At 50.7% G+C, this 72,089-nt stretch overlaps 1 protein-coding gene across 1 annotated transcript; it reads right to left on the bottom strand.

Moving 5' to 3' along the window:
* Positions 1-28,882: 28,882 nt before the first annotated feature.
* Positions 28,883-65,245, bottom strand: LOC144822058 (gap junction gamma-1 protein-like). The gene is made up of 3 exons (XM_078679133.1): positions 65,112-65,245; positions 41,052-42,203; positions 28,883-30,671 (listed from the first exon to the last, which is right to left on the bottom strand). The coding sequence occupies exons 2-3, from the start codon at positions 42,178-42,180 to the stop codon at positions 30,664-30,666; spliced, it is 1,137 nt and encodes a 378-aa protein (XP_078535259.1). The 5' UTR covers positions 42,181-42,203; positions 65,112-65,245; the 3' UTR covers positions 28,883-30,663.
* Positions 65,246-72,089: the final 6,844 nt, after the last annotated feature.

Below are 72,089 nucleotides of genomic sequence, written 5' to 3'. Positions count from 1 at the left end.
ACCTCTATTGAAATCTGTATACTGTTCTAGAGCAGTTTCAGTATAATCGACAATGGGGGACTCCCTTCTATGTCTAATGTGTACTAGATGTGTGTTTCTGTGATAATCAGATGGGGCTAGGAAAACAGGTGGCAGTAGGAAGGCAATATAACAGGTTCCCTCCCAATCGAGGGGCAGACGGACATATGCGGTTTGACCACAAATAAAATATGAATGACGTGAAGCTTTGAAAATAGATTTCCTACTGTCACTATACTTGATAATAGTGGTACAATCACTATGTCCTACATGTACGGAACCATTATTTCGGACACATAATTCGCCTTTGACTGGTAGTACTGAAATAGCAGGTAAGTCTGGAGTAGTATCAGACTGAACATTCAGGACCATGAAATTCGAAGAATAGTTACCTAAATTATACACTTCATTTTCTAGATCTAACCCGGTTCTGTGGGGAAGACCTTGCTTGTCTGGAAAACATGTACTGTTAAGAAAAGACATATCTGTTGAGGATGACGTTAACGTGGACCATGCTCCACACGAACCATTATGTGAAAACGGATAAGGAAAGAGTGGCAGAACTCCTTTCGGTGTCTTGAAAGGGGGGAGTCGGCCACATACCCAACAATTAGTGGCATTGCTGGTCTGGTGTGAATAATGTAACATGCGGATAAAAGAATTATTTCGCATAGCGAGGCGGTAAGAGAGTTCATGGGGAGGCAGATCACTAAACGTGTGCTCTGCTGTAACATTAGAAGACTTATTTACATGAGGAACTGGAAGATACAGGTAAAATGCATAACTGGTGCAGGAAATCATAATGCTGAGAAATAAAATGAAACTTAGAAAAACGATACATCGGATTGAGTTTTGACTAACTCTCTCACTATGGGGGTCTATTTTATACATGTCAGAAACAGTCTAACCGTTTCACCTAGGGGAGGACTTAGACAATCAAACTGGCTGACTTATTTTACTAGACCGGAGTTTCAACTTATACTCCTGTTGCGGAGTTTTCTCTAACAGGGGGGGTTCAGTATCATTGTTCTTTGCGGGACAGTCCTTAAGAATAGTACTTTGGCAATCCTTCAAATCCTGGGAAATGTTCTTTGAGACCGGTTTCAGTCCATAAAACTTCTTTATATGCGAAAGATGCACCCAGCCTTTGCGTCCCTCCAACTTCACGGCTGTACGGGTGGCGAGGAGTACCTGTCGGGGCTCCTTCCAGCGAGGCTCCAGCGGACTTGATCGGTCGAAATTACGCACTAGGACCATGGATCCGGGAACGATTTCATGCGGTGCCACCTCGGTATTGTCTGGAAATGCGGCGGCAACCTGTGAACGACAAGAGTTGAGGGCAGACATCAAGGAAGCTAGGTAATCTGTCAGCATATTACTTGAAACATCGGTAATACTTCGGGGTCTAGGAGTACCCCACATGTTAGTGGGGCGGCCGAAAACGACCTCATACGGGGACAGACCTGATCTGGAATGTGCGACCATGCGCATATAGAACAAAGCAACTGGCAGAGCTACTAGCCAGTCTACACCTTTCTCTTTACATACTTTGGCGATGCGGATTTTCAGGGTCTGATTATGTCTCTCTACGAGACCTGCTGCTTCAGGGTGGCGTACACAATGGAACTTCCACTGGTACCCTAACAAAAGGGAAACATGTTTCATGAGTTCAGATGAGAATGGCTGGCCGTTGTCAGAATATACGACTCTAGGGAGTCCATAACGGGGGAAGAACTCACGAACCAACTGCTTGGCAGTGGTCGCAGCTGTGTAATCTGGGACTGGATATGCTTCTGTCCACCTGGACAAAGCGCATACAACTACAAGGACATACTTGAAACCTCGACATCGCTCCATCTGAATGTAATCCATCTGGAGGACTTCAAAAGGGTGGTCAGGGGGCTGGAATCCACCTTGTTCCACCGGGACACTTTTACCTGGATTAAACTGGCAACATATCATACAGGTACGGACTTTCTGCTTGGCTGCAGCTCGTAAATGCTTGTTGAACCAAATGTTCTGAATACTGTCTAACATAGCTTTTTCCCCTAAATGTGCTGGACTATGTGCGGTATTAATAATGACTTGAACCATAGAGTCGGGGAGAAACCATGTGGCTCTACCCTTCGTTAACCATCCCTGATCTGTCTGGACCCCTCCTTGTTCGGACCATTTCTTGATTTCCTCGGGAGTAGCATGTAACTGGATATCTATGACATCTTGAGTAGGGTCCTTAACTGTCATACATGTAGTCAGATCTGGAGTATGTGTCGGTGTCGGGTTAACTGGAATGTCTGGAGTCTGTGCTGTAAGCTTGGCTGTGCGATCTGCTAGATCGTTACCTTGAGAAATAGTGTCAGTAACTTTCGTATGTGCTTTGCATTTCATGATGGCAATGGATGTCGGTAAATGTATTGCATCTAACAGAGCTTGAATAAGGAAACCATGCTGAATCTTGGTTCCATGAGAAGTCATGAAACCTCTCTCCTGCCACAGCACTCCGAAGTCGTGTACAACTCCAAATGCGTAGCGTGAATCTGTGTAAACATTAACTTTCAGGTTCTTGGCATGTATGCAGGCTTGTGTCAGAGCAACTAGCTCTGCTGCTTGAGCAGACAGGGTGTCAATACGGTGTGTCTCTATAACTTCGGTGTCAGTAGTCACTGCATACACGGCGACTAGATCTCCTGTACTAGTTCTCATGCATGAACCATCCACATAAAGTGTCAGGTCAGGGTCTGGTAACGGAATATCGGTCAGGTCTTGTCTTGGCTTTGTCGTAATGTTGACTACTTCCACACAGTCGTGTGTGGCAGGATTTGAATTAGCTGATGGTAACAGTGTAGCAGGATGTAGGACGTTGCAGCGTCTGATTTTATGTGTGGCTGGAACAGTGTCAATTCATAACCTGTTAAACATGCAATTGTCAAGTGCTGAGTTTGTGTTCGGTTTAAAAGAACTTCCACGGAGTGTGGAACTTGTACTGTCAGGGAGTGTCCTAAGACTATGGAATCACTTTGTCTGATAGCTAGTGCTGTGGCTGCAACTGACTTGAGGCACGCAGGCAGAGCCTGGGCTACAGGATCTAATGTGCTCGAAAAATAAGCACATGGCTTGTATTGTCCTGCTTGATCTTGTGTGAGGACGGATAATGCTGTACCTTCACGTTCAGTGACGAAAAGTGTAAAAGGCTTACTGTAGTTCGGTGTAGCTAGAACTGGAGCTTGACATAAGGCTTTCTTTAACTCATTGAAACTAAGTGTATGTTCAGATGTCCAAGGGAGGACAGTCGATACGGCTGCCTCCTGTGTCGTTAACTGTATCAGTGGTTTAGCTAGAAATGCATACTGAGGAATCCATTGTCTGCAATAAGAAGTAAGGCCGATAAAAGCACGTACCTCCTTCTGGGTCTTGGGCTGAGGAAGACTCGCTATTAACTGGATACGGTCTGGTGTCAACTGCCTACCCCTCTTGGACAGTAAGTGTCCTAAGTAGACCACTTGCTGGACACAGAATTGAAGCTTAGAAGGGGACACCTTGTGCCCCATCTCGGCTAGGAAATACAAGACTGTAAGGGATGCTTGCTCGCAAGCACGTTCAGAACGGGCTGTGATCAGTAGATCATCAACATATTGGAGCAGGGCAGTGTCAGTTGGCATGTGAATGTTGTCTAGTTGTCTCTTGAGTGCTTGACTGTAAATACTAGGACTTTCTGTGAAACCTTGAGGAGCGCGTGTGAACATATAGCTCCTTCCATTTAAACAAAATCCGAAAAGAAACTTGCTGTCTGGATGAATGGGGACACTGAAAAATGCGTTCTTGAGGTCGATTACAGTAAAGAACGTGGCTTCGGAATCAATGGCTGTTAATAGGGAAGAGATGTCTGGGACAACTGGATACTGAGGAATAATACATTTATTAAGTTCTCGTAGGTCAATCACTAATCGATATACTGGGGGTGCATTTGGATCTGTACGTTTCATGACTGGAATGATCGGAGAATTGCATACATTGGAGTCAGTTTCTACAACTACTCCTTGAGCGATGAGCTCGTCAATAATTTTGGATAAGGCTGCTACAGCCTCAGGTGGCAATCTGTACTGTCTGATTCGTGGTAACACTACACCTGGCTTGAGAGTCACACGATGGGGTGTGATTTGCATGTAACCTACATCAGTTGGACCTTGCGCCCATAAATGCTGCGGAACATTAGACAATCTGGGATCAAAATCTCGTAATACATAGTGACCCTTAAAGTCACGTAGGAACAATCGTATTCCCTCTGGGGAACAGCAAATGACTGCACCTAACTCTTTCAGTGTTTTAATGCCTAATAGATTTTCTGGACATGACTTAGTAAGTAACAGATCAGTAGTGCGGGACAATGGACCTACTTCTAGAGTAACTGGCTTTGAAATTTCATTTACGATAGGCTTTCCTGAAAATCCAAGGGAAACATTTCTAGAGCCTGAGAGCGGAGCCCCTGGAACTTCGGCGTGACTAATTGTGGTCCTACTTGCCCCTGTATCAATCAGAAATTTTCTATCTTTCCCTAATACTTGACTGTGAACATAGGGACCTTCTTGATCTACAGGTATCTCGATGAGAGGCAAGCCTACCTCCCTCTCTAGGCTGTTTCATGAATACTGTTGGTACTCTGGATACTCGGACTGTGCATACTGATACATCTGCTGTGTAACATGCTGTGTTGCAGCAATAGGCTGTGGTACTGTAACTGTCTGTGGTGCATTCTGTGGCTGAGGAGTCTGTGAAACTTGTTCTGGTCTCGGCGGACGTGGTCTTTCTTTAGTCTTACCGGTAGCTATGTTGTGTTTCAGGACTGCACACTCGTTTATAAAATGACCTGGCTGTTTACAATAATTGCAGTTCCCTTTAACGGGAGCTGCAGGATGACTGGCTTGATTCGGACCCCTCTTCTGACTGTCTTGAGGAACAGATTGTGCAACTAGTACTTTCATTTTCGTGTCTTTCATACGCTTTCTCTCGTGTTCTTGTTCTTCTCTGATTCTATTCTGGTGGTATTGAAGCATCTGTAACATCTGGGACGGGGTACTAGCTTGCCAGGTACTTTCGACTTTCAAAACTCGGTTTTTAATTGGTGGACTTGAATTCTCTACTAGTTTAGTAACAAAAAGGTGAGGGTATGACTCACTACTTGTCTTGAGGCCACTGTTGATGCTAAAACATTTCTCAAATCTAGAATAAAAATCACTGATATCCTCATCTTGCTTCTGTTTACAGGCTGAGATTGCATCCCAGTCTTCCTTTTTAGTTGTCAATAATCTAGGCAAAACTTGAATCAATAATTCTGGTAATTCTTTACATTTATCTCCAAGACCGGTACCTGGTACTCGTATCTTATCTTCAGCTTCTAGAACTGCCCAATCGATCTTTTTCTCTCCTACCTCCCATTCTTTTTCCTTGAGCTTTTCATACACCCCTGCGGGCAACAAAACTTTTAACATTTTAATTATATCTGGATACGTGTATTCTCCCATACGGAGCATGTCTTTTAATTCTCTATGGAACCCTGCTGGATCTTTATCATGACAGGGAATTAATTTTTTCATCTCTAAGAGTTCCATCTTTGTGATCGGAGTGTAAACAAACACTCGTTGCATTTCGCCACCCGTTCCTCTAACTGGGTGGACTTCTCGTAACGGGTTCTGTCTGTCTATGTAAAAGGGTTTACTTTCTGGAGGTGAGACATGAACAAAATGTGGGTTCAGAAACGTTCTATATTTGTGGCGCTGTTCTAGAATGACATTAATTAAATCGGTACCTAGACCTTTCCATCTATACTGGAGTAACTCGTTCAGGATATCATGTAACGGACCTGGATCAGAGTGCTGACCCTCATACAGAGTAATGAGGTGCTGGATCATATACATACCCACCAGTCGCTGCTCGGCTGGGGGCAGTTTCAGAAACATTTGTGCCACTATTTCGTCTGGAAAAGTGGTAGAATCAGTAATCCATCGGACTGCTGATCGGGCTAGTTCTTGTTCATGCATGGTATTTAACTCACTGTAACCGATTCGTGATTTCAGAATATGATCGGTAGCTTGAAATACTTGTTCTAGAGAACCTTGTTCTAGTGCTGGATGATGGAAAGTTGACTTGTGTTCTAAGCGTAAATGGCGATCTGGAAATCTAGATTTCCCTACATACGCTATTCTGGCGGGATTCTCGTCGTCTAACTCTTCAGGATCAGAGTTACTTTCTTTCTCGCTTACTTGTGCTGCTTTACGTTGTTCGTGTAACCTTATTATTTCTTTACGGATTTTCTTGTACATACTCTCCATACCACTGGTCTTGTGCTTACCCTCGGCTATATTATCACTCCACTTTGTCAGGATTTTCATTTCAGCCGGATCTTTGGACGGGTAATCTTGTTCTCTTATTAGGCAATTGATCAGAAACTTTAATATCATAAGCTGGATCTCAGCTTTCCTTTGAGACATGGCTTCGCCAATGCTTTCTGGATCATCCCCTGTACGGATGAAACGATATATTCTGTCTAGATCTTCTTTCATATTCGGTAGGGTGACTAGATACTCGGCCACCTTTCTTACGCGTAATGAATATAAAACCATATTATCCTCGCCTGGGACTGGATCATAGCCGCATTCATTAAGAGCTTTTCTTATTTCTGCAACAGACTGATATCTGGGCGTGCGCTGTGACGCTTGTGCATGTAATTCGACTGACGTTAAACGCTTGTGTGGCGGCGGGGTCTGAGGAGGACCTCCTCCTGCGGCCCCTAAACTAGAATTGTCAACTGATGCTCTTCGTCCTGGCAGGGCGGGAAATTGAAATGCGGGCTGAACTTGTGTGGCGGGCTGGACCTGGGGGACCGTAGCAGGTACTGCAAGGGGTGCCCCGGTGTCTGGAGGAGCAGGAAGTGCCTGATTTACAGGGACTGGCGGAGCGCGAACAGGATTTGCATATTCTGGGACTGTGTCGTCCAAATAGGACGAGATAAAAATATCAGCTGCGGTTGGTTTGTGACGTAGCTTGGTCGGAACTAATGGTGGCGGATAATTACTGGATGCCTCCGGGGTCGCTTTTGGCAAGCCCTCGGCAAGGAGAGGATACATACCCTTAATGAGGGCATTCCTCTGTCTGTCTGATTGTTCGGCTTTAACTCGTTCACCTATCTCGATTAATTCTTTTTCTTGGGCTCGTTCTAGGGATTCTCTACTTAATTCTGACTTTGATTTCTTTTTCGGTTCTTTTATGAGCTTCTTTGCGCCATAACTCGATGGCATCTTTCTGTGATTGTCTGGCTTTCTTTTTCCATAATGCCTCTTCTACTCGCATGATGCACTCGGCATCCCACGTACCTGATACGGGCCATCTATACTTTTCTTCCAACTCTTTGGTATACTCTACCCATAAATCTAGATATAATATGGCACTTATGCCATGCTTCTGATACATAAAATGACCTGGACTGTCCCTAGGCGGGACAGGAACTGCTTCTTCTAACAAACCCTTTCTAGTTTTTAACTGACGTAATCTCGAAAAGAGAGACATTGTAAACTTGAATCGGAACACAATACAATAGACGAGGAACAATAACAATTGGGAGAACAATTCAGGCATACCACGACATTGGAAATACATTGAACAACATCATAACATAACAGTTCGGACAGAATATTACCTGGAATACTGAGAACAGAAACACAAGAATTTCTCGAGAACGGAACAGACTAGAGTTACTGGATGCACTGCTGAAACAGTACGGAACATACCGGTCCCATAAAGGGACGCATCAAGACCCGTGTCCACCTAGGTGAACACTTCGTTTGTGAGTCTGGGTACCACCAACCCACGGACCAGAGTCAATTTAGATTGACCCTGTCTAGATACTACCCCAGCGACGGTACTCACCGGGCAGCAAGGACGGAAGGCCTCGGACTGGACTGGACTGCTACGACGACGGACGACGAACTTCGGACTTCAGTTACGGGTGGACCTCCGGATACCTCGGACCTTGGACTCTCGGCTTGGGCTCTGGTCGGGACTCGCCGCGTTCCTCCACCGCCTCGTCTGGATGCTGGACCGCCTCCTCCGTCTCCTCCGTGGGCCTGAGGGATACTTGAAGCAGAAATATCTGCACGTGCACGGTATGGTTCCGTCACGGCTGCAGAGGGTCAGGGGGCCGGCGTGGCTTCACCGGCGCGTGGGGAAAGGGCAAGTCCCTGTTCGGGCGCCATTATGTGGTAAATAAATAAATAATACCTCTATTTTTGAATGCATAAATGAATAACAGATAGCTCAATAAATAAGAGTCAAGATTCGAGGTAGTAGGAGTTTTGCAGATTTAATACAGCATAAGGACAAGAACAGGACAACCTGCACAGGAATAGGATGGCAGCGCTGCCGGGGGCAGAATCGGGATTGGCGGAAGGAGTAACTTTTTAATAACAGTACATGAGCATATATACATAACGCAAACACATAGCATTACATTGCAATAGGCGTAGCAGTGGGTGGAGCAATAGGCGTGACGCGTAGCAGTCGCGAAAGATAAGGGTGAAAGTGGGTGTAACAGGGCGTATACATAGACATGTGATGCAAACGTAACAGAATATGTCATGAATGGGGCGGAACCCATGGAGGGGGCTACCTAAGGAGCCGGGACCTCTAACCTAATGGTGCGCGCAAACTAGCAATGACGTGTTACTAGGAGAAGCTGGGGGCTATGAACTCTGTGCTAGGAGCAGAGACTGAAGTCTGGAGAGTCAGGGCGACATGTACCTAAACAGTATCTAGTATCTGATGTTTAGAGAACATGTTGATATAAACTAGAAGTTAGGAAGGGAAAGGCTAACAGACTCTAAGACTGGAGCATGCATTATTCTACATGTAGTGCGTGATGAGGAATATGAAATGACCATTAATACAGTATTTCTCTTACACGGAGCCGTAAAGGCTAGACAATGACGGAAACTATTGATGCGATTCAGTAGCTTTAGGAATGCAGAGAAGGAGGACTGAACTGATAACTGGAACTATAACATACTCTTGGCAGACTCAGAGGCAGAGCCAGGCTGAACCGGGCACTGCGAGGCAGGAAGTAAGTGAAGGGTCGAGGATACAGGTGGGGGCTGTGTCGCTCCTCAGCGAGAGCTCAGGAGACAGGAGCTGAATCTGATGTTCGGGCTCTTTTGAGGCCTAGAAACGGGGACTTTTCAATGAAATAACGTGCACACTGAGAAACGTGGCAACGTAGCTTTACATAGGCCTGATATTCGTAGTATTCACGAGAACTGAAAACTTACATACTAGAGGTGGACACAACTATAATTGCGTCTTTGATCGAACATGGGGAATACATATGCATATTAATCATGCACACATAACATATGATGGAGGAGGCGTAGGGACACAGAACATGGCATAATTTACTTTTCCACACTCTCCCCATGTCCTTTAAAAAATTACGAAGGTAATGTACCCATGGTATCTTTATGGCTCCCTCTAAGTTTAAAATGTCTGACAGAACATCTCTATTTAAGTGCATTGCTTCTTGTGTCCAGAGTCGGTGCCATAATAGCACAGGCTCTAGTTTAATTAGATCAGTTATGTAAGGAAGACCCAGTTCTGCGTGGCAATTATAGTTAGAGGAGCTTTTGGGAAGTGCCAAGATATATTTTAAAAATGAATTTTCAGCCATCTGGATGGGTGCAGGATTTGCAAAACCCCAAACCGCACTGCCATAGATAGCGCCAGCCACACACTTAGCTTTGTAGATTTTAATTAATTCTACAGGTGGTCTGGTCCCTAGTTTATTTGAAAAGATTTTGAGGGCAGCAGTCGATCGTAGCAGCTCAAGTTTTTTATAGACACAGCTTGGGTCCACGTTTCATTTTGGGCAAAGAGTATCCCAAGATAAGAAAAGTGCTTAGCAAATTCAAGCTTCTGTCCTGCAATACAAATGGGCCTCTTAGGTTTGCTATGTCTGCCACAATACATAGTGAAAGTCTTTGATGTGTTGACTTTCAGGCCCAGCTCTTTCATAAAGCGGGAAAAGCTATCAACCACTCGCTGTAGGCCCACTTGACACGTGACATAAGTACAGCGTCGTCAGCGTACAAAAGTGCTGTTATTGGGCGGCCACCTACGTATGGGGGATCCAAGCTATCTTTGCACAGAACTTCTTCCAATCCATTTATGTACAAGGAAAAAGGAAAGGGGCCAGGACACAGCCCTGCCTGACCACACTCCTGATTGGAATTTTATCAGTGCGTTCTCCCTTTAGGCCAATGCGAACGCGGGCTGAAGCGTTGCTATAAAAACGTTTAAGATAATAAATAATATTAAGTTCAACCCCGAGTTGTTCCAGTATTGACCACAGCTTAGAATGGATCACACAATCGAAAGCGGCCGAGAGATCGACGAAGGCCAAAAACAAGTTACCCTGTTTTGCCCTCGTGTATTTCCCGGCCAACATTAGGAGGTTCAATCCCTGCTCCACTGTCCCCAAGCTGGAATGAAAGCCATACTGAAGATCAGACAGAGCAGAGTTTTCCTCTGCCCACTCCAAGAGCCGGTCCAAAATTATTCTACCAGCTATTTTTGTAAAGGAGTCCAGAAGGGAAATAGGCCTGTAACCGGCAGGATCATGCTTGTTCCCCTTCTTGTAGATCGGTACTATTACAGACTCCACCCAGGTGGGCAGGAAATCAGTGACACAGCTGGCATTAAGCACCTAGACCAGGAGGGGCGCCCAGAGAGAAGAAGTGGTCTTAAATATATCTATGGGGACCCCGTCTGGGCCAGGTGCCTTGCCGCTCTTGCTTTTACTCAGAGCTCTTTCAACCTCCTCGAGAGTAAAGTGCAAATTACTATTAACCCCTTCCACGCTGATGACGAGCTGGGCTCGTCATGAGGTAGCCTCCTCGCACGCTCATGACGAGCCCAGCTCGTCATGTAAAGTGCGGTTTGAAAAATCTCACCGTGCGAGCGGAATTCCGCCCGCACGCTTGCGGTTAAGGGGGGTAATCAAGAGCAGGAATCAAGCACACCACTTGTTCCTCGCCCTCATAGACTCTCGTGAAGTGTCTGACCCAGTCCGAGTCGGGGATTGCTATTTCTATTGTTGGTGCAACCTCTTCCTTAAGAAAGGGAGTTCTCACGAGTTTCCAAAAACTCGTGCTATCATTCCTTATAGAAGCGGAATGAAGAGCCTTCCAAGCTTCAACCCTCAGGGTTTTCTTCCTATCTTTAATCGCCAATTTATATTCTTTCCTACATCCACCGACTTCCTCAGTGGATCTAGGTTTTTTGTGCAGCGCCTTCTTTAGGAGCGCATAGGCCCTAGTGCACCTAGAATCAAACCACCCTCCTCCTTTTTTTTTTTGAGTCTTAAATTGCCTCATGAGGGAGTCTTTAATTTTGTTCGATATAACAAGAAAAGATGCAAGACAAATTTCAGGTGGTGAATCTGTCCCTAAACCCGTCATTATATCTGAAGAGCATTTATCAACCACGGTTTTGATTATCTCTGCCTCGTTTACCATCGTCCATTTTAGCGCATATCCATTAACACTACCAATTGATAAATTCATGTCCAGACTGTCACTTTCTTTCTTATTAATCAGCGTGGATGCAGTGGGTAGTTGGACGGTCATACAAAGCGGAAAGTGGTCGCTCAATGCTATATCGGAAACAATAAAAGAATGAATTCTGTTCCCACATTTGTTAGAAACAATAACGTAGTCTATGGTTGTAGAGCAGCCCCTACCATTGAATGTTGGAACTAGTACAGAAGGCGAGGTACACATTTCATTTACAAACCCTAAATCAAAATCAGCTAGCAAACTGTTCCCCCAAAACAGTATGTTTGAAATGCAAAAGACCCTCATCGTCATTCTGTGCTAGGCCACACCTGTTATCCTTTGTTAATTCGCACAAATTACAATTAAAATCCCCTAACATAATTATCATCAGTTTGTGCTTAAAGATATTTTCCTGTATAGACAATGTTTTACTCAATTTCCTTAAAACAGCAATTACGTCACCTGCGGGGATATTATTATATAGATTGACAATGGCAATTGGAGTGTCATAGAACGGGACAAGTACCAGGGTTTGAAAATAAGTGTCTTTAACAGGTTCAATAATTTTTGCAAACTCTAATTTGTTAGACATGTATATACTAAAACCATCCTTTGGTCTTCCATGGAGAGTAGCAACAGCCGAAGTGTGAAAGGTCCTATAACCATTCAGGTGTACTGGTTCAAGACTCCACGTTTCCTGGAAACAGAGCAAGTCTTGCACTTGAATAAAGTCCCACCAAATTGGGTTTTCTATTTTTGATCTGATTCCAGCTATGTTCCTTGATGAGATTTTAAACACCAATGGATCCATCATAGACACAGGCAACACAACAGAGGTCGTAATGGTGGGGCCATGTTCTACAGGGGGGGGGGGGCATTTGATCATTCCCTCCTTCTGTGCCCTCATCTAGTATCAAAACACCCTCCATGGGTTTCTCGTCCTCACATAAAGCTGGGAATACACAAGATAGTTTTTCCCCAATTGCACCGGTATGTTCTCTTGGACGCGGATCAGGAAGGTCTGCCTCTCTATCTGGTGAAATGGAGGTAATAGTATCTGGGTGTAGTCAGTCATTATTTTCCAGGCCACTCAGTTTCAGAATAGTTAAATGTTGGGATACCATATCTTCTGCCCCATGGTTCATCCAAATTCAGGGGGGGGACATGGAAGGGCAGGACATCTCGTTGGTCGAGGCGGAGAAAAAAAGTAACCAAGGGGAAGAATGTTAACAAAATGTGAATCTTATGTCCCCATGGCTGCTCTCTCCAACACTGTATTAACCAATTGTGGGGACCGGAATGAAAGAACTACAGTCTCCCCTCAGTGCTTTATTCGAGGTGCCTACCCATCTTGCTCTCCTAGCCATTTAGAACTCTGAAAAGAGATGATTTTTAAGTCCCACCCTGGAAGAGAGGAAATAGAGAGATTTGTTTCTCAGGGTCGGCCAATTTTCAAAAGTATTAGGTGGGAGTGGAGGAACATTCGTCAGAACCACCGTATATGGTGTTGCTTCTGGCGACAAATTTAGGTTAACAAGATTAGGTGTTACCCCTGTCTCAAAGACATCCTCTACTCTTCCATTTTGATTTTGATGGGGTGGAACATAGGAAGATGAATTCGAGGCTGCCGTAACGAAGACGGGTGGCCTATTGTCATTACTTACAGTATCTCCTCTTAGATCTCTATGCCCTGGATGATCAATATGCTTTGGATTAGAATGTTTAAGTTTAGCTGGTGCTTTAGTTTGGACTGATGGTTTAGCTAGAGCTGGTGCTTTAGATGGAACTAACACTTTAGATGGATCTGACGCTTTAGCTGGAACTAACTTTAGGTGGAGCTAATACTTTATCTGAAGCTGATATAATAGTATTCGAGCAGGTAGCACCAAGTTGAGGTGATGGATTTTCCCCTTATGCTCAATTTCTTATCAAGCTTTCCTTCGATATTATTAAACCTTGATTCGATGTTCTTAACTTTTAAAGTAAGAGGTTCCAAAAGTCATTAAAAGGGTTTCCATTCTTTCCCAAAATAGGTCATCTTTTGTTGGGTCTCTAACAGCAATTGATCGAGGGACAGTTTCAATTTGATCATTCTCCTCACTCCCTCTACTCCTGTTTAGCTTCTCAGGGTCATTATTTTGTTTATGTTTGGTGCTCCTTTTGCTATTTTTATTAGTTTTGGGAAATTGCCTTTCCCTAATAATATGTTTTTGCTTATACCTAGCCTTTTGCCCTCTAGTCCTCACACAGGGGCTATCGCTAATGTTCAGGACAGGAATTGAGCTCCCCGATATATCTTGCCCCTCTGTATCTGAGGCATCCTTATTTAGAAGAATAGGATCAGCCGTTTCATTACTGTTGAAAATTGAAGGGGTCGTAGATAGCCTTGTAGTCGAAAGTGGTAGTTCAGTAACATCAGTGGGTGCCCCAGGCGAAGCCACAAAAGAGGGGGCTAGTATGGAATCCTGGGAATTAGTTGTTAGGACTGAAATATTTGCATTAGGTAAAGGCGGAAGAGTACCAGGCGGGAGTGAGATGCGTCTCTCTGTACTTTCAATAGCAGAAGCAACCACCCCAAGCGTCTTCTGCAACATCCGATCTATAGCAGTCAAGCTGGGTAGGGGGGTGTTATTAGCTGCCCTTTGTTTCCCATTAGAAGTCGATTGAGTGGGAGTATTCTTCCCCATATTTCAACAATGGGCGAGAGTATATTTGAATGGTGATTCAAGTTCAAAAGTGCTTTATTCGAGTTTTGCTCATAAAAGCAAGACATACAAACATAATAAAAAGCGATTAAATTTACAAAGTCAATTTAGACAAAGCACATATACAATATAAGCGTTTAAAAAACATAACACCTACAAAAATTAAACAATTAATAAAATTCTGACGCATCATATATACAGGTGCAAAAATCATTACCATCAAAAAGCCAGAGGAGTAACAATCGTAATGACAATGTGAGAATCCTCCAACATCCATAACATTAAAAAGTTCTAACCGATGATACATTAAATAATCATTAGCATAAAATAGACAAAGATCTAGCAGTCTCTGATCAACAAAAAAAAAAAAAATTTCAGAGAGTAAACAATAGTTTAGCAATCTCTGGACTATTATTAAACAGTTACAGAGAATAGACATTTGTCTAGCAGTCCTTAGGCAATTTGGTAGAGGGTGATTAATTTACCAACAGTCTCTGCCTTAAGACCCATGCCCACCCCAAATATTTTGCAATGGCAATATTGATCCAATCTTCAGTAGTGGATTTTGCAATACGCAGTGCCACCATACTACTTTTTGTGCCTAGGTTCCTACACATAGGAGCCAACCAGACACGCCTTGGAACAGAATATACTGGGCAACAAAACAAAAAGTGACCTAGAGTTTCATTTCCTACCCCACAGACTGGGCAAGTGGCCGTGCCCCCAGATTTCCATTTAGATGTTAATTTACGAAGAGGGAGCGAGCCTGCCCTCAGTTGGAATAACAATTTTCTGTCCATGGGGATTGTGATGTAATCCCAATACTTTTCATAATTGGGATACATCTTCATTTCTAAGAAACTGGTAGTCAAGGTCCCATTATTGGTACTAAGCATGCTCCTATTGGCAACATGTTCCCAAAAAATGTTTTTTAAAGCGATCTTAGTGGGGAATAAAGCCCCAGCAGGATCGGTCCATAGAGCATTTAGTCCTAGGTTGAACAATGCAATTTTTAATGTTTTAAACCATCTGATTTTATGGTAATGGTCGGATTTAATAACATCAATAAACCCGTCCGCCTAGTGAGAGCTCTGGCGTAGTCCAAAGTCTACGCCAGAATAAAATCGGACGTAATTTAGCCTTTTCCGAAATTTCTCTCCTTCCTAACTCATAGCGCAGGGGCAAAAGTGGACTGCTCTGTGGGATACCTGTTAGCAGCCTAAGAAATTTATTTTCTGATATTTGGAGCTCTTGGAGATTTTCATTCCCCCAAAGCTCCGCCCCATACAAGGCAGACCCAATTGCTTTTGCCTCGTATATTATCAAGGGAGGTTTAATGGGTTTTGTCAGTGATTTCCTATACTCCTTGATAATAGTACCAGCTAGCTGCTTGTGCCTCAGTATAGCAGTATTTAGATGTTGTTGCCACTTATCATTGGAGATAAGAATCCCCCAGATAAGTAAAAGATTTTACAAGTTCCAGAGTGCGACCACTCATGGAAATATTTGATTTAAAATTTCTATGTGGATTAAAAGCCATGAGTTTTGTTTTGGACGCATTCACTTCCAGACCGTGATCGACACAAAACTCGTCAAATATTGCCAATGCCTTTTGCAGACCACTTGGTGTTTTTGATAAAATTAAAGTATCATCGGCGAACATTAAAATAGGGACTTTCTCGCCTGCCAAAGAAGGGGCATCCACAGCCCGAGTTTGCATGCGGGCAACTACACCATTGATAAAAAGGGTAAACAATGTAGGGGCCATTGAACAACCCTGACGAACCCCGCGCTCTACGGGAAATTCGGCAGTGTCATTCCCATACCCTCCCCAACGTATCTTGGCATAGGTGCCCTCATGCAAACGCATAATTAAAGTCAACAGGTCCCCAGGGACACCTAGTGTCTCTAGCACTACCCACAGTTTAGCCCTAGGTACCAGGTCGAAGGCAGCCCGCAGGTCAACAAATGCTGCATACAGGCTACCTCCGCCTAGCACCACGGTCTTCCACTGTATCAATTGGAAACGAAAGACTTGATCCACAGTGCTGGTTGCCCTGCGAAATCCAGCCTGAAAGGGGGATAAGATATTATTGTCCTCAATCCAATCTAGCAACCTATTGACAATTACTCGCCCCACTACCTTCTGGATAGTATCAATTAAACTAATGGGGCGATAGTTACCAGGCTGGGCTCGATCTCCCTTCTTATATATAGGGATAATTACAGCACCCCGCCAGGTTACTGGGATGTCTGCACCTCTGCTGATAAAATTTATTAACAGATAAATGTATTTGCACCATTTTTCAATGTCATTCAAAAAAACATCTGCCGGAACCCCGTCAATTCCCGGAGCCCGCCCGCTTCGAACAGTTTTAAGAGCAGTGACTATTTCACTCTGAGTGAAGATGTTCTCCTCTGCTGGTAGAGCGGGCATACATCTTCTAACTACTGCCTGTTCTCTGCAAGCATACTGATCACAAAAAAACTTGACCCAAGCATCCTGAGGGACATTATTAGAGCTAGCCTCTTCTAACCTGTCATGTCCCCATTTGACTATATGCCAAAATAACCTAGAATCCTTGCGGTCGCTTGCATTTTTTAAGTTATTCCAATGTGCCTCGTCCCAATCTTTTTTCGCTTTTGCTATGCACTGTTTGTATTGCTTCCTGGCTAATCTGATAACCTCTAGATATTTGTTTTTAATTGCATCACCCAAAGATGTTCTTGCCACCCTACATTCATGATTGTACCATCTTGCTGCTCTATAGGTGCAGATCCGCCTTTTATTTACCGGTTTCAGAAAATGGCATTTGATTTCGTTGAAAAGAGCTTCATGGACCTTGATAACATTATTTTTGCTCAGGGGGAGCGCAACCGCACCCTCAAGGGCCATGATAGCCTTATCAGTTGCCATACTTATTTTTTCTAGAACCAGCTGGTCTGTTTTAACAGTAGTCCACCTGAGCCTGCGTAAATCATTAGTTGGCACAATCAATGGGGGTAAAGGATCAGCAAAAGTACTAGGTGCAATAACATCAAACAGGCACAGTTTGTGACGAACGCCTAGGGGGTTATGGTCACTCTCTGGCCTTTCCTTGACCTCCATATCAATAATAGATGACCATAAGGACATACTACAAATGACATAGTCAATGCGGCTCTCGGATCTGCCATTATTAAAAGTCATGGCTGGCACTCTGTCTGACTTAGTACGACCATTCAAAGCCCTTAACCCGTGTTCAAGGCACATAGCATTTAGACCTAGAACATCCTCAGTCCAACGAGTTATTGGGATTGAATCAAGTGCGGGGATATCCCAGATCTTATCTTCCTCCGCACCTAGATAAGCCTCTCCAGTATCAAGGGGTTCAAAAGTACGATTTAGGTCTCCTGCCAGTATAATATTATTCCCAGAGGAGTGAGTGTCTAGGAGACTATACAGAGACGATAGGACTACAGATTTACCTCCACTTCCTCCCCTAGCATATACATTATAAATGTCAATGGAAGTGGAAGAGTCCCTCGTAAGTCTAATAAGCTGTATATCTTTGAGGTTGAGCACCAGATTTTTTACTACAATCCTCAGGGACTGGCGGACCCATATAGTGAGACCCCCATCGGTCTCCCTTTGGGGCCCTTGGAAGCTGGTACATAAAAGTTCAAGTACCCCAAAGCGAAGACAGGATCACAGGCCCATGTTTCTTGGAAAATGCAAACATCGTACTTGCTGACAAACCCAAACCATTCTCCACAGTCCATTTTGGAACTAAGCCCAGCTATGTTCCATGATAATAAATTTTCAGAGGCTCGTACCATGCTTAATACAGGACTGTGATCAGACCCATTCAGCTCTGCATCAGCTGTAACATTAACATTACTATTTGCAGGAAGTAGTCCCACAGCGACATCAAGGTTACATAGATCATTTAGCCCACCTGTAACTCGACTATGCCCCTCAGTTATGCAAGCATCTGAACAAGTTTCTAGCAGAGGCAAACGGCACATTGTATGTCAATCACAAGCATCTAAATTAGAAAGGGCAGAAAATCTATTTTCCAAACCTAGACCCCACCCAACGGAGCCAAAATTCTTACTGCCCCTTTTGGGTATAACATTCCATTTTGTTCTTAGAGTGCTTGGATTGAGGCCTCTGCCTTTTCGAGGATAGAAAAAGTCAAGAGTCAGTGGTACAATAGAGGTAGATCGTCTCTGCGGCGGAAAAATATGAGGCAAGATGTTTGGTAGAACCTCAGGGTCAGAGAGATTGAGGACTACACAGTCACCCTTGAACTTCTTTTCCTTATTCCCGATCCACTCAACTCTTCTTGCGTTAACCAGTTCCTCAGCTAGTTGCTGTTTGCCCCATGGTGATATGGACATATTATCAGATAGCCAAGATAAGGATTTATTAAGGAGTGATGATGTTGGTTCAACTTCCCCAGAGACTAAAGGAGGCACATTAGCCAGTACAAGAACTAATGGTGAGGCTTCCACCACCAGCTCAAATGACCCTTGCGCAGTATTAGGTTCACCAAGAAGAGGGGCAGAGGGTACAGCACCAGGGGTATCATCCGTTAGATTTATCAATGGGGCCATTGGGAGGTTTAGGGCGACAGTAGAAATCAGTTCGGTAGATTTAATCAATTGAATTTCGCTCGCCAAGGATTGAACACTAGAGGTAATAACTTCTGGGAGTTTTCCCACCTCTCCCAGGGTTTTTCCAAGTAAACCTTCCAGTTTAGATACCTCAGCGGATAGTTTATCAATTTTACTTATCAAAGGTTTAACTATCCCTTTGATTTTTGTATCCATCAAACTGCAAAATTTCTGAAATTGGGCATTAGAGAAGGACACATAAGTTTCATCAGACGAGTCGTCCGCCTCCTCATCAGAATTTGTCCTTGGTGGCGAAGCTATTTTATTTTTGGCTGACCTTAGTCCCCCCCGTTTTTGTATAACTTTCCTCTTGCCCCTTGTAGCCCTCGGTGCTGGAACAGGAACAGACTTTACAGTGCTGGACTCACTGGTTGAAGGGGTCACAGTCACTACTTCATGAACATTGTTATCTGCAGTACTGGCTACTATACCACTGGGCTGGATAGTAACAGAGTCCTGAACAGAAGCGTGCGCCTCCCCAGAGAGACTACTATTTAGCAGATCGAAGGGATCCTCGGGCTCTTTATCTAATGATGGAGATAGCGTGGATGAATCTAAGCCCAAAGAAGACCTTCTGTCACTATTTATCTTAGTCACTTTTTGGACTAGGTAGTTCTCCATGGTGTTTGTAACAGGGGTTGACTTTCTACCAGGCATGTGTACAATAATATACAGAGGTAGTGCTGGGTCAAGGCTCAAATCAAATTGAGGGGTAATAAATGTACCTGTGAGTCAATGAATCCGAATTGCAACAATCCTCAGCAGGCCTATGGAAAGTTGTGCAGTCCCTGGCCCGGCCCGACCTTGGCCGACCTCAGACGGCCCGCCCTTTGCCCGGGCTTAGCCCCGGGCGTCCCGCTCGCGTCCCGCGACGCGGGGGTGCTCCTCCTTTTCTGCGCCTCTGTTGGCGCTCACTGGTCGCTGCCGCGTCACTGAGACGCGCCGCCGCGGTGCCTGCCGGGATTTGGAGTCTCCCGGAGCGGCGGCGCAGAGTCTGATGTCCCTTGACTCTTGGCGGTGGCGGCGGCGTGGGCAATGGCTTCACCCTTCCTCGAGCGTGAAAGAGGTAAGTGGGTCTGACTCTCGGCAGTGGCGGCGGTTGTAGAATGGTGATTCTAAAGGGCAGTAAAACCAAACTCCTCTAATTAGAGAATAGTCCTTCACAATATAGAAACCCTGATTAACATATAAAAATGATTGCCTCGTAAAATACGTGTCAAGTAAATAAAATACACCAATAACCATATAAAGTCTTACTATTTTGTCTGTTGATCATGGTCGATAGTTGAGATGTTGAAGTTATTTTGAGGAAATTAAGTACTTTTTTTGCGTCAAACTACTTCGAAAGTAGATTTTGTACCGGAGCGGAAAGGAATATGCTACTTACCAGTATGCATCTGTTGTTGGCATGTAGGGCTGCTGACATTCATATCTGTGCATAGATCGCCGCCTAGTGTTGGGTCCGGATGATTGCAGTTTGCGGTCTTGGAAGAGTCTTCGACGTATCACAAGATAGGTGACTCCTCCCCTGGACTACAGTGCGCATGGGCATCTTCTCCATCCTCAGATTGTTTTTCGCCATTGTGGCAGAGATGGAGATAGAAAAGTAAGAGGTGGCCATGCCAGAGATAATGCTGCAGCTGCGACAGGCACCGGGGAGGAGGGCGGGCGATATGAATGTCAGCAGCCCTACATGCCAAGAACAGATGCATACTGGTAAGTAGCATATTCCGTTCGCGGCATGTGGGCTGCTGAATTCATATCTGTGCATAGACTGTATAGCAGTATCGCCTCTAGCGGTGGTTACCCGTGCCAGCTGCAGCAGTTTGAAAAAGAGTTTTGAGGACAGCCTGGCCTACAGCAGCTTGCTGTTTTGCTTGCACATCTACACAGTAGTGTTTTGTGAAAGTGTGTATGGTAGTCCATGTGGCTGCCTTACACATGTCTTCAAGGGGAATATTCCCTAGGAAAGCCATGGATGCCCCCCATTATTCTTGTAGAGTGCGCTCGGGGGGGGGGGGGGGCGGTTAAATTGAGTTTTGCCTTTGGATAGCATATTTGAATGCATTTAACTATCCATCTGGCTATTCCTGACTTTAATATAGGATTTCCCTTGTGTTGTGGTGCAAAAGCAACAAATAGTTGCTTTGTTTTTCTAAATGATTTAGTTCTGTCTACATAATAAAGTAGAGCTCTTTTTACATCTAATGTGTGTAGGGCTCTCTCAGCTACTGACTGGATTTTGAAAGAACACTGGCAGTTCTATTGATTGATTAATATGGAAATTGGATACAACCTTTGGCATGATCTTAGGGTTTGTTCTAAGAACCACCCTGTTGGCATGTACCTGCATGAAAGGTTCTTGGATTGTTAGTGCTTGTAACTCGCTAACTCGCCTGAGTGAGGTAATGGCAACCAAGAATGCTACCTTCTACGTTAAGACTTGTAGTTTGCATGAGTGTAGCGGTTCGAAAGGAGGTCCCATAAGTCTGGTAAGCACAATTTTTAGATTCCAGACAGGGGAAGTGGGGTGCCTTGGAGGGATCACCCTTTTTTGACCCTCCATGAAGGCTTTGATTGCTGGTACTCTAAACAGTGAAAGGTGTTGCCTGTTTTGAAGGTATGCTGCTATAGCAGCAAGGTGTAGTCTTATAGAAGAGTATGCTAAGTTACTTGTGTGTAAATGCAGCAGGTAACATATGATGTTTTGTATGGAAGCATCTAATGGGTTGATTTGGTTATTGTTGCAGTAAATAACAAATCTCTTCCATTTAGCTGCATAGCACGCCCGTGTAGTTGGTCGTCTTGCCTCCCTAATGATGTTCATGCAGTCTGGGGGCAAGTTATGGTATCCAAACTCTAAGACTTCAGGAGCCAGATCGCCAGGTTCATCTGATTGGGATCTGGGTGTCTGATTTCTCCATGGTTCTGAGTTAGAAGATGGGGTGCGAGGCACAGTCTTTGAGGGGGCACTACTGAAAGTTCCAGGAACGTTGTGTACCATGGTTGTCTCGCCCATGTTGGAGCAACTAAGATTAGTGTGAGTGGGTGTTGCCGTAGTTTGCGTGCCACCAGCGGGATTAGCGGTGCTGGGGGAAAAGCGTATGCAAATCTGCCTGGCCAGTTCATCCATGCCGCATTGCCCTGTGACAACGGATGTGGGAACCTGGTGGCAAAGTACTGGCATGTTGAGTTTTCTTTTGTGGCAAAGAGGTCTACCTCTGGGTGACCCCACTCTTCGAAGAATGGCTGGAGAACTTGGGGGTGAATCTCCCATTCGTGTAGTTGTTGGCTGTGCCTGCTGAGCAGGTCCGCTATCCGATTGTCCTTTCCTGGAAGATGTTCCGCTAGGAGAAAAATGTTTTTGGGAATCGCCCACTTCCATATGCTTGTGCCAGGTGGGACAGATGTGGAGAGTGCGTTCTCCCGGTTTCTGGATGTAGTACATTGCGGTCATGTTGTCTGTCCAGATCAACACCGTCTTGCTGTACAAGCATTTCTGGAATGCTTTTAGGGCTAGGAATATCGCTAGCAACTCTAGTTGGTTGATATGCGGTTTCTTTTGTTTGATTGTCCAGAGCCCTTGGACTGGGCTCCCCAGCCGGTCAGTGATGCGTCCGCTGTTAGTACTAGTTGTGGAACTGGCTCTTGGAACAGTCGCCCCTTGGAAAGGTTTTGTGGGTTCCACCACTGCAGAGAGTTGCGAGCGCGACTGTCTACCAACACTAGGTCTTTTAGTTGTCCTTGAGCCTGGTTCCATTGCCGTGCTAGGCATTCTTGTAGGGGACGCATTTGAAGTCTGGCATGGGGGACAATGAATATGCAGGAGGCCATCATGCCTATAAGCTGCATAAAGACTAGAGCTGTCAGAAATTTGCAAATAAGTATCTGCATGCTGGCTATCCTCACTGAGTTTGGGTATGCATTTGCCACTGAGGTGGCTATAGTGGCTCCCAGATATTGTTGTGTGTGGGATGGTTGCAGATGAGATTTTGGGTAGTTTATCGAAAACCCTAGGCTGTGGAGCAACTGAAGTGTTTGAGACGTGTGTGTTGCACACGGTTGGTACGATTTTGCTTGTATTAGCCTATCGTCCAGATAAGGGAACACATGGATTTGTTGCCTTCTGAGATGTGCTGCCACTGTCGCTAAGCATTTTGTAAACACTCTTGGAGCCGTGGTAACCCCGAAGGGCAAAACCTTGAATTGGTAGTGTTGCCCCTCAATTGTGAAGCTGAGATATTTTCTGTGGGCTGGATGGATAGGTATGTGAAAATACGCATCCTTGAGGTCCAGTGTTGCTAGGAAGTATCCTTGTTGTAGCAACGGGAGCACTTGCTGTAGTGTGATCATATGGAAGTGCTCCGACAGTATGTATTGATTTAGGGGTCTGAGGTCCAGTATTGGTCTGAGGGAACCGTCCTTGGGAATAAGGAAGTATAGGGAGTATACTCCTGTCCCTTGCTGGTGGAAAGGGACTTGCTCCATGGCCTCCTTTTCCAGCACTCATTTCACCTCTTGTTGGAGCAGGGTGATGTGTTCTGTGAACATAGGACGATGTCTGGGTGGTATGTTTGGTGGTGTAGAAGTCAGGTCTAGGCAATAACCATACTGGAAACTTTCTCTCACCCACCTGTCCGTGGTAATTGCGTGCCAGACAGGTAGGAACTGTTGGGAGTCTGCCTCCGACCGGTGTTAGGTGGTCTGGAGGTAGCGTGATAGAGTCACTGTTTTGTGGCAGTGGAGGCCCTGGTGTTATTGCCTCCACGTCCTCTTCCCTTATTATCGTTGCCCCTATAACCTCCTCGGTTTGAGTTTTTAGTGAAGGAACCCTGTGTGTTGCTTTTGTATGAGGATGACGTCTGCGAGGTATTTGTGTAGTTGCTCTGTATGAGGAGCGTCAAAAGGAGCCTCTATGTTGCTGAAGCTGTAATGCCCCCATTGATTTTGCGGTTTCTGTGTCTTTTTCATTTTATCCATAATGGTGTCGACAGCAGGCCCAAATAGAAAGTCCTGATTGACTGGCTGGTTAAGAATAGTGGACTGCACCTCGTTCTTAAAGCCGGAAATGTGCAGCCATGCATGTCTACGTAGTAAGACGCTAGTGTTAATTGACCTGGCTGCTGTGTCAAGCGCACATTTGATGGAGGCGTTTGTTATGAATTTTCCCTCCTGTATGAGGTCATCAGCTTGTGCTTTAAAAGGCTCAGGTAGGTGTTGCATGAGGCTTTCGAGCTGATCATAGTGCGCCCTGTCGCAAAGAGCCAGTAGGGCTTGTGTATTAGCAATCCTCCATGAGTTGGAGGCTTGTGCTGCTACCCTTTTGCCTGATGCCGCTAGTATTTTTGATTCTTTATCAGGGGGAGGTGCTTCCCCCGTTGTTTGGGAGTTGGCCCTTTTATGTGCATTAGCCACTACCAGCGAGTCTAATGGTAACTGCCCTCTGATGTAGGTAGGGTCTGCTCTATACTTCTCTATCCTGGGATTGATTACCCGTGCCCCGGCTGTATCCTTAAATATTGCAGGTGCATGTTTTAGCACTCCCTTTAACTTAGGAAGTGTTCGGACACTCTTTTCTGAAGTGGGGAAGGTGTCAAATAAGAAATCTTCAACAGGGTAATTATGCATGTCTACGTTGTGGTACTGGCTGCCCTGTCTAGGAGTTGGTTAAAGACAACGGTGTCATCAGTAGGTGACGGCCTAGTTGGATAAGAGAGTACATCAGGGATGGGATGGGTGTTGATTGGGTCTGTTGGCTCCTCCCATGGTTCCTCTTGTGGTTGAGGATCTTGTGGAAAATCATATTCTGGCTGGGGATTTTCCCCTGTGTTCCCCTCATTGTTCCGTGGTGAGGAGAGTAAGGAGCAAAAGGTGTAGTAGGCATGATCGGATAGAAAGGGATGAAGGGCCTAGAGGGAGAAGTCCCAAAGTCCTTCTTCAATGGAATAGGGGAAGAGAGCCAGTGTCCAATGGCCTCTTCTTCCTGTGCAGGATTGTGACTTTACCAGTCTCTGGATTAATATATATTTTTGCTTGGTCGTCTGATGGATCTGGATGGAAGAGTTCTTACTCTACAGTCCTTGGTTGAGTGTTAGACTTTTTTGGGTCGATAACACCTTCTTTTTCGACGACTTTTGGTGTCTTATTGCTTTTCTTCGACTCGTGCCCTTTTATCGGGTCGACCGGATCTTTCGGTTCGACGCGTTTCTTGTGCTCGACAGGCTTTTTTGGTTGACTGTCCTTTTCCGAGTCGATGGTCTACTTTGGATCGACTGGTGTCCGGAGCACTTATTTTCTGGTCAAAAGCCTTGTCCGGCCATGCTACGGGCTTCGGTACGGCACCCTTCTTGTCGGCGACCTTTGCCGGGTCGACGGTTTTTGGTACAGCGGGCTTGTTTGGGTCAGCAACCTTTTTTGGTTCAGCACCCTTTGGCTGTGTTTCCTTGTTTGGTTCGACTACCCTTTTGGGGTCGACGCTTTTTGGCTGTGCGGCCTTTTTGTGGTCGACAGTCTTCTTTGGCGCGACGGTTTTGGGTTGTACAGCCTTTTTCGGTTCGGCGCCCTTCGGGTCGACGACCTTCTTTGGCTCTGGAACCTTCTTAGGGATGATGGTACTTGCTTGTGGTTTCTGAAGGTTTCGGAGCCGAGCTGGATGGCGGGGCTGACGAAACTTTTTTCGGATCTTGGCTAAGGCCTTTTGGCGATGCCTCAACCGGAGCCTTTGGTATCGGGGTAATTGGTGTCGGGGGATGTGTACTCACGATTTGCCCCGGCGGGATCTCGTCATCAGAGTCTGAGTAGTCCTCGAAGGTGACGATCTCTAGGTCCGAATCTGATGCTTCCGGTAGTTCTTGGTCATCATCGAAGATGTTGTCCGGTTCCGGTGCCTGTCGCTGCATCTCTTGCCTAGTGGCCCGTCGGATCCGTATGGTTTTCTTCGACCGAAACTTGGCACAGGCTGGGCAGGTTTCTTCCCCCTTGTCTGGGGAAAGGCACTTGTTGCATACTGAGTGTTTGTCAGTGAGTGGGAACTTGGAGTGGCATTGTGGGCACCTTTTGAACGGGCTTCTTTCCATCGACGGTAGTCTCACGTGGCGTAGAAAAGGCCCAACAGCCCGCGTCGACGACCGAGTCGAGATGGAAAGCTTGATGGAGTAGAGCGGTACCGAACGAAAACAATACCGTCGAAGGCCTTTAGAAAAGTTTTGTTTCGATTCCGAAGTTGGAGTTTTGGAGTAACATCCGAACCCAATGGTGGAAAAAAACAATCTGAGGATGGAGAAGATGCCCATGCACACTGTAGTCCAGGGGAGGAGTCACCTATCTCGTGATACTTCGAAGACTCTTCCAAGACAACAAAGTGCAATCATCCGGACCCAACAGAAGGCGGCGATCTATGCACAGATAGGAATTCAGCAGCCCACATGCCTCGAACAGTTACATCCAAACCCAGTGGCAGAAAAAAACTATCTAAGGAAGGAGTCGATGCCCATGTGCACTATCGTCCAAGGGAGGAGTCACCTATCTCGTGACTACAAAGACTTCTCCAAGACAACAACATGCAATCATCCGAGCCCAACACCAGATTGCGATCTAATGCTCAGTGTGAGAACTGCAGCTCATATGCCTCAAACCTACTGTTCTAGAATGTCTGTCGTAGCTGGACAGGTCCAGGTCTTATAGGGGCTTCTGCTGCCTTTGCCACGATGCCATTGTGTAGTGTGCCCACCTCTGCCTTGCCCATATGGTCTTGGGCAAGATCTCTGTGCATGCTATGCAGTCCTCTACACTGTGGTCTTTACCAGGAGGTTACAGACCATGTGTGTCCTACTGTGCATACTTGTGGTGGCACTTGGAGGCAGAACCTAATGGGGGTATGCTACATGCTCGTTTCTCGGACCACGTGACCTTGATACATCTGTGTTCCTCTTCAGCTTTCGGTGCATCTTCGATTCTCTCTTCATGCTATTGGTCATCACCAATTCGCTTTCCTCTTATTTATGTAAAAAAAAAAAAAAGTTTTCTACCTGAAGCTCTCCCTTACACTTCCAGGCCCAAAGGCAGAAAAAAGTATCTGAAGATGCCAACTTGAGTCCGGGACTTATGTCGGACGTCACACAAGGAGGGGGTTGAACCCAAATGGTCAATGACTCCCATGGGGTGAAGACAAAGTATTTGCTAGATCCAACCACTAGATAATTTTTTTGTGGTTAGTTTTATATAGTGCAAACTAGATCTGAGACATTGGGTATCAGAGCGCTTTACATGAGCGCCAGTTTTGTTACAGGAGGACACATTAATTTGTTAGGCAAAGGGAGATTAAGTGATTTGCCCAGAATCACAGGATTTGAGCGTCATAGCAGAGACTCGAACCCGGTTCCCCAGCTTGGAGGTCGAACACTATAACATTAGGGCTACATCCTCTCCCTGGTGGAGTAATGCACAGCATGTGAATCGGAAAAAGATTCATGATGCAAAACTATCATGCATGATGGCCAGAAGTGTGCAACAGCATGTAGCAATGTCTTGCACATGGACTGTCATGTGAAGGGAGTGCGAAGTGTTTGTTTCATGGGCTGCATATATAAGCCCGTGTGACTTGTATTCCGAGAGTCAATTCTTTCTGGATTTAGGAAACAACCTACCAACAAACCGGCCTCTTTCGCTTTCCTGAAATTATGATCGCCCCTGACGTGCTTTATTAATTTTTGGGGGGGGGGGGGGGGGGGGGGGGGGGGGGAGGAGAGTTCTCGAAAGGACTTCGCGGCCACCGATGAATCGTTCTGAATCTGACTGCATGCTTTCTCCAGCAGGCTCCTTTCCCCAGTGAAGAATACGTAGCAAAGCAAGGAAGTCCCAGGCATAGCTGCAAGGTGGCTGGAGCCAGGGGAGGGCAGAGCGTGGTGGAGGAGACATGCACGATGGCACATCGGCATGGGCTCCGTTACACGCTTAACCCTACTTCGAGGACAATTCATCATTCAACAGCACAAACCTTGTGCCCAAGTGTTGGAGACATCAATCACATCCCACCGCCCACAAGACTCTCGGAATCCAACCCAAGGCCCAAGAACCACAAGGCAATGCATTTTTACAAAACGAACCAGTTTTTACTGATAATATAAAAAAAATCCATACAAAATATTTGGATTACAAAACAGGTAGAAAAGTGTACAAACAGTTGAGATGATCACAAAACTTCAAGCTTTTCCAGCATGGATAGAACAACATATTATTGTTTGGCTTCTTAATGCAGGTTAAGGCACGAGGGTTTTGAGGTGATCCTGCCCCCCCCCTTTGCTGGTGTAATTCTAACCGCCCCATATTGTGGTCCATCATACCCTCCAAACCCACACTCCCCGGCTGGCATAATCCCTGAGACTCGTGTGGGGGGGCAGGTCCCGCACCCCTGTTGAATGACCTGTATTGTGCGGTTTGCAGCATGCAGTCAGAGTTGGGGGGCCGGGGGCAGGGGAAGCAGAGAACCCCCCCCTTCCCCCACTGCTGTGTGACCTGTACTATACGGTTTGCAGCATACAGTCAGAAGTACCTTTGCTGCTTCAGGGGTGTCTTCGCCCTGGGGGTACATCAAGTTGCTGGAGCGTAGAGATGAAAATGCATAAAGAATAGGTAACTGAACTCACATCAGTTACAGAGGTAAGGAGTGAGCCGGTTCAGAACACCCCCACCCCCGCTTGCAAACTAGGAATGAAGTTAAAGGACTCCTCATTGGGTGTAAGGGTCGACCTATCGGAGCGCAACTCCAGGACAGTTCATTGGGTGCAAGGAAAGACCTATCAGAGCGCAGCTCCATGACCCTTTATTGGGTGCAAGAGGAGACCCATCAAAATGCATCTCTAGGACCCTTTATTGGGTACATGGGGCCGACCTATCGGAGAGCAGCACCAGGACCCTTTATTTGGTACAAGAGACCTATCAGAGCGCAGCTCCAGGACTCTTCATTGGGTGAAAGGGGGCATCTATCAGCTCTAAGCACCCCTCAATAAGTCTTGATCCAGGCCTTCGAATCGTCAAAGTGCTGCCCGGATGGACCCCTGGGTAAGAGCCTTCAGTCGGCACACATGACACAGTCGTCCGAGTGCGGCGCGCTCTAAAACCTCACAGACCAGGCCCGGGTTCTCCAGAGGCAAAGCCTCCTTGCGTTAGTCTGATAATGCAAGAGGGAGGATCATGGGGAAAAAATGCACAATCTCCAGGCCACTACCCCCCTAAACAGAACAGCAGCAAGGCAGCCAATCCCAGCTCCCTCAAAAGTACTATTGCAGTCACCGGCCCGGGGCGCTTTGGCTTAAACTGCATTTAGAAGAAAAAAAAATGCAACGCTTGAAACAGTTCAGGATGCCTGAGGAATGTCTAAGTTTTGGTCTGCTCAAAGGTAGGGTGCCCAACCACGCCCCAAGAGAGGCTTTCGTGTGAGGATGGGACCTCTGCACCAGTATGTGTGTTGCCGGTCATCAAGGGGGCCCATGCACACTACAAACCCCTGGATTGGTCCTGAAAGCTCAGGAAGGGAACCATCAAAGTGGGAATGTCTAGTTTGGGCGGGAGGTGGCGGAGTCTTCTGTAAGCTGAGCTCCGCCGCCGCTACATTGGGTCCACTGAATGGGACATTGCAACGGGTAACTGGATGATGCAGTGAAAAGGGGGGGGGGGGGGATAAGAGTTCCAAGGAGGGAATGATGGAAGTAGAAGTGGGGCCTGAGGTCCATGGCCCCTCAAAGGGCAGTATTGGGAGGTGTGTGTGTGGGGAGGCGGGGTGTGTGTGGGGGAGGAGGGATGATCATCCATGGCTCGTCGCAAGGGACTATGGGATCACAGAAGGGTGACATGTGGAATGTTCAGTGTTTGGGCCCTGAAGGGTCTGATGGGAGTGAAATGTGATGGGGGGAGGGAGGAGGGGGTTGGGAAGAGAGGGGTATCATTCATTTTTTCACCCTTGCTGGGTTCCCAAGTGCAGGGGTTAGCAGTTCATGGCCCCTGTTTTGCCCCAGCAGTGGGGAGGCATTTCATTCTATAGGACCTTAAGTGGCCCCTCCGCGAGGGGTAATTTCAGTCTAAGGCCAGTAGAGGCCGTGGTCAGTCAACAGCGCCTGAAGGCGCCCACCCTTGGAAGGGCAAGTTCACACTTTCATCCTTGACGGATCTGTACTTCGCACTAGTGTTTTCTCCGGACTGTAAACTATTTTGTGCACGGCGCCCCGCACCCCCAAGCACGTTTAAGGCAGTGAACAATTGTACCATCATGTAATCAGGCCTGCTAGAAAACAGCCAGACCCTCCCCGCCCCCCAGGGGGCGCTCTAAGCACTACTCTCGTCACAGTTCATAGCGACAAAATAACATTTTTAAAAATCCCTTTTTAAGTAGCATCACTTGGTCCCTTATTCAGCAAGAGAGTCCTGAACATTCCAATGGAATCTCTGCTTTCACTACCTCGGTATCACAAAATTAAAAAAGATAAAAATACAAACTATTACAAAATTACTTCTAAATATAAAAAAAAAATATCCAAATGCTACAGAGTGTCTCTGCGCTGCCCTCTGCAGAAGGCGGTCCCTAGTCGGCGCTTTCCAGTGGTTCTCGCCACGATAAATATTCCAGCTGGTTCAGGAATGAAACGTAAGGAATCTTCCAGTCAGATGAGTTGTCTTTGCCGCTATGGGCCGGGTCAGAAACCTGAGGGGAGAAAAAAAAAAAATCAAGTTTAAATATATTGTTGAAAAAAAGATCCCACCCTGCAGCCTGTCTTGGAAGAAGCCATGCATTGGATAGCACCAAGAGTCCTCTTAACCGTCCCAGCAGAGGCCCTTGATGGAATGAGCACAAGGATTGGGTCTCCTAGGAGAAACCAAGGTTTGAATGAAACCACCTCCCCCCCCCCCCTTACCCCCCCTTGCAGGAAGAAAAGGCAATTATGCAGCATAAGGCAACACTTTGTAATCGTATTACTTCATTATTTCATAATTTTTAAACTTAGCAACCAGACATCATGAACAGCCTACATTCAAGTCAAAAGGCCCCTACGCCAGGGCAGATCGTCCTCTGTGTCAAAGGCAGCAGACAAGTCTTTTGTTACGTGGGCTTAACAAAGCACTGCGGTTGGCAACGGTGTTGGTGCTGGACACCCAAGTCTGATTTAAAAAAAACAAGTGTTATCGCCCCGTGATAATCCTCACCAGGCCCTCAGGAGGGGTCGTTTAGTGTTTTGTCAGATGTCATTTTGCACCGATTTCTAATTTTATTGACAGATATGCGCAGTGGGCCAAAGGTGGTTTTCGTGGCAAGCCAACGATAAAGGTTACTGGCCCGATGGGTGATGTCAGAAGCCAAAGACAGCAGGCCGACTGTGAAAAGCACACATTAAAACCAATAAGGCCTTTATGGGTAGATGGTTACACTACACACTTACATTGTACCAAGTACCATTTCAAGATGGCCGCCAACGGCAACATTTCATTTTTTGCAAGCATATGACAGCAATGTTTACACAGGGACATTTTTTTACTTGCATTTTTGATTCATCTTTATGTGCTTGCTGTTTGGGTTTGGTGTATAATTGCACCCAGGTTGAGTGCGTAAATGCATGGATGGGTCAGTGGGAGGATGAATCTATGCATAGGTGAAGGAAGGACTCCAAGTGCATGTATGAATGGATTTATGTATACGTTATTTCTATTATGCGGTGTGTTGTGTTTTCTTTTCACACTTCTAGCTGCTGTCTGAGGATGTCCCGGCTGTGGGTGTGCCAGAACCACCAGAGCTGGTGAGTTTGTCTGAAAGAGGAGTGAGGGTGCTGCTCATGATGGTTTTCTAAATAATGCATTATTAAATGATGTATTTATCTAACCTCGCCAATAACTGAAGAGGCATCTTCAATTATAAACCGGTTCACTGGTTTTGCCAAATGCTTGTTATGAAGGGGCAGTACAAATTTGCTCTGCATTGCTGTATGTTGCTTTACATCTTAGCTGTTGGAGGTTAGGTGCGGATTTGTAGTTAATAAAAACTAACCCGCGAACAGTTATAGCCGCATGAGCACTGAACAGAGACACAGGGGCACACGGTGAGTCTGCGTTGGGACCTGCTCGGGAGATATTGAAACCCTGCTCGGGAGATATTGGAACCCTGCTCGGCCTCCAGCAGCATCTCTCCTTCCTCCAGACAATAAGTGGCGGTCACAGGTGTGCACCCAGGGCCTCGGTGTTGCACTGCACCTCTGTGCTTTGTTGGGTCATTCTGACTGAATGTGCACCTGGCGTATGACCACTAGTCTCAGGTGAAAACAGGACAGGAGTCAAGCTCTCTTCAGACCAGTGGGCTTCAAACTTTTTAATGTTGCCCCCTCCCCCGACCCATGAAAAAAAGGAAAATGCTACTTGCCAGTATGCATCTGTTCTTGGCATGTAAAGCTGCAGATTCACACACTATGCATAGATCTCGATCTGGTGTTGTGCCCGGATGTTTGCGCTTGTTTTTGTCTAGGAGAAGTCGTTGGAAGTCACGAGATAGGAGACTCCTCCTTTGGATGACAGTGCGCATGGGCATCGGCTCCATCTTCAGATTGTTTTTACCAGCAGAGAAATAATGGCGTTTTGTAAGAAACAAAAAAAAAGATGCCCATGTATGCTGTATCTAAATAAGATAATACTGGAACAGATAAAGGCAGCCAGGGAGGCGGGTGGGCGTGTGTGAATCTGCAGCGCTGCATGCAGAGAACAGATGCATACTGGTAAGTATCATTTTCCGTTCGAGGCATATGAGCTGCAGATCACACACTATACAGAGATTGTATAGCAGTACCCATCCGTAGCGTGACCACCCCTATCTGTTGCAGTAGATTGAAATAGTGTCTTTAGTACAGCTTGGCCTACATTAGCTTGCTGTTTTGTCTGCACATCTACACAATAGTGTTTTGTGAATGTGTGCGGTGAAGACCATGTGTCTGCTCTGCAGACGTCATCTAAGGGAATGTGCCCTACAAATGCCATTGAAGCCCCTATTTTGCAGGTTGAGTGGGCTTCAGGAGGTACAGATAATGTGCGTTTTGCTTTGTGATAGCAAATCTCTATGCATTTGACAATCCACCTTGCAATTCCAGATTCTGATATGGGGCTGCCTTCATGTGGTGTGAGAGACACAAAAAGTGGTTTTGTTTTACAAAAAGGTTTTGTTCTGTCAATGTAATAAAGGAGTGCTCTTTTTATGTTAAGAGTATGTAGAGCTCTTTCTGCGACTGTTTGCGGTTGCGAGAAGACAACTGGCAACTCCACAAACTGATTGAGGTGAAAGGGAGAAATAACCTTAGGAAGGAATTTTGGATTGGTTTTAAGGACCACTTTGTTACGATGGGGTTGTAAAAAAGATTCTTGAATAGTGAGTACTTGTATCTCACCAACTCATCGAAGGGAAGCACTGGCCACAAGGAAAGCGTCTTTCCATGTAAGAAATTGTAACTCACGTTTATGCAGAGGTTCGAATGGAGGGCCCATTAGTCTTGTGAGAACAATATTCAAATTGCATACAGATGAGGGTGGTGCCCTGGGAGGAATTATTCTTTTGAGACCTTCCATAAATGCTTTGTTCGCAGGTACTCTGAATAGCGATAAATGTTGGCTATTTTGTAAGTAGGCTGCAATGGAAGCGAGGTGCAAACTAATAGATGTGTATGCTAGGCTCGACTTTGAAGATGTAATCGATAACATATGGTGTGTTGAATACACATCTAATGGATTGATGATGTTACAGCATAGAATATATCTTTTCCACTTGGCTGCGTAGCAGACTCTAATGGTGGGACGTCTAGCTTCTTTGATAAAGTTCATACAATCAGGGGGAAGGTTGAGGTAACCAGACTTCAGGAGCCAGATCGCTAGGTTGAGCTGTGCTGTGTCCGGGTTTCTGACCTCTCCAGGGTTCTGGGTTAAGAGGCGTGGGGAGCGTTGTAGTTTTTGGTGTGGGAGTACTGATAGTTCTAGCAGTATTGTGGACCACGGTTGTCTGGCCCATGTTGGAGCAACTAGGATAAGTGTCAGTGAGTGTTGCTGCAGTTTGCGCACCACCAGTGGAATGAGAGGGAGAGCGTACGCAAATCTGCCTGACCAATTCATCCATATCGCATTGCCTTTGGACAATGGGTGTGGATATCTGACAGCGAAGCTTGGGCATTTGGGATTTTCATGTGTGGCGAAGAGGTCTATGTCTGGTTGTCCCCACATGTGGAAAAACGGTTGAAGAACTTGTGGATGAAGTTCCCACTCGTGAATCTGTTGCGTTTGACGACTTAACAGATCTGCTATATTGTTCTGGACTCCTGGAACATGTTGGGCTAGGAGAAAAATGTTCTGGGTAGTAGCCCAACTCCATATATTTTGTGCTAGTTGGGAGAGTTGTAGGGAGTGTGTCCCACCTTGCTTCTGTTTATAGTACATTGCTGTCATGTCTGTTCGGACTAGGACGGCTTTGCTTGATATTTGTTTTTGGAATGCTTCTAGGGCTAGGAATATGGCTAATGACTCCAGATGGTGGATGTGGAGGTATTGTTGAGGAGTCCACGTGCCCTGCATGGTGTGATAGAAGAGCTCCCCAGCCGGAGAGCGATGCGTACGCGGTCATGACTTTCCGTGGAGCTGGCTCTATGAACAGTCGACTTTTGGAAAGGTTTTGGGTGTTCCACCACTGCAGAGAGCGATGAGTGCGAGCGTCTACCAACACCAGATCTGTTAGCTGACCTACATGAACACTCGAGCTGGAAGGGAGTGTTGAGGCCGAAATTTGGTTATGAGGGTTTGCATGCTTGCTATCCTGGCCCGACTGGGATAAGCTAGTGCTTTCGAGGTGTCTATTGTGGCACCTAGGTAATGTTGTATTTGGAACGGCTGTAGATGAGACTTTGTGCGAATTACTGTGAACCCTAAATTGGTGAGTAGTTGAATAGTGGTGTTAGTGTGATGCACACAATGACTGTGTGAGCTGGCTTTTATTAGCCAGTCGTCCAGATATGGGAAGATATGAATGTGTTGTCTTCTGAGATGCAACTACCGCCAGGCACTTGGTGAATACCCGGGGTGCAGTGGTGACTCTGAATGGGAGTACTTTGCATTGGTAGTGTTGACCGTCCACTACAAACCTGAGGTATCTCCTGTGAGATGCCTGAATGGGAATATGAAAGTCGGCCTCCTTGAGATCTAGATGGGTAAGGAAGTCACCTTGTGAAAGGACAGGAAGAACCTGTTGAAGAGTGACCATGTGGAAATGGTCTGAGTGTATGTACAGGTTTAGGGGTCTCAGGTCTAGAATAGGTCAGAGGGACGTACTTTTTTGGAATGAGAAAATACGGAAAGTAAACTCCTGTGTTTTGATGCTGCAAGGGAACAGGTCCTATGCACCTTACTGTAGTAGGGAGATGACTTCCTGCGTGAGTAGCAATAGATGTTCTAACGGCATCGGACGCTGTCTGGGTGGTATGGTGGGGGGGTAGAGGTAAGTTCTAGACAGTAACCTGACTGAACGATTTGTCTTACCCACCTGTCTTTGGTGACGTTGTTCCAGACAGGAAGGAAATGCTGTATTCTTCCCCCGACTGGAGTAGAATGGTCGGGGGGAGCGGAGGGAAGTCATTGGGTAGGGGTGGCGGCAGCTCTGGTATTATTCGTCTTACCTCTACATTTGCTGTTGTTGCTTCTGTAACCACCTCTCTGGTAACCTCTGGTGAATGTAGAGTGGGTGGGAGCCTTGTAAGAGGTAGAGTGGTTGTCAGAGGAGTAGCCTCTGGAGGTGCCTTTGTAGAAGGAGCGATGACAGGAACATCTGGGAGCATTTCGATTTTAATGCACCCATGGATTTGGCTGTGCCTGTGCCCTTTCATTTTTTCTAGTGATGAATCCACATTAGGCCCAAGTAAGTGTTCCTGATCGAATGGTTGGTTTAAAATAGAAGTTTGTACTTCTGGTTTAAAACCAGAAATGCGTAGCCAAGCAGGTCTACGCGGAAGGACACTTGTGTTGACTGCTCTTGAAGCGGTGTCTACTGTGTCCAGGAGACATCGAATGGAGCGGTTAGTGATTTTTCCCTCTTATATAAGGTCATTGGCCCTGTTTTTATATTTGTCTGAAAGGTGCTGTAATAAGGTCTCCAACTCATCGTAATGGGCCCTATTGTACCTGGCTAACGGAGCTGGAGTGTTGGCAATACGCCGTATGTTAGCTGCTTGGGATGCTGTTCTTTGTCAGAGGCGTCCACGAGTTTGGACTCTTTATCAGGGGGTGGAGAGTCTGAGAATTGGCCCTTTTCCTGGCGTTGGACACTACTAGTGAATCTAAGGGTACGGGGCCTTTAATATAAGCTGGGTCGGCAGGGGCAGCTTTGTTTTTTTTTTTTTTCCCTCGATCCTGGGGTTGATAACTCTAGCCCTGACAGGATCTTTACAAGCTTCGGGTGCATACGTGATGACTCCTTTTAGCATAGGCAAGATAGAGGTGGTCCTTTGTGACGTGTCAAAAAGTGTCCATTAGAAAATCCTTTTCCACTGGGTCTGTATGCAAGTTAACTTCATGGTATTGTGCAGCTCTGTAAAGCAGCTGATTAAACCCGGATATGTCCTCTGATGGGGAAGGTCTAGAGGGGTATACATCCTCCTGTGGAACATTAGGGACATCTGGAGTGTTGTAATCGTCCCAGGGGTCAGGGTTAGAAGGTGGACTAAGGTCCCCAAGTGGCTGTTCACCTGAACCCTCCCCTTTGTTGTCAGAACTATCATCATCATCATCATCATCGTCCCTCTGGTGGTGAAGCCGGTGCAGGCGTATCCAATGGTCTCTGAGCTTAGGATGAGCTGGCCAGTTTTAGGGTCTTTTAGAAGAGTCTTTTGTTTAGGATCTGGCAGAAAAAGCTCTTCTGATGGAGGCTGGTCTTTCAGCGCCGACTTTTTAGGTTTGGCCGCCTTACGCTGCACTGACTCTGGAACGGTTTTGTCTTTTGGCCTGGCCCCGTGAGGTTTTAGTCTCTGTATGTGGAACCAGTGTTTTCTTGGGATCCGAAGTTTTCGGTTCCGAACTTTTAGGGAGCGGCTTTTTGCTTGGCTCAGTGTTTCTTCAGAGTCGTAGGGTCGGTGGTTGGTGGTTTCGGTGCAGAGTGCTTCGATATGGAGGCAGTGTTCGGCGCGGAGGAGGAGGGTATTTTCTTTTTCGGTGCCACTGAATGAGTTTCGGTACAGACGACAGGCTGACTCAAGCCTGAGTGGCGGCCTGAAGGCTTAATAGGCTTCTTCGCCGAGCCCGAGGGCGGGGCATGGGAAGCAGTCTCTGTGTGCACCTGGGCCTGAAGGTGAAGGTGTGACCGAAGCCTTTTGGATGGTGTATGGAGGGCGTCGACGTCTCTACTTAAGACCCGCTGCGCTGGAGTGAGGTCTTCGATGTCGGAGTCCTCGGAGGCGCTGTGTTCTTCGACCCACTCTTGTTCTGGTACGTTGACGCCCTCTTGGAAGATGTCGTTGGGAATGGATGTCGATGAGTGAGCCACTGTGCTGCGAGCTCGAAGATCCAGAATGGTCTTCTTGGAGCGGAAAGAGGCACAAGTTGCAGTCTCTGGCCTCGTGTTCCGGTGAAAGGCAGAGGTTACACACCTCATGCAGATCGGTGTGGGGAAACTTCAACACATATAGAGGACACTTTTTGAAAGGGGGGAGGATTGTGTGCCAAAAATTGTAACGGCACAGCACTGGAGTGCAATAAACATATCCGAGTCTGATGGCGGAAAAAACCATGAAGATGGAGCCGATGCCCATGCGCGCTATCATTCAAAGGAGGAGTCACCTATCTCTTGAATTCCAAAAACTTCTCCAAGACAAAAACAAGTGCAAACATTCTGGTCCAACACTAGATGGCGATCTACGCATAGTGTGTGATCTGCAGCTCATATGCCTCAAACATATATACATATATATTAGGTAAGGAGGTGCTCACATTTTCCACAATTATTCTTTCAAACTAGGAATGTTTAAATATGTTTAGACTTATTTAAAAAACATTGCAGTTAACTTCTATTACTGTTTAAAAATGCAGTGAAATACAGGATTGCCAAACATAGTATCCTGGTCAGGCAGGCCTTACTAAGGTGCACTAGTACCCACAGTGTGATTATTAGAGGGGGGGGGAGGGGGTTTAAAGAATATTTGGGGTCCCTCCCCTTTTGACACCTTCTCCCAGCCAGGATATAAAGGACAAAAGATGCTGGTGCGTGCCCATGACAGAGCGGCTTCCTGCAGCTCCCTTAAAACAAAGCACTGTTATCAGCATAATGCTTCTTCTGACCAGAGCCAGCACCCCCGGGGTCACTTGCAGCCCCCGCTGCCTTAGGTGGTGGCCTTCACCCTGAGCTATGGAGCCAAATGTAACCAAAAGATGGTGACGTGGTACGTGGTGCGGGGGGCGCTCTGACGCGTAGATCCTCACGCACCCTGTATATTCGAGCTCTGAAGTCTGGGCGTGGAGACAAGGCCAGCAGGTTAGGTTTACTTCACAGGATGAAGCAACCCTCACTGCAAACGAGCCTTGGAGAAGGGGGCGGGCATACAGATGGGTCACAAACTGACAATACTAAGCTCAGTCAGTGTGCGGCTCAGTGCATCACCAGGGGTTACAACTAGAGCTTCCGTGGAGAGGGGGGGGGGGGGGGGGGCAAGGAAAGCAACTTACAGGAAAATACATTTGCAAGGGGAGGTTCTCCCTTCATTTGCTTGGGGCGAACGGTGGTGGAACTGCAGTAGGAGGTTCTTTGGCCAATCAAGGAGCAGCTCCGGCTGTCGATGCTGCTGCTCCAAGCGGAACAGTTCCTGAAGCTGTAGGTGTCACCTGCTCCTGGACTGGGGGTGCGGGCACTGCCACAAAGGCACCAACAGGAAGCTGAGACTCACCACAAGGATGGGGTATCATAGGTGGCATTGCCAGTCTTACTTGTGCTTAGCATGGCTTTGTTGAGCCTCACAAGTGAAGGGTGCGCCAATCTTAAGGAGCTGTACGCATGGACATTTGTTGGCCCAGCACCATCAACTGCGTGCCAGTGTGACGGGTTTTAAGCATGGACTTGCGTTGAGCCTGTTGTCAGAGGATCACTCTTACAGGTGCCAAGACTGGACTTTTGAGCCTGCTGTCACAACAGGATGAGCATGCCAGTCTAATCAGCCAAACATGGACCTTTGTTGACCATAGCACCACCCAGAGTGTGCCAGCCTTTAGGGTATTAAACATTATTATTGGAGTGCAACTAGACCCAAAGGTATCAGAGCACTTTACATGAGCACCAGCTGCATTACTGACGGACACGTTCATTTTGTGGTGTGCACGTGACTTGCCCAGAATCACAGAATGTGGAGTGTCCCCGTCGAGACTCGAACCTGGTTCCCCAGCTCGGAGGTCGACCGCCCTAGCCAATAGGCCACATGGGACTTGTGTTGAACCCGGTGCCACCCAGAGCATGCCGTCTGGTGGGAGCCAAGCATGGACCTTTGTTGAGCCTGGCTTATGGACCCGCACGGGGCCAAATGAAGCTCTGGATTGCACCTCGGAAGGCCTGGACAGAACTGTTGTGGAACTGGGACCCTGCAGCTTCAATGTCTCTCTCATTGTAGCTCCTTGAGGTCTCCAAGGTGCTTTAGACTTGTACGATCAGTGAGTAGTTCACAGAAGACTGCTCACACATCACAACGAAAGACAGGCGCAGAGAAACCCCATTGGCTTTTAGCTGCAGTTTTGAGCACCGCCCCCACCCCCCAAAAAAACATTTGCTCATGTCCAAAGGCACAAACAGAAAGGCGGAGCAAGCTACACAAAAATATTTTGTGATGGGGTCACAGACTGTCTACCATTCACTTTATGGAGGACACTCGACTACTCAGTTTAGGGCAAAACTCATATTCAAAGCTTCCGACTACTTAACACAAGTGGTGTTCCAACACAAAAACAATGCAAAAACGTGTTCAATCCAAATAAATTCTGGGATCCCGGGAGGTTCCAGCGAGACTTCTCATGGGCGCTTCATTTAAAATATTGTAAACTAGCAGTGGATAGCAACAGCATGCATCTAGAGCAGGAGTCTTCAAACTGGAGGGCAGGCCTCAAGTGATCACGGGGGTGGGGGAGCTCTGGTCAAAAGAAGCATTATGCCGACAACAGTGCTTTCTTTCAAGCGGAAACACGAGCGGTTGCAAGCCGTTCTGTAATGGGCCACCACGAACATTTTTTGTCATTTACATCCTAGCTGGGCGTGTGTCAAAGGGGAGAGACTGCTAGAAACGCCCTCGTCTCTACTTCTAATAGTCACACTGTGGTTACTTGTACGTATTAGTAAAGCCTGCCTGACCAAAATAGTTTGTATGGCAATCATGTTTATTTCCTTTTTAACCTCATCCATGCTCACGACGAGCTGATCTCGACATGAGGCACGGTGCTCCGGTGCCGCTCACAGGCGGGGATAATTCCCCTGCTGTGCTGAGCGTTCCACGGGAACGGGTGTGGTCATGAGGAGCTCAGCTCAGCCATGATTATTTTTTTCCTACTGGAGGGGAGCGGCATGAACAAGTTTGAAGACCACTGATCTTCAGGACTCATAGGGGATTACGGTGTTTGTGAGGAAACATTAGGACTGAGGCTGTGCCCACCCTCCAGGCCCACTTCATCCCCCAGTCCCATCCTCACTAGGCCTGCTGGGTGTAAGTTTTTCACCCACTCTGCGCAGCGCAAGCAGGTAAATCTTACTCCAGACCACCTCCCCGCAAGATTTCTCAATGTGGGTGGTCGCTACCACTCACGTTGAGAAACCTTGTTGAGGACGCTGCTGCTCGAGTAGGCCATCTACTCGACGGCAGCAAGAAGCAGCACTCTTGCACTGCACGTGGTGCTGTTCACGCTGATTTTACAAAGCGGGACAAACACCCGGCGCTAAAAATCAGCTCGAACAGCACGACGTAACGCACTCAGTCGCTTGCAGAACTCCACATAGCATGGCAGAGTTCTTTGGTCAGTTTGATGTGTCCTGCAAACTCTACCCTGGCCTAATACTCACCAGATTTTTCACAGGGTGCGCCTTCCTTCTCCTGGGCGAAGTTCAGCCGGTTCTGCTCCACCGCCATGCCGTTGGACTCCGGGCTGCTGCTGCGCGTCAGCTGCGCGTTGTCCGCAGACTGGTTGAGCTGGAAAGCCAGGTCCAGCTGCTCCTGCGCCATCTTCAGGTGCTTGCGCAGTCGCTGCAGTTCACTGTGCGCGGGGAGCTCCTGCATGGCAAAGTGCTCGCCGGGCCTGCTGCCCATATTCTCGCCGAAGACCAGCTTCCCGTTGGGCACCTTCCCCTTCTTCAGCACAGACTGGTATTGAGGTGGGGCACTAGGCACGTTGTCGCGGTACTGCTGCTTTCGGCGCCCAAGCGAGTCGCGAATGCCTCCCACCCCCAGGTGGAAGAGCTCGCAGACGTTGAGCAGCAAGCACAGGCTGCTCACCACATACATGATGATAAGGAAGATGGTCTTCTCGGTGGGGCGGGAGACGAAGCAGTCCACTGTGTGCGGGCAAGGGCTGCGCGTGCAGACGTAGGAGGGGATGACCTCGAATCCATACAGGATGTACTGGCCGAAGAGGAAGCCCACCTCCAGGGCAGAGCGGAACAGCAGCTGCAGCACGTACACCTTCATCAGGCCATCCTGCTTGATGCGCCGGCGCCCGTCGTGCTTCTTGCCTTTCTCCTCTGGCGCCTTCTCCTTCTCAACCTCAATCTCCTCGAAGATCATGGGGTCCTCCTCGCCATTATCCTCGGCCTCCTCGTAGTCGCGCCCTGCGCCACGATGCACCACAGGCATGCGCTGGGGCTTCTTGGAGCGTGCAGCGCCATCGGGCACTCGAGCTATGCGGTGCATGGCGAAGCCCAAGTACATGATGGAGGGGGTGGTGATCATAATGATCTGAAAGACCCAGAAACGCACGTGCGAGAGGGGCGCAAAGGCGTCGTAGCACACGTTCTCGCACCCAGGTTGGTGCGTGTTACACACAAATTTACTCTGTTCATCATAGTAGATGGACTCTCCACCCACAGCAGTCAGCACGATGCGGAAGATGATCAGGACGGTCAGCCACACCTTGCCCACGAAGGTGGAATGATTGTTGATCTCCTCCAAGAGGCGGGTGAGGAAGCTCCAACTCATGGTGGACCGGGAGTGTTCTCAACCTAGAGGAACAGAGACAGGTGTGAGCAGACGCAGGAAGAGGCGCAGGTGTGAGGAGGGGAGGACAGGCAGGTGTGATCAGGCGCAGGTGTGCATAGAGGAGGTAAGGACAGACAGGTGTGAGCAGGTGTGCGTAGAGGTGAGGACAGATAGGTGTGAGCAGGTGTGCGTAGAGGAGGTGAGGACAGACAGGTGTGAGCAGGCGGAGGTGTGCATAGGTGAGGTGAGGACAGACAGGTGTGAGCAGGCGGAGGTGTGCATAGAGGAGGTGAGGACAGACAGGTGTGCGTAGAGGAGGTGAGGACAGAGGTGTGAGCAGGTGTGCGTAGAGGAGGTGAGGACAGACAGGTGTGAGCAGGTGTGCGTAGAGGAGGTGAGGACAGACAGGTGTGAGCAGGCGGAGGTGTGCATAGAGGAGGGGAGGACAGACAGGTGTGAGCAGGTGTGCGTAGAGGAGGGGAGGACAGACAGGTGTGAGCAGGTGTGTGTAGAGGAGGTGAGGACAGACAGGTGTGAGCAGGTGTGTGTAGAGGAGGTGAGGACAGACAGGTGTGAGCAGGTGCAGGTGTGCATAGAGGAGATGAGGACAGACAGGTGTGAGCAGGCGGAGGTGTGCATAGGTGAGGTGAGGACAGACAGGTGTGAGCAGGTGTGCATAGAGGAGGTGAGGACAGCAGTGTGAGCAGGCGTGCGTAGAGGAGGTGAGGACAGACAGGTGTGAGCAGGTGTGCATAGAGGAGGTGAGGACAGACAGCTGTGAGCAGGCGTGCATAGGGGAGGTTAGGACAGACAGCTGTGAGCAGGCGTGCATAGGGGAGGTTAGGACAGACAGGTGTGAGCAGGCGTGCATAGGGGAGGTTAGGACAGACAGGTGTGAGCAGGCGGAGGTGTGCATAGGTGAGGTGAGGACAGACAGGTGTGAGCAGGCGCAGGTGTGCATAGAGGAGGTGAGGACAGACAGGTGTGAGCAGGTGCAGGTGTGCATAGAGGAGGTGAGGACAGAGGTGTGAGCAGGTGTGCGTTGGTGAGGACAGTCAGGTTTGAGCAGGTGTGCGTAGAGGAGGTGATGACAGTCAGGTGTGAGCAGGTGAGCGTAGAGGAGGTGAGGACAGTCAGGTGTGAGCAGGTGTGCGTAGAGGAGGGGAGGACAGTCAGGTGTGAGCAGGTGCAGGTGTGCATAGAGGAGGTGAGGACAGAGGTGTGAGCAGGTGTGCGTTGGTGAGGACAGACAGGTTTGAGCAGGTGTGCGTAGAGGAGGTGATGACAGACAGGTGTGAGCAGGTGTGCGTAGAGGAGGTGAGGACAGTCAGGTGTGAGCAGGTGTGCGTAGAGGAGGTGAGGACAGACGGGTGTGAGCAGGCGCAGGTGTGCATAGAGGAGGTGAGGACAGGCAGGTGTGAGCAGGTGTGCGTAGAGGAGGTGATGACAGTCAGGTGTCAGCAGTTGTGCGTAGGAGGTGAGGACAGACGGGTGTGAGCAGGCACGCAGAAATGAAGAATAGGCACAAGTGTGCATAGAGGTGAGGACAGACTTGTGAGCAGGCGCAGGAAGAGGCACAAGGGCGTTCTGAAGGCGAGAACAAGGACAGGTTTGAGCAGGGGAGCACAGGTGAGTACACGTGAGGAAAGAGGCACAAGTGTGCGTAGAGGAGGGGAGGACAAAGATTGCTGTGAACAGGCATAAACAGGTGAGCAGGTGAAGAGGCAAGCGTGCGTAGAGGAGGCACGGACAAAGACAGGTGTGCACAGGTAAGTGCATTAAGTAACAAGCGCACGTGTGCATAGGTGAGGACAGGGACAGGTATGAGCAGGCGTACACAGTTGAAGGAAGAGGCGCAAGTGTGCGTAGAGGCAGTGAGGACAAAGACAGGTGTGAATAGGGCCACACCGATGAGCAAGTGACTGAAGAGGCGTGAAGAGGAGACCAGGACAAAGACCAGTGTTATCAGAGCACGCACAGGTGAGCACATAAAGTAACAAGCGCAAGTATGGGTGGTGAGGACAAGTATAGGTGTGGACAGGTATGCACAGGTGAGGAAGAGGTGCAAGCATGTCAGCACGTAAAGGAACAAGCACAGGTGGACCTAGAGATGGGGAGGACAAAACAGGTGTGATCAGAGCACGCACAGGTGAGCACATACAGTAACAAGCGCAAGTATGCGTATAGGTGGTGAGGACAAGTATAGCGCAAGCTTGCGTAGAATAGGCAAGGATAATCACAGGTGTGAACAGGTAACTGTGTAAAGTAACAAGCACAAGTGTACACAGAAGGTGCGACTAGTAGAAGGAACACACGCGAGATGAAGTAGGAGGCACAAGTGTGCCTAGTGGGGGCGACAACCGAGATCAGCGTGCTAAGAAGCGCACAGGTGAGCACATTCAGTAAGAGGCACAAGTGTGCATAGATGGGGGAGACGGAGACTAGTATGTAAAGGAGTGCAAAAGTGAGTGCACAAGGTAAGAGGAGCAAGTGTGCATGGAGGTGGAATGGGAAAAGATTGGTGCTATTAGGAGTGGAAAAGCAGCACGGACAGGGATAGACGCAAGTGCGCAGCGCGGCACGGGCATGCGCACTGCAGCGCAAAGTCGAGGTCGTTCATTAAAGGAGCGCAGTACAGGGAAAAATTTGCAACAACCTTATTTCATGTAAACAGTGCACGTGCGTCACAATTCCGAGATGGTTTAACATTTCTGGGGAAAAAATAAAATACTACTGCAATGGACAGTTTCACGCGCTTCAACCTTTTCTGGCGGGAAAGCTGCGAGGGGGTTACTACTGGTGGTACCATAAGGTGTCCACTTGGCGCAAATGTTGAACCACACAAACCCCTCCAAGCAGTACCTGGAAAAACGTGCAGGCCCCAAACCACAGCCCCCCTCCGCCCAAGGAAGAGGACCTGCTAGTCGGCTCACGTCTTCCTCACACAAGACCCATTCTTACCACCACGGATGCCCACCCCTGTCCTCTCCCACCCTGTGATCTGGGGCATGGGTCCTCTGAGCTCGTGACCTGGCAGCAGAAGCCGGGGCAGCGGGCCAGGGAGCGCCAGTCGAGTCAAAGAGGTGTGTGTGGCAGAACAGTCTGTGCCAAGGCCCGCAGCAGACAATACCACAGAGCAGGACATCCTGGTGGTGCCAGCATCACCCACAGCACCTGCAGGAGAAGCAACAGCTCAGTAGGAGAACCCTTACAGGGACAGATGTTGGTACCCCCCCCCCCACCTCATCAGGGGTGCCCTGACAGGGACAGGCAGCCGTGCCACCCAGCCTCACCCAGACAGGGTCAGGTGGACGTGCCCCCCCCCCCCGCCAGCCTCGCCCTGGACAAGCAGACGTGCCCCCTCCCCACCAGCCTCACCCAGACAGGGACAGATGGTCGTGCCCCCAACCTCACCCCGACAGGCGGACGTGCCCCCCCCCCAGCCTCACCCCGACAGGGACAGACGGTCAAGCCCCCACCTCACCCGACAGGGACAGGCGGACGTGCCCCCCCCCCCCCAGCCGCACCCCGACAGGGACAGACGGTCGAGCCCCCCACCTCACCCCGACAGGGACAGGCGGACGTGCCCCCCCCAGCCTCACCCCGACAGGGACAGGCGGACGTGCCCCCCCCCCCCAGCCTCACCCCGACAGGGACAGACGGTCGTGCCACCCCCCCCCCAGCCTCACCCCGACCGGGACAGACGGACGGGCCCCCCACCTCACCCAAACAGGGACAGGGGTGATGGGCAGCGAGATAGTTTTTGCAAAGGCCATGGGGAAGTTATGGGCAGGGCAGGTTTTAGGCCTCAGAGCGGGGTGGTGGGGGGAGGGGAAATAAGAGAATAGGATCTTAGGGCGGGGTGGGGGCAGTGGTAGTATTTAGCGTGCATAGCCCTTTACCAATCATGTTTTTACCACAAAATTGCACTATAGAGGAATGCGCAGTAAAGGAATGCCTGGTTTAGTCGCATTCATGGTTAGGACGGTGTTAAAGAGGCGCGCCTGGTTCAGCCATATGGGCCTCTGCTATACATGCCACCAGGAGCACACTTACAGGGAGGGAGGGGGTCCCAGCCTCACCAGGAGGGCCCTTACAGGGACAGAAGCCATGCCCAACCAAACCCACCCCCTCATTCATGCTGCCCTTAATCCGAGTACAGACACCCGTGACCACCCAAGACAGACCCCGCACCCCACCCCCAAATTTCAGCTCCCAACAAAGAACTGGTCTCTCTGAGCGATTTCACTGGCCCGACCACCACCTCATTCTGTTCAGGATTGACACACTTGCCAGCCACCAACCTATTTGTGACGTCAAACCCAAACTCTTGACCGGAAACAAAGAAGTCCCTTCATCCGAACTTGAATCCAAGATCCATCCTCATCTCCAACTCCATCCCTCATCATGGATGGCTGATGACCTCACCTCACACTTTAACTCAAGAATGACAGACGTTTTAGACCAAGTAGCTCCACTCAAACTCAAACAACTGAGGAGAAACAAATCCCTGGTTTAACGTGGAGCTGAACGATGAACTGCGTCAACTCCGACAAACGGAAAGGTCTTGGAGACAAAACCCCTCGACCTTACACCTAATGCAACTTAGATCTGCTCGGCGGTCATACAAAAAACACATCTTCAGTGAAAAGGCGTCTTTTTCCGCAGCCAACTAGATCGGGTGAAAAACAGACCAAGAGAACTCTTCAACATTGGTAAAAGGCAAACTAACTGCACCCCCTCAAGAAATGAGCGATGTGAAGAAATTGCCACCTTCTTCACTAATATAGTCTCTAAAATGGATCAATCCTTCATACAAACCCTAACCCTCCTTCCCTCTTCACCTGCCCCCTTTAACCACCCTCGACCATTCAGAAAGAGTTCTTAACAAGGACAATCAGGCCTGCCTCCAGCTAAAAAACAATGCGCACTGGTCCCACTTTGAGCTAATGTCAGTAAACGAGGTCTTCAATATAATTTCTAAACTAAAACCTTCCTCCCACACCATGGACCCCCTCCTTCCACAATCATAAAAGAACGCAACCACACCATCTACCCTTTCTGGACAAAAATCATCAACGCCTCTCATTTCAGGCTGTGTCCCAGACTCCCTTCAACTAGGACAAATCACAACCATTCTCAAGAAACCTGGGACCGACCATAATGATCTTAACAACCTCAGACCTATCTCTAACCTCCCGTTCCTTGCAAAAACATTGGAGAAATGTGTTCTCCACCAACTCAATAAACACATTGATGAGTTTAACCTCCTCGACGCCTTTCAATCTGGATTTAGAAAAGGCTGTAGCACGGAAACAGCCATACTCAACGTCTCCGACGACATTCAAAAGGCCCTAGACGAAGGTGATGCCGACCTAACCAGTGCCGGTCGCTCCTCCCGCTCCATCCCTGCCGCTGCCCTCCTGAGATAAGTACTGAGGCTGCATTCATTTGGTATTGAGGCTGCATTCATTTTGTATCATCGTCCTCCGTGCCCCTGCTGCCATTGTTGTGTATTGTGGATTATTTGGAGGCTGCATTCATTTTGTATCATCTTCCTCCGTGCCCCTGCTGCTATTGTTGTGCCTGCTTTTGCCCCTATTATTGTGCCTACTTTAGTTTACGTCGTGATCCCCGCCGCTGCTCCCCCACGGCCCCACCCCCGCTCCCTCCAGCATCACCGATCCCCTCCCCACCCCGCCTCCCAGCTGCTCCTCCCTCGCTCCGCCCCCTCCACTCTCCACTTATGGCAGAATAACAAACACGCAGCGTTCACGCGCAGCGGGAGCGCCCTATGCGCGCCAAAGGCGCGCCAAAGGTAAGCCCGTCCGCGACCAGCGCCAGACCCCCTGGTCCCCGCAAAGACCTTCCCGCCCGCTGAACCTACGACGCCGCAACCCTCACTGCATTCAACACCGGCCGTCTCATCGACTGTCACCGAGCCTCCCCAGGAAGTAACCATGGACCCTTCACCTGCCAATCCTGCAAGTTCTGTTGCATCAGGAACCACGCTCCAATCACTAACGCCAAACTGAACTCCAACAACAACCACCTGAAGTGCATCCTGCTCAACACCCGCTCGGTCCACAGACACGCCATTGAACTATGGAACCTACTCGACACCTCAGCGCCGGACGTCGCCTTCCTCACGGAAACCGGATGAACGCCTCATCAGCACCCGACATCGCCATACCGGACGGATACAAGACCATCCGAAGAGACCGCATAAACCAAACAGGAGGAGGCATCGCCATCGTCCACAAAAACACCATCCGCATCTCGACCAACTCCGACGACACCCCCCATAGCCACCGAACACCTCCACTTCCAAATACAAACCGACCCCAAGACCACACTCAGAGGCACCCTCATATACAGACCCCCAGGACCCCGCACACAATTCAGCGAAGACTTAGCTGACTTTGTCAGCCCACACCCCCCTCCCCTCCGAGGACTACATTCTCCTTGGGGACCTCAACTTCCACCTGGAAAATAACAATGACAACACCACCACCACCACCCTGCTGGACAACCTCGACAATCTTGGACTCAAACAACTGGTGAACACCCCCACCCACAACGACGACCTCAAAAACTCCAAAAAGAAATGCCGCACCCTCGAGAAAGCCTGGCGAAGAAACCCAAGCACAGACAACATGACCGCCCTCAAGAATGCCACCCGCAAACACCACCAGCTGATCCGCACCACCGAGAAATCAGCATTCAAGGATCGACTAGACAACAACACCCATAACAGCAAGGAACTCTTTAGCATTATCAAAGAGCTCACCAATCCCAGCGCCGGCAACAACATCACTCCCTCCCAAGACCTCTACGACTCTCTAGCCTCGTTCTTCCACAGCAAGATAGCAGACATACACCACAGCTTCGGCGACCAGTCCACTCCCCCACCACTGAACCGAAGCCCCCCACCAACACCCTCTGCACCTGGACCCCGATCAGCACTGAAGACACCATCCGCTTGATGAACTCCATCCACTCCGGATCTCCAACCGACCCATGCCCCATCACATCTTCAACAAGGCCGACTCAGTCATCGCACCCCAACTCCGGGACATCATCAACTGCTCCTTCGACACCGTAACCTTCCCGGAAAGCTGGAAACATGCCGAACTCAGCGCCCTCCTGAAGAAACCTACAGCAGACCCCACCGAACTTAAGAACTACCGCCCCATCTCGCTCCTCATGTTCCCCGCCAAAGTCATAGAGAAGACCGTCAGTCAGCTCACCGCCTTCCTTGAATCAAACAATTCCCTCGACCCTTCACAGTCCGGCTTCCGAGCCAACCACAGCACCGAGACCGCCCTCATCGCAGCCACAGACGACATCCGGACTCTACTTGACAACGGTGAAACAGCAGCCCACATCCTCCTGGACCTCTCTGCAGCGTTCGACACGGTCTGCCACCGCACCCTTGTAGAACGCCTCAGGAACGTCGGGATACAGGATAAGGCATTGGCTTGGATCATCTCGTTCCTCGCCGGAAGAACCCAGAGAGTCCGCCTCCCCCCTTTCAGATCAGAGGCCACCGAAGTCACATGCGGCGTTCCACAAGCATCATCGCTCAGCCCCACCCTCTTCAACCTCTACATGAGCCCCCTCGCATCCATCGCACGACAACACAACCTCAACATCATCTCCTACGCAGACGACACCCAGCTGATCCGCTCCCTCACCAAAGACCCAACCACCGCCAAAACCAACCTACACGAAGGGATGAAAGACGTCGCCGAATGGATGAAGAATAGCCGCCTAAAACTGAACTCAGACAAGACGAAGTCCTCATCCTAGGCTCATCCCCCTCTGCCTGGGACGACTCATGGTGGCCCCCGGCCCTAGGCAGCGCACCCAAACCAACGGACCATGCTCGCAACTTGGGATTCATCCTAGACTCCTCCCTCTCGATGACCAGACAAGTCAACGCCGTCTCTTCATCATGTTTTAACATCCTACGCATGCTCCGAAAGATCTTCCGATGGATCCCCACCGAAACAAGGAAGACAGTCAACCAAGCACTTGTCACCAGCCGTCTGGACTACGGAAACACCCTTTACGCCGGAACCACAGCCAAATTGCAGAAAAGACTTCAACGTATCCAGAACGCCTCCGCTAGACTCATCCTAGACATTCCCAGTCACAACCATATATCCGGTCACCTAAGAGACCTGCACTGGCTCCCCGTCAACAAAAGAATCACGTTCCGTCTCCTCACCCACGCACACAAGGCACTCCACGACCTAGGTCCCAGATACCTCAACACTCGCCTGACCTTCTACACCCCCACCCGCCATCTTCGATCGTCCAACCAAGCCCTCACCACGATTCCACGCATCCGAAGAGCCACCATGGGAGGAAAATCCTTCACTTACCTGGCGGCCAAGACCTGGAACTCCCTCCCCAAACACCTCCTCCACGACCTGGAACTCCCTCCCCAAACACCTCCTCCACACACAACCACCTTTCCTTCAGAAAGCAACTCAAAACCTGGCTGTTCGATCAGTAACTAACTCATCCCCCTTAAGCGCCTTGAGACACTCTGGGTGAGTAGCGCGCTATACAAATGTTTTGACTTGACTTGCCTACTCATCCTTATAGACCTATCTACGGCATTCGACACAGTAAACCATCCAGCTCTTCTAGAGACCCTGTCGAAGCGTTCCGGCATAAATGGCACAGTACTAAAATGGTTCACCTCCTTCCTTCAACACCGCTCGCAACAAATTAAAATGAACTCCCGTCTCTCAAAGCCAACAAAAGTCACACTTGGGGTCCCGCGAGGCTCGATCCTCTCCCCGGCCCTCTTCAATCTCTTCTTGGAGCCCCTCACAATCATATTGAAAAAAGCTGGAGTAAATTACCACCTTTACGCGGACACCGAAATTAATGTCAAAATCAAGTCTCCCAGCGACATCCAACTCCTCAATACCACCCTAACCGAGATCCAAACTTGGTTCAATGTTAACCACTTAAAGCTCCACCCAGATACAACGGAACTAATCCTATTCTCTCCAAAAAGCAACCATCGTCCAATCCAAGAGTGGCTCAAGAATCTGGTTGCCCTAAACTGCCCCCTCGTCCTATCCGACTCAGTTAAGTCTCCGGTCATCACCCTTGACAACTTATCAATGGAGGCCCACATCAAAAACTCTGCAAAAAGTGCTCTTTTCTCTCTGAAACACCTCAAGAAACTGAAACCTTTTCTACCCTACGATAACCTCAAGACAGTAGTCCTAGCCCTAGTTCTCTCTAAAATAGACTACACGAACGTCATCCTTACGGGGACTCCAAAGCTCACCTAGTTCCTCTGCAGTGCTGAACATATCCGCTCGACTCGTATCTGGAGTTAAAAGTTTTGAACACATCACTCCAGCTCTCAACGGCCTCAACTGGTTTCCCATGGAAGGGAGGTGTATTTACAAGCTGGCCTGCATATCACACAGAACCCTCCACCCTCCGGCCCCCAACTACCTGAACAACAAACGGGTAAGAGCAGGTCAATCCAGAACCCTTAGAAGCTCCAACTCACTCCTTATTCCTCCGAAATTGAAAAAGAAAAACACCCAACACCGATCGTTTTCTGGCAACGCTCCCAGGATGTGGAACGCTCTCCCGGGAGACCTCAGATATGACTCCTCCTTCTCCTGTTTCAAAAGGGACCTGAAACTCCATCTCCTTAACAAATACTTTCATGACCGTCCACTAACCTAGACTTCGATACCTGAACTGACTCCTCTCCCTCTGGACATTCAAGGACAGTGCGGGACCGGACTATGTCATTCGCACCTTTCTCTTTTTATTGTTCTCTCCCCCTCCGCTGTACTGCATATTTATTTCCCATGCTGTATTTTTTCTCTGTGGTTTGCTTCCTTACTGCCGGCCTACTATGTAATGTAATGTCCTTCTGTTATTCTCTGTGTGTATGTAAAGCGCTCTGATACCTACGGGTCAAGCTGGCGCTGTATAAAACTTAACATAAAAAATAAATAAAATCCCAGCCCTGTATCCCATGCCAGTTCTCATGTCCGACACCCCGTTTCACAGCACCCAGTACCCGAGCACCCCCACGTCAGCGGCTCAGAAACCAGCCTGGCAGGGCCTGCGAGGTGCGGCTTGAGGCACACCCAGCAGGCGAGGCGCTGCCAAGCAGAGTCGAAGTGACATCAGTTGCAGAGATTCCTGGCACCGGGGTGTGTGTTCCAGGATGTGGCGAGGGCTGGAGCGGCACTTTCAGGATGCAGGGAGGCTGCCAAGGGAGGAGAGTGGACTGCACGGAGGACGGGGCATCGGGACTAGCACCGGGCAGAGAACCAGGGCGAGGGCCGGCTGGCCATTGTGAGGGCGGGCACCACAGGCACAGCGCATCACCAGAGTGAGGGCGGGCACCACAGGTGCAGGGCATCACCAGAGTGAGGGCGGGCACCACAGGCGCAGCACATCACCAGACTGAGGGCGGGCACCACAGGCGCAGCACATCACCAGACTGAGGGCGGGCACCACAGGCGCAGCACATCACCAGACTGAGGGCGGGCACCACAGGCGCAGCACATCACCAGAGTGAGGGCGGGCACCACAGGCGCAGGGCATCACCAGAGTGAGGGCGGACACCACAGGCACAGCGCTGGGCATCACCAGAGTGAGGGCGGGCACCACAGGCACAGCGCATCACCAGAGTGAGGGCGGGCACCACAGGGCATCACCAGAGTGAGGGAGGGCACCACAGGCGCAGCACATCACCAGAGTGAGGGCAGGCACCACAGGGCATCACCAGAGTGAGGGAGGGCACCACAGGGCATCACCAGAGTGAGGGAGGGCACCACAGGGCATCACCAGAGTGAGGGAGGGCACCACCAGAGTGAGAGCGGGCACCACATGCGCAGCGCAGGGCATCACCAAAGTGAGGGCGGGCACCACAGTCGCAGCACATCACCAGAGTGAGGGTGGGCACCACAGGCAAAGGGCATCACCAGAGTGAGGGCGGGCACCACCAGCGTGAGGGCGGGCACCACCAGCGTGAGGGCGGGCACCACAGGCACAGCACAGGGCATCACCAGAGTGAGGGCGGGCACCACAGGCGCAGCACAGGGCATCACCAGAGTGAGGGCGGGCACCACAGGCGCAGCACAGGGCATCACCAGAGTGAGGGCGGGCACCACAGGCGCAGCACAGGGCATCACCAGAGTGAGGGCGGGCACCACAGGCGCAGCACAGGGCATCACCAGAGTGAGGGCGGGCACCACAGGTGCAGCGCAGGGCATCACCAGAGTGAGAGCGGGCACCACAGGCGCAGGGCATCAGCAGAGTGAGGGCGGGCACCACAGGCGCAGGGCATCAGCAGAGTGAGGGCGGGCACCACAGGCACAGGGTATCACCAGAGTGAGGGCGGGCACCACAGGCACAGGGCATCACCAGAGTGAGGGCGGGCACCACAGGTACAGGGCATCACCAGAGTGAGGGCGGGCACCACAGGCGCAGCACAGGGCATCACCAGAGTGAGGGCGGGCACCACAGGCGCAGCGCAGGGCATCAGCAGAGTGAGGGTGGGCACCACAGGTGCAGCGCAGGGCATCACCAGAGTGAGAGCGGGCACCACAGGCGCAGGGCATCAGCAGAGTGAGGGCGGGCACCACAGGCGCAGCGCATCACCAGAGTGAGAGTGGGCACCACAGGCGCAGGGCATCACCAGAGTGAGGGCGGGCCCAACAGGCGCAGGGCATCACCAGAGTGAGGGCGGGCACCACAGGCGCAGGGCATCACCAGAGTGAGGGCGGGCACCACAGGACACCCACTGGGCAGGGCTGAGTCTGGGGAGATCAGGAACGCTGCGTGGGAAGGATGAAAGGCGTCACAGGCGCAGCCCAGGACACCCACCGGGCAGGGCTGAGTCTGGGGAGCACAGGAACGCTGCATGGGTAGGATGAAAGGGTGATTTACACTTGGCGGGTCTCGAACTTGCTCATCCCATTAGGGTCGCCTTTGCCCTTCATCCTTCAACGGTGGGTGAAGTGAATACAAACTTCGAGTGGGTAAAAACGGAAAAGGCCCTCCCAGTGAATCGCGTGGCTTTGGCGGGATCAGCTGAACTCTGCGCGCACCTTAGAAAGGGCCCCCGCTGCAGCCCCCACCCAAAGCACAGCTTACAACACATCCAGGCAGTCTTCATCCGCCCCCCTCCAGCCCCCGGGGGGGCTCTTCCTGCGGGATCCAATGTCACCTCTTTGTCCGGAGCGCACAGGGGCCTTTTGTTCTGAACGCGGGGTGGTGGGGGGGGGGGGGTAGGTAACACCAAACCTCAACCCTAGCCATGGCCTCTCCAGGCTCACGGGGCAGCCTGTGCGCAGGGAAGGCGCATCCCCACCCGCAGGCAGGACACCGCGCATCCCCACCCGCAGGCAGGACACCGCGCATCCCCACCCGCAGGCAGGACACCGCGCATCCCCACCCGCAGGCGGGACACCGCGCATCCCCACCCGCAGGCGGGACACCGCGCATCCCCACCCAAAGGCAGGACACCGCGCATCCCCACCCAAAGGCAGGACACCGCGCATCCCCACCCAAAGGCAGGACACCGCGCATCCCCACCCGCAGGCGGGACACCGCGCATCCCACCCAAAGGCAGGACACCGCGCATCCCCACCCGCAGGCGGGACACCGCGCATCCCCACCCAAAGGCAGGACACCGCGCATCCCCACCCAAAGGCAGGACACCGCGCATCCCCACCCAAAGGCAGGACACCGCGCATCCCCACCCGCAGGCAGGACACCGCGCATCCCCACCCGCAGGCAGGACACCGCGCATCCCACCCAAAGGCAGGACACCGCGCATCCCCACCCGCAGGCGGGACACCGCGCATCCCCACCCAAAGGCAGGACACCGCGCATCCCCACCCAAAGCCAGGACACCGCGCATCCCACCCACAGGACACCGCGCATCCCCACCCGCAGGCAGGACACCGCGCATCCCCACCCGCAGGCGGGACACCGCGCATCCCCACCCGCAGGCGGGACACCGCGCATCCCACCCAAAGGCAGGACACCGCGCATCCCCACCCGCAGGCGGGACACCGCGCATCCCCACCCGCAGGCGGGACACCGCGCATCCCCACCCAAAGGCAGGACACCGCGCATCCCCACCCAAAGGCAGGACACCGCGCATCCCCACCCAAAGGCAGGACACCGCGCATCCCCACCCGCAGGCGGGACACCGCGCATCCCCACCCGCAGGCGGGACACCGCGCATCCCACCCAAAGGCAGGACACCGCGCATCCCCACCCGCAGGCGGGACACCGCGTATCCCCACCCAAAGGCAGGACACCGCGCATCCCCACCCAAAGGCAGGACACCGCGCATCCCCACCCAAAGGCAGGACACCGCGCATCCCCACCCAAAGGCAGGACACCGCGCATCCCACCCACAGGACACCGCGCATCCCACCCACAGGACACCGCGCATCCCACCCACAGGACACCGCACATCCCACCCAAAGGCCCCGCACATCCCACCCAAAGGCCCCGCACATCCCACCCAAAGGCACAAGGCCCGTCCGAGACCATAGGGCCCAGTGCACAGGGCCTCACAGAGGGACTTGCATCCCCCAGCAGCAACGGGCGAGACATGGTCCTAAGCAGGGACTAGAAACCCCCGTCAGCAATGACCCACGCAGGGACTAGCAACCCCCGGCAGCAATGGACAAGACATGGCCCCATGCAGGGACTAGCAACCCTCGACAGCAACGGACGAGACAGGGCCCCACACAGGGACTAGCAACCCCAGCAGCAACGGACGAGACATGGCCCCACGCAGGGACTAGCAACCCTCAGCAGCAACGGACAAGACATGGCCCCACGCAGGGACTAGCAACCCCAGCAGCAACGGACGAGACATGGCCCCACGCAGGGACTAGCAACCCTCAGCAGCAACGGACGAGACATGGCCCCACGCAGGGACTAGCAACCCCAGCAGCAACGGACGAGACATGGCCCCACGCAGGGACTAGCAACCCTCAGCAGCAACGGACGAGACATGGCCCCACGCAGGGTCTAGCAACCCCAGCAGCAACGGGTGAGACATGGTCCTAAGCAGGGACTAGAAACCCCAGCAGCAATGGCCCACGCAGAGACTAGCAAACCCCAGCAGCAACAAATGAGACATGGTCCTAAGAAGGGACTAGCAAGCCCCAGCAGCAACGGACGAGACAGGGCCCCAGGTAGGGACTAGCAACCCTCAGCAGCAACGGACAAGACATGGCCCCAGGTAGGGACTAGCAACCCTCAGCAGCAACGGGCGAGACATGGCCCCATGCAGGAACTAGCATCCCCAGCAGCAACGGGCGAGGCATGGCCCCTCGCAGGGACTTGCATCCCCCAGCAGCAACGGACGAGACATGGTCCTAAGCAGGTACTATCAACCCCCGGCAGCAATGGCCCACGCAGAGACTAGCAAACCCCAGCAGCAACAAATGAGACATGGTCCTAAGAAGGGACTAGCAACCCTCAGCAGCAACGGACGAGACAGGGCTCTAGGTAGGGACTAGCAACCCTCAGCAGCAATGGACAAGACATGGTCCCACACAAGGACCAGCAATCCTCAGCAGCAACGGACAAAACATGGCCCCAGGTAGGGACTAGCAACCCCAGCAGCAACGGGTGAGACATGGCCCCATGCAGGGACTAGCAACCCCAGCAGCAACGGACGAGACAGGGCCCCACACATGGACCAGCAACCCTCAGCAGCAACGGACGAGACAGGGCCCCACACAGGGACTAGCAACCCCAGCAGCAACGGACGAGACAGGGCCCCACACAGGGACTAGCAACCCCAGCAGCAACGGACGAGACAGGGCCCCACACAGGGACTAGCAACCCCAGCAGCAACGGACGAGACAGGGCCCCACACAGGGACTAGCAACCCCAGCAGCAACGGACGAGACAGGGCCCCACACAGGGACCAGCAACCCTCAGCAGCAACGGACGAGACAGGGCCCCACACAGGGACTAGCAACCCCAGCAGCAACGGACGAGACAGGGCCCCACACAGGGACTAGCAACCCCAGCAGCAATGGACGAGACAGGGCCCCACACAGGGACCAGCAACCCTCAGCAGCAAGGGACAAGACATGGTCCCAGGGAGGGACTAACAACCCTCAGCAGCAACGGGCGAGACATGGCCCCATGCAGGAACTAGCAACCCCAGCAGCAACGGGCGAGACATGGTCCTAAGCAGGGACTAGCAACCCTTAGCAGCAAGGGACAAGACATGGCCCCATACAGGGACCAGCAACCCTCAGCAGCAACGGGCGAGACATGGCCCCATGCAGGAACTAGCAACCCCAGCAGCAACGGGCGAGACATGGTCCTAAGCAGGGACTAGCAACCCTTAGCAGCAAGGGACAAGACATGGCCCCATACAGGGACCAGCAACCCCAGCAGCAACGGACGAGAAAGGGTCGGAGGACAGCCATGGGTTACCCAGAGTTCATGCCTTCCCGCGACAACATAACTATTCATACGCTTGTAATATGGTGTTACCAGGTGACTGGTGGCAGGACTTGCTTATTACAAGCGCGTTCGGACCTCATTTAATACACATCTGACTCCTGCACTGGCAGGATACTAGCAGCTCCCAACTGTTATACTAATAAATTCACAACAAATTCTGGAAGGCTTGAAAGGATACAGGCGCGTGCGGCGCTCCAAGAGACACCACCTGTGATCCGGGACCAGTTCTCATCAGGCTCAACTCACCTACAGGCATTCCTGGAACTAGGGGTCACCTAGAGGAGGGCACAGCATCTTCCTGGGAGGCACTATGCAGGGCCAGTGACACCCTCAAGGTACGGAGGCTCTGAAGGCATAGCGCCTCGAAGCCGGGCGCCCTGAATGAATGAATAAAAGCTTTATAAAGCGTGAACTTAGCCCAGGGGCGCACCCCGCCTCGAAGGGCGATACAGGACACCACCACAGGGAAGGGCAACGCCTCCACCCACTGGGCCAAGCAACCAAACCATTCAACAAGACACATACCACAGCCAGGACCACTGCCTCACCAACACCTCACTTCCAACGACCACCACCTGAAGGTCCAACACCCATGGTTACCATGTGACGTCAGACCCGCCCTTCACTCCAGGGACCACCACCCATTGTTACCACCCCAAGGATCCTGCTGGGTGGACCACCCTCTGTCTCATCGCCACATTCATCCTTCCAAATACCTATATCAGCTGGGGGTGCCTTCCAGCTGGAGGGTACAAGAAACATCGGAAGGAAGGGGCACCTGGCGCAGAAGACTGGTATCTAGACCATGGCAAGAGGCTGGCCCGGCAGAGGGGGCACTGGAGACTGGTGCCGGGCATTGACACAAGTTAGGGGTGTAGGAAGGTGAAATCTGACTGCACGGTTACCCCCACTTTTTTCCTGGTGTTTTGCTGGTTTTCAACTTAGCCTGACTGGGATCCTGCTAATCAGGACTGAGTCTATCTGCTTTCTCCCTAAATTGATTGCATGTACTGTGGGTACACTCCAGATTGGATTCTGGGGTACCCTTATAAGTCCCTAGTATATGGTGCACCAGAGGCATCCCAGGGGCTGCCGCGTGTATTGTACCACCCCTGAGAGACCACTCAGATTGACACCACAGGTCTGCTACTGCAACCTGTGTAAGGTGCTGCATGCATTCACCCCTATGGCAGGCCTTATCAATCCTGGAGGCAGGGTGCTGGGTTTTGTGTGAGAGGGCCCCTGCATGAGCAGAGCCCCTCTGCAGCCTTCGGAATCTCTTCTCCAGGGTTGTTCTGTGATGCAGCCGACCGTATACGCTTAAGTGCATTATAACCTTGCAGTAAATGCTAACTTCAAAACGGCTGCACAGACACCTGTCGTGTTTGGGGTCAAACACCTTGAAATCATACCTCCACACCTGTAACTGTGTGGGACGTACGATTCCACCCTCCTAGAGGGAGAAATAGGACTGCACCGGTACACCCAGTACCAGTTTAACAGAACATTGCATCGGAAAATGGATGCTACCAGCCACAGACTCACACGTCTGCCGTCCTGCTGCTGAGCCAAGCTCGAGCAGGGGAAGGCCACCTGTCACAGGGAGGTGTAACCACCTCCCAGACAGGGTTTAGTGTGTTGGGCTGGGTGGGTGCACTCAGTGCTTTGATGTCTGCACTGGGGGTACATTTGGTCCTGTGCATAGTCCAGCTCAAACCGGTAGCAGGGGCTACCAGACCCTGCTCTGGCACAAAACTAGAAAAAGAACATGGGTGTAGCCACCCTTCTTTCCTGACCCTCCCATTAATGGGTCCCCAGAGTATGTCCAATCCCTTCCTTGGGTAAAAAGTAGGACCCCTGACTAAAGGACTTTAGATCTACCTGGATGAAACCCTGCTACAGAAACCAAGTACTTCAACGATCTACACAGCGCTAGATGACTGAAGAATCTCACTTGAGTTACTCCTCTGCTAAGCAGGCACCAAAGACATCTGACCGCAACACAGGAGGTGGGTTTTCAAGTGTCCCAGAGGTCGAATAGTGCTCTCAGCAAGCCCGAGGCCTGTATCTCTCGTGGGGACCGTGAAACCCGTACCCCCAGGAACCGTGTACATTTACAGAAGCATATGCTTTCCGGCGACCCCATGAGATGTGCTTTGGGCTACTTGTAGTCCAGACCCCGAGCAGTGTTTCCACCCAAGATTACCAGCCAACACTCCACGAGTGTTGCATGGGCTAGTAATTTGTGATTCCTCTCGAGGTCCCTTCGCGATACCTGGTCTGTCGACCTGTAGGTCCCTGTGAAGGCAACTAACTTTCAGTGGGCTTTCCTGGTTGCTCCAGACGTGTCCTAACTCTCAATGGCTTGGGGAGTCCCCAGGACCTTGGTGGTCCTCACAGAGGCATCTTTCCTCTGACCACGTGGGTTGCAAATGCCAAATCTTGCCTGCGGACTTTAGTCGTCCTTGACCTCTCCTGGTCCCCGTGGCTGCAAGAGTCAAGCTTCACCTCTTACCTGAAGCCCCCGACATCTGTGTGCATTCGTCTACCAAGCCCCTGGTCACTGGCAAGTGACCCAGACTCGGTCCACCTCTATATTCACGTTCTCCTCAGCTTCGATCTAGGCTTGGATCGCAGCTGACACTTTTCTTCTTCACGGCAGCAGCACGTTTGCAGCATCACGCCATTGGAAACGATAAAGATTCCTGACACCACTTGACACCTATGCACCCGGCGTCCCTGGGTAAGGTCACAAGTACTCTGGTGCTCACATGGGTGCTGGACTTAGAACCTTCTAAGTCTGAAAAGGTTTGCTCAAAGTCCTTTCCTAAGTGTCCTTAATCTTTAAAATTCCAACCGTGACTTTCCCATATAGTTGTACTGAGCTTGCGCCGGTGTTCTCACACTCCACGCATCCCGTGGATCCCCTGTTTCACTACCTTGGGTGGTTCCTTGGGGTCCCAGCGATTCCACATGCTCTAGGTACTATGTCTAGTCAAGTCGGTGTTATACCACACTCTTAGTATACGGTTCGGTCTCCGCCCAGAGCCCACTGTGTATTGTGCTATTTACTGTCGTTCTAGTGATCTGATATTGTGTATCTTGTGCTCTAATCTCAAAGATGTTTGTAAGGAGTGTTTAGTAATAAATACATATTTTATATACCACTTGTGTGGTTCTCCTTTCATTTGGTCATTCAGGAGGTTCTGATCTTGTAAAACAAGCTGTCCTTCGAGACTCAAGCTGTCCTTCGAGACTTAGCCTGAAGGCTGCTCTCCACAGCTACCACTAGGATAGCTTTCAATAAAGGTTGTCTTAAACCTACCATCAATAAGGGTCGTTTGGACTGGAACAAGGTGCCCACTAGAACAGTGGACAGCAGATGCCAGGCCAACTTCTCAAGGGGTACAGTGTAAAACAGGGTGCGGCAGCATGCCAAGCGCTGAGGGTGGGATTAGCTGCCTGGCACATCGGTGCCTGGCAGCGAGGGGCACGTGTTGCAATCTGTTGCACCCTGAGTGGGTCAAAGACATTTTTCTTGTGAAACATGTAGTCCCGTCTGAAATATTCAACAAGCCTTGGCCGAAAGCCCGGACACTTGCCTCGGTCCTGCTCTCGAGCGCCCCCGCCAGGAGACCAAGGCCTCACGGCGCTTCTGGAGCTTCCCCTGGTGCTGCAACCAGAGCTAGGCCAGAGCACCGCCCGATGCTGCTGCAACCAGAGCTAGGTCAGAGCACCGCCCGATGCTGCTGCAACCAGAGCTAGGTCAGAGCACCGCCCGATGCTGCTGCAACCAGAGCTAGGTCAGAGCACCACCCGATGCTGCTGCAACCAGGGCCAGGTCAGAGCACTGCCCGATGCTGCTGCAACCAGGGCCAAGCCAGAGCACCGCCCGATGCTGCTGCAACCAGGGCCAGGTCAGAGCACCGCCCGATGCTGCTGCAACCAGAGCTAGGTCAGAGCACCGCCCGATGCTGCTGCAACCAGGGCCAAGCCAGAGCACCGCCCGATGCTGCTGCAACCATAGCCAAGCCAGAGCACCGCCCGATGCTGCTGCAACCAGAGCTAGGTCAGAGCACCGCCCGATGCTGCTGCAACCAGGGCCAAGCCAGAGCACCGCCCGATGCTGCTGCAACCAGAGCTAGGCCAGAGCACCGTACGATGCTGCTGCAACCAGGGCCAAGCCAGAACAGCGCCCGATGCTGCGGCAACCAGCGGTAGACCAGAGCTCCGTCTGCTGCAGCCAGAGCTCCGCTTGCTGCCGCAACCAGGGATTTATATGATCTAATCGCACCATAGACAACAGCTGGGTCTCAGTGTAACCAAGGGAAGCCCTGCTGAGGGTGGTGGGCACCAACCCCTGGCACAGTCCTAAGAGGCACGGTGTCCTGATCAGCCACTGCTCCTAACCCCCTGGCACTGGGCACCCACCCCTGGGACTCAGCAGTCCTAGGACTCGAGGCGCTGTCTTGCACACAGATCCCTTCTATGCCCTGGCAGTGAAGAAGTGTGGCTCAATGGTTAGAGCAGCAGACCCTGATGCAGAGGTCTGGCCCGAGACCAGGGTTCAATTCCTGCCTCGGCGGGTCTTGGGCTCAATTTACTCTGACCTGATAATTCTCACCTCGGTGCCTAGTCTAATCATGGGTCCCACTCTGGGCAATAGCTTGCTTAATCTCCACAACGGCCCCCACAACGCTAAGGATGCCTGGCTTCACCCAGGAGTGGGCACTTCACAGGGAAAAACCAGGAAAGCCAGGAGTATTCTTCGAGCACAAGGAGGAAATCCATAGGTCTATAAACGAACCCAGGAGCGGGACTCAGTGACTGTTTTCAGTACAGGCCCTCGTGAACACACACACACCTGGCACAGGCCCTTATGAGCAGCACACACACACACACACCTGGCACAAGCCCTCGTGAACAGCACACACGCGGCGCACAGAAGACTCCTCCACCCCCGTCCCCCTCTCTCGGTTATTGGACTCGTCATAAAGCCATCGAGCGCTGCGAGGGGCGCCTCGTCACCAGGAGCGTGGCGCTACTGATCAGCAAACAAAGGCAGCGGCACCTCGCGCCGTGTGTGCCCCCCAAACACGGGAGGGGTCCCTGAGATAAGGGTTATCTCCACAGAAGCTTATTGGGGCAATAAAGCAGAGCACGAGTGCGGGAGGGGCGGGTCACGTGGCATCTGTCGCGGGCAGAGGTGGGCGACCCACGACCCCGCAGAGGAAACGTCACAGACTTCAAACCACCCTCGATGCCACCGCTCCCGCCAAAATGTAGACACCGAGACAAAGGACGGCACCCCCAACATGAGGGTGGTACACGCCGTCACCAGCACCCCCGGACACCCGCCAAACACACCACCACCCCATCACCCCCAGACACCCACCGAACACCAGCAACGCTCGCCCCAGAGCATCATGAAAGGGCCCACTCGGACCACCCAGTGACCCCCACTTTGTTTTATTATTTGTTTGAAGTTGTATATAGCGCTGGCTAGACCCAGAGGTATCAGAGCGCTTTACATGAGTAGGATAGTACAAGACAAACATGGTATAAAAAGGTAATGAAACAACAATGTGAAATATAGAAAGTAAAAACAGCACGAGCATTATACAAATCGAGATAGATACACTAGATGCAAGAGAGCCCTGCACGTGACCCCCGCCTCCTATCACAACAGAACCCCCCCCCCCCCGTCGCACCCTACGAGATAGATGTGGCGTTGCACCGAACTATTTTTGCTCTCTACCAAATGTTTAGTATATGTCTGTGCCTCGTTTTAGACTGATGTGTTGTGTAAGTAACTTCTACGGGCTGTACAGCGCTCTGATATCCGCCAGGATCTTGTCCGCGCTATAGAAAACTTTCAAAATAAACATACAGCGCACCCCTGACACCAACGACAGCGCAGCACCACCGATGGAGCAGAGAGGCCACTCACCGATGGAGCACAGAGAGGCCACTCACCGATGGAGCACAGAGAGGCCACTCACCGATGGAGCACAGAGAGGCCAGCGCGCACCCATGGAGCACAGAGAGGCCAGCGCACACAGAGAGGGGCCACTCACCGATGGAGCACAGAGAGGCCAGCGCGCACCGATGGAGCACAGAGAGGCCACTCACCGATGGAGCACAGAGAGGCCAGCGCGCACCCATGGAGCACAGAGAGGCCAGCGCGCACCCATGGAGCACAGAGAGGCCAGCGCGCACCGATGGAGCACAGAGAGGCCAGCGCGCACCGATGGAGCACAGAGAGGCCAGCGCGCACCCATGGAGCACAGAGAGGCCAGCGCGCACCCATGGAGCACAGAGAGGCCAGCGCGCACCCATGGAGCACAGAGAGGCCAGCGCGCACCCATGGAGCACAGAGAGGCCAGCGCGCACCCATGGAGCACAGAGAGGCCAGCGCGCACCCATGGAGCACAGAGAGGCCAGCGCGCACCACCGAGGGAGTACAGAGGCCACTCACCGATGGAGCACAGAGACAGGCAACACTCCCGGTGCAGCCACAGGCACCACAATCAATCACAGGCAGTACATTCCTCGAATGACCCAAACACACCGACCCTACAGACACCGACACTCTCCGCCGCTCAGGCACGGGCGTCTCACTTCCACCTCCCCAAACAGAAGGTCTGTGTCCCCACCCCTCCCTGGGGGGTCTGTACCCCTCCCTGTGGGGTGGTCACACTTGAACCTGTGGAGCGAGGCCTGCTCTTCGCTGCTGAACCTCCATGGCGCGCCTCAGCAGCCAACGTGGCGCCCAAACCAGAGGGCAGAGAGAGGCCTCACCGACCACCCCAGGAGGCCTGTCCTGCCGAGGGACCACTCACCGACCGCCCCCCAAGAGAGCCCTCATCGACTACCAGAGGTCTATACTGCCGAGAGGGGGCCCCAGGAGACCCCGGCCCACCCCAAAAGCCGCCCTCGCTCTAGAAGAACCACCCGAGACTCACCTACAAAGCCTCCTTCTGGGACGACCCACAATACCAAACCACAGCTTCTCGGAGAGACGGCGGCCCTCCAGGGCCCCCGAGGGGCCCCTGGTCCGCCGAGACACCCGGCACACGCACTCCGATGAGGGGCCAGAGACACAAGGGGCGCGAGGGGCCCGCCGGCAGATGAGGGGCCCGGGGACCCACAGATGTAGGGCCCGGCCCTCCAGAGGCCCCTGGTCCGTCGAGGCAGCCAGCACACACTCACGGCGAGGCAGACACCAGAGGTGCGAGGGGCCCGGAAGATGTGCAGGGCCCACAGACTGATGTGGGGCCCGGGGACCCGGGCGGATGAGAGGCCCGCAGACCCAGAGCCCTGGGCGGTTGAGGGTCCCGGGGACTCACAGACCCGGACGGTTAGGGGACCCAGGGGCCCATGCAGACGCGGGGCCCCGGCGCCGCTGCACTCACCAGAGCCCGGCTCCTCAGTCGCTCCTCGTCAGGATAGTCCGGCGGGTGGTGTGCGTGCGGCGCTCGGTGCGCTCCGAGAGTTCTGGGGCAAACAAAGCCCCGTGCCAGCATGTGAGGCTGGGGGAGGGCGAGGGGCGCCCACGTGACCAGCCCCAGCTGGGGCACGGCTGCCAGCCAATGGGAGCCCGGCGGAGCATCCGAAATTTCCCTCCTCTGCTGCCGCGTGTCCCTCCCCCCCGCCTCCTCGCCCCTCCCCGGACGGACGGACGCAGCTCCCTGAAATCAGACACCCCGGTCTCGGCGCCTGCGGCTCAAACTTTCTCCAACTCTCGGAGTTTGGAAACAAATGAAATACAGCTCGTTTCTGGGGGCAGGGAGGCAGAGAGAGACGGGGACAACAATAACAGAGAGAGGAGGACCCGAGAAAGACAGACAGACAGACACCCAAAGACATGCCATATCAGACACCCGGCGTCTGCGGCTCAAACTTTCACCAACTCTCGGAGTTTGGAAACAAATAAAATACAGCTCATCTCAGGGTTCAGGGAGGCAGAGAGAGACGGGTACAATAACAGAGAGAGGTGGACCCGAGAAAGAGATGGAACCAGAGACAGACAGACAGACACCCAAAGACATGCCATATCAGACACCCGGCGTCTGCGGCTCAAACTTTCACCAACTCTCGGAGTTTGGAAACAAATAAAATACAGCTCATCTCAGGGTTCAGGGAGGCAGAGAGAGACGGGTACAATAACAGAGAGAGGTGGACCCGAGAAAGAGATGGAACCAGAGACAGACAGACAGACACCCAAAGACATACAATATCAGACATCCGGTGCCTGCTGCTCAAATTTTCTCCAACTCTCAGAGTTTGGAAACAAATAAAATACAGCTCATCTAAAGAGGGGGGAAAGGGGTGTGGGGAGGAGGAGGGCACAGAAAGAGAGAGATGGAACCGGAGACAGACAGACATCCAAAGAGATACACCCGGCGTCCGCTGCTCACATTTTCTCCAACTCTGCCGAGTTTGGAAACAAATACAATACAGCTCATGTTGGGCAGGGGGTGGGGGGGGAGACACGCACAGGCACAATAACAGAGAGGTTTCATCGAAGACCGAGCGAATGACGCCGAACTGGCTGGAAAGAGGGGGAATAACGCACCGAAAGAGAAAAATAACAATTTGGTCTCATCCGTGGTCCATACTTAAGTCCCAATATCGCCTCCGGGGGGCGCCACCTGTCTGAAGGTTGGAGCTGAGCCCTCTATAGCTGCCACACCCAGGCAAGTGTCACAAGTCACCCCTCTGGGGTTTGCGGGATCTTAGACAATGGATGTTGGGTTTTGCAACCCTGGTTTATCCTCTCCAAGGCTGCGTCAAGAAAGACGCCCCGGAAGTTCCGGAACCCTCGCAGGAGGCTGAGGAGGAGGCGCGCACCTGAGCAGGTGAAGAAGGCAGCAGCCCCTGACCCTGCCTTGGGACCCCTGATGGTGCGAAGCCCTTACACTGTACTATCATGAACCAAACGCTTGGCTTAATTTGAGGGGGTGGTTGCAGGTGGGTATGACACTTATTTGATCTCATCAGACTGAAAACCACTAAAGGGAGAGGGGAGGAAGGGAAAGAGAATAAAATAGTGTAAAAAGGGAGAAAGCAGATGAAAAATAACCTGCATCACAGACATAAAGGGGCAGCAGTGTCTGCTGAAAGATGAAAGAGGCCTGAGGTGCAATCAAGACAATAAAGCGCTGGAATTCGATAGCACCGGCCGTGGCCTTCTGAGTAAACCTTTGGGCACCAGCATCGATTCTTTTACAAATTAAGAACTAACAAAATGTTTAACAAAGGCTCTTGCCTCCTCGGAGGCTATATGGCGGGGAGCCGGGGGCCATTCAAGCGACCGGGGCGTGGCCGTCCGGCCTGGTATCCACTGATTGGGTCATGGCGGGTTCTGACCCGGAAGCACTAACGTGCTTTTGGGCAAAGTAGGTTGATCCCGCCCCAATTTAAGCACCCGCACAGCGGCAAGCAGGTCTCGTTTGCTGCTCGCGGCTGGTGGAAACGCGGCCGCTGTTCTCAGGACACCCCACACCCCGCAGCAACCACGCGCTGCCCGCTAGTAACGGGCCCCCTCTTCCCAGCTCTGACCCGCCGGGAGCCACACAGGCTCAAGTTTTTGCCTGAACCGAGAGTCCTCGATAGGTTGTGACTCCCTGTGGCGGCACCCGAGGGCGAAAGAGGGCCGCGCAAGGTTTAGGGGATGCTGCAGGGATTTCAGGATGTTTTTTGTTGGGACAAAGGAGAAACAGCAGCCCTCATCCTCCTCGACCTCTCAGCGGCGTTCAACACAGTCTCTCACCGCATCCAAATGCACAGAATCCACAACGCAGGGATCCAAGACAAGGCCCTCAACTGGATCCGCTCCTTCCTCTCTGGCAGAACGCAGCGGTCAGACTCCCCCCTTTCCTCTCTGACCCTACACCTACTACCTGCGGGAGTCCCCCAGGGTCCTCCCTCAGCCCTATGCTCTTCAACATCTACATGGCTCCGCTCAGCCCCGTCGTCAGAACCTACGGACACAGCATTGTGTCTAACCCTGGGCGAAGCACTACACTACGCTCGCGGAGTTTGCGAAGTTTTTGCAACTTCGCACTACGCGAGCTGCACGTAGCACAGTGCAAACATGCGTAGTGCAGCGTAGTGTAGTGCAGCGGTCATTTTTTGCTTGTTCGCGGTCCTGAACGTCATGTTCGCGACCGCCAGCAAGCAAAATGACATCCCGGCGAGATTCTCAACGCGAGGAGGTCAGGTTTCTCATTATGAGTGGTTGCGCATGCTCGCGACCACTCTCAATGAGAAACTACCTGTTCGCGTTGAGAAAGCTGCCGCTCGAGTAATAATCTACTCGAGCAGCAGAAAACTACAGCTCGCACTGTGCAAGATGCCGTTTTCAATGCTTGCACAGTGCCGGATGCTTGTCCGCACTATGCAATCAAGTATTCAAGGATTCTTTATTCGATGATTGAAAATCACCATAAAAGCCCATACATATATACATGATTAAAAATTAAAGAATATAAAATATCATTAAACCATTATCAGAATCCTAGTTATGATAATTATTTACATTTGACAAAAGAGAAGAAGGAATTAGACACTTTAAAAGAAGATTAATAACAGTTTTTAGGAATCATTCCTCTCCTCTGGTTACCCTTAATCGGACCGCCACTTTAATAAAATTCATTATGCAGCACAATGTTAAAGGATCCAATGCTTTCTGTAAATAGATTAAGGCCTCTCTAGCATGTTTCAGTTTGGCTTGTTTTAGGATTTTCACTAAAAATCTATGCCTAGGCATTGAGTAAAAAGGGCACAGGAGTACAAAGTGAAGGGAATCCTGCGGAGACCTGTTGTCGCAGCCGCAGGTTCCCTTCTGCTCGGTTGTGGTTAAAAACCCTGCTGGTGATGCCAATAAATACGGAAGTAGATTTAATCTAAAACGGCACATCAGAAATCTGTCCTGAACATTATGCATAAGGTACAAGTATGGCTCCATTCCCTCTGTGCTCTTAACCAGGTTGTGAGCCCTCACGGTCTTTTTGGGCCCTTCAGCCTCAGCTCTCTGTTGTGCTTTTTGATCTAAAAAAGCTTTTTTTACAAACACTTTATGCCGTGGTACAATTGCTGCCGGGTCAGTGAAGAGGTTCCTGTAGCCGATTGACTCTAGGGTACTCTTTACATAGTTGAGCCATGGGATTCTCATTCATTTGTCTCTTTCTAAGCAGTTGTTTAAAATTTCCCTGCTCAGAGACGCCTCGGGGTTGACCCAAATTTTTAACCAGGTCACTATTGGTCTAAGTTTTACCAGATCTTCTAGGTAAGGCCTCCCTAGTTCCCTGTGTGCTATGAAGCCAGCGGTGCTTGGGGGTACTCTCAGAATGGTTCTTAAGTATTTGTTTTCTTCCCGCTGTATTTTCGCAGTATTAACAAAGCCCCATACCTCTGCCCCATAGATCACTTTGGAGCAGCATATGGAGCTATACAGGTTCATCAGCTGTTCAGGGCTCCATCTTCCTACCCTCCTACCGTAACTTGCAATAGCACCATTCGTAGCAATCATTTTACAACAGCGCTCCTCAACCAGGGAGTTAAATTGTAGAGACCCGTCAAAGGTTACACCTAGATAGGAGAATGTTTTGACCTCTTCTATTTTATGGTTTCCTATCGTGTACGTGAATTTGGTGCATGGTTTATTGCCAGCCAACAGCACATATGATTTACCCAGATTGACAAAAAGATCTAAGGAACCCATGAACTCAACAAATCCGTCAATCAAAGTCTGTAAGCTCCTGGGCGTACGTGCGAGCAGGACCGCGTCATCTGCATAAAGCAGTACGGGAATATGACGCAACCCCACCCTTGGACAATCTGTTTTTAAATTTAACAGGAACTGCTCCAGGTTATTTATATAGAGTGAGAATAAAAATGGGGCTAGAATACAGCCATCTATGCAATCATTGAAAACGCATCTTGCACAGTGCGAACATGCTACTACGCAGCTCGCGTAGTGCTACGTGAAGTTCGCGTAGTGCGAAGTGCACTTCGCGTAGCTTCGCATAGCGCTACTACGCGAACTACGCCCAGGGTTAATTGTGTCATACTCAGACGACACCCAACTCATCCTCTCCCTATCCAACAAACCCAACACCGCCAAACACAACTTTCGATAAGGCATGGAAGCCGTCGCCAAATGGATGAAAAACAGCTGCCTACAACTAAACACCAACAAAACGGAAGTACTCATCATGGGCCCGAACCCCGACGCCTGGAACAATACCTGGTGGCCCGCCCTCGGTAACCCACCCACCCCCACGGACCACTCATGGAACCTGTGAGTCATCCTGGACTCGGAGCTCAAAATGGACCGCCAGATCAACTCCGTCTCGTCCTCCTGCTTCCACACCCTCCGCCTCCTATGTAAGACCTTCAAATGGATCCCCTTTGAACACAGAAAGACAGTCACTCATGCCCTGGTCACCAGCAGACTCGACTACGGCAACGCACTCTACGCCGGAATAAACAAAAACCTCATTCGCAAGCTACAGAACATCCAGAACACCGCCGCAAGACTGGTCCTCAACCTGCCAAAACACTGCCACATCTCCCAGCACCTGCGCACACTCCACTGGCTCCCCGTCGAGGCGAGAATCACCTTTAAGATGCTAACCCACGCTCACAAGGCCCTCCACGGCACCGGACCAGCATACCTGAACAGCCGACTCAAATTCCATGCACCCCAAAGGACCCTACGATCAGCCCAGCTCTCCTACGCTGTGGTCCCCCGCACCAGAAAGACCAGATCAAGAGGCTTCTCTTTTCACGTGGCCAGAGCCTGGGACGACCTTCCACGCCACCTCAGATAGTTAACAACGCTCCCCATGTTCGCAAGAAACCTCAAAACCTGCACCCCCTCACCCCTAGCGCCTTGAGACCCTTACAGGTGAGTAGTCGTGCTTAACAGACACCTGATTGATTGATTGATAGGTGTTTATTAAGGAGTTTTATATAGCGCTAGCCAGACCCGAGGATATTGGAGTGCTTTATAACAAAAGTGATGGGAAAAACAATACAAAACGTAACACTGGTATACATATTGATTCGCTGCGAGTCGAGAGTCTCAGAACTGTATGCAGCCTTAATATCCAAAAATTGACAAAAAAAAGTTTGGTATTAGTTTGTAGCACTCGGCGTGAGCTTAGCTCACAGATAAGAGTCTCTGCTTTTAGGGGGTCCCAAGACTCTTTTACGCAAAAGTGCAAGCCACAGCTGTTAGGGGCGGGATTGTTGAGAAGAAGCGGGGGAGTTAGCGCTGAGGAATAACGCTTGTTGGTTGAGCACCACATTTTAGTGCTGGGTGCACTTTTAGAAGGTTTAGAGGCCGGTGGGGCATGTGCCTGGCATTGGTATGCTGCCAGGGATACAAGGGTAGGCAGGGGTAACAGGTGGGTCAGCAGTGCAGGAAACAGTAGTGGTGGCACCTCACAAATGGGTAGTGGGCCACAGACCGTGCCGGCAGCAGCAGGACTCCTACCTACCCTCAAAGAATCTACGCCGACAGGTATGTTGCAGCCATTGCCAAGCGTGGGTCGGGGGGACATGCGTTCAGAGCCTGATTAGTTAGGCCAGCGCGTGCATCCAGACGTTAAGAAGATATGGAACGGCGCTTACGTGGATATATGTGAGTTAATTGTAGACACGCCTGGCAGAGAAGAGCAAGCAGTGCAAGAAGTGCTCGCGTTCAAGGGAGTGTGGGCATTGGCCGTACAACAAGAGGGTGGAAGAGCCCATTATAACTCGGTCAGAGGTTTCTCTGTTTCCAGGCAATCATGGCGGAGAGGTTCCCAACTCTGGGGGCGAGACAGTTGGTGTGCTGCCAAAGTTGGGTAGCTTGAGCGCACGATGAGGTTGTAGGCACGGCTTGGAGGGAATATGACAAGGAATTCAGGTGTATTAAGGCTTCTAAACCTACTATGGTATGGGCTCAGATAGATGTGAATGCCTGGTTGCGCTATATCCGATGTTTCCGCAGAGGGCGGTGACCAGCTCAAGTCAGCCCTTTCGAGCGGGCTCCGGGCTAAACAGTAATTCAGGAGGCGGGGCAAGAAAAGGGGCATTGCTGGGGCTTTAACCGCATGCGTGCGGTGCAGATTTCCGCGCTGCGCTGAGTTTTTAAAAAACCAGCGGTGCATGGCGAGCTCAGCTCGTCATGAGCGTACGAGAGGCGTAACTCATGACGAGCTGAGCTCGTCATCCGCCTCGAAGGGGTTAATAGAAAAACTTGCTCCAGAGCCCCAGGAACGTGCAAGTTCAAGCATTGTTGCTCTTTCTGCGGCTCGCCTTCACACCCAAGTCCAAGTGTTTCAAGAAGACAAAGGATAGGGGCCCCAAAAAGCATAAGTAAAACCCCGCCATTGGTA

This window comes from Lissotriton helveticus, chromosome 3_1, assembly GCF_964261635.1.
Source record: "Lissotriton helveticus chromosome 3_1, aLisHel1.1, whole genome shotgun sequence".
NCBI lineage: Eukaryota > Metazoa > Chordata > Amphibia > Caudata > Salamandridae > Lissotriton > Lissotriton helveticus.
This window is presented reverse-complemented; position numbering and strand designations above follow the sequence as displayed.

Bases quoted from the DNA above. Each gene is read 5' to 3' on its own strand.
- LOC144822058 (XM_078679133.1), bottom strand. From the start codon at position 42,180: ATGAGTTGGAGCTTCCTCACCCGCCTCTTGGAGGAGATCAACAATCAT.